This window comes from Apteryx rowi, unplaced genomic scaffold, assembly GCF_003343035.1.
Source record: "Apteryx rowi isolate R43461 unplaced genomic scaffold, aptRow1 scaffold_24, whole genome shotgun sequence".
NCBI classification, from domain to species: domain Eukaryota; kingdom Metazoa; phylum Chordata; class Aves; order Apterygiformes; family Apterygidae; genus Apteryx; species Apteryx rowi.
This window is the reverse complement of record NW_020448752.1, coordinates 4,852,680-4,908,623: the sequence shown is the minus strand read 5'-3', so window position 1 is coordinate 4,908,623 and position 55,944 is coordinate 4,852,680. Positions and strand designations below refer to the sequence as shown.

At 47.6% G+C, this 55,944-nt stretch overlaps 2 protein-coding genes across 2 annotated transcripts; one reads left to right on the top strand and one right to left on the bottom strand.

The window, feature by feature from the left end:
• The first annotated feature begins 2,319 nt into the window (after positions 1-2,319).
• LOC112966325 (adrenodoxin-like) lies at positions 2,320-10,138 on the top strand. The gene is made up of 4 exons (XM_026066318.1): positions 2,320-2,498; positions 8,382-8,506; positions 9,059-9,188; positions 9,435-10,138. The coding sequence occupies exons 1-4, from the start codon at positions 2,320-2,322 to the stop codon at positions 9,553-9,555; spliced, it is 555 nt and encodes a 184-aa protein (XP_025922103.1). The 3' UTR covers positions 9,556-10,138.
• A 5,416-nt stretch (positions 10,139-15,554) lies between these two features.
• Positions 15,555-37,561, bottom strand: LOC112966362 (rho GTPase-activating protein 20-like). The gene is made up of 15 exons (XM_026066378.1): positions 37,502-37,561; positions 36,467-36,549; positions 31,652-31,822; positions 30,880-31,029; positions 29,274-29,315; positions 28,453-28,537; positions 27,484-27,561; positions 26,194-26,260; positions 24,282-24,470; positions 23,650-23,825; positions 23,005-23,166; positions 21,700-21,809; positions 20,650-20,839; positions 19,889-20,006; positions 15,555-19,279 (listed from the first exon to the last, which is right to left on the bottom strand). The coding sequence occupies exons 2-15, from the start codon at positions 36,544-36,546 to the stop codon at positions 17,550-17,552; spliced, it is 3,348 nt and encodes a 1,115-aa protein (XP_025922163.1). The 5' UTR covers positions 36,547-36,549; positions 37,502-37,561; the 3' UTR covers positions 15,555-17,549.
• Between the last annotated feature and the right edge of the window lie 18,383 nt (positions 37,562-55,944).

The following is a 55,944-nucleotide window of genomic DNA, read 5'->3' as shown; positions in this document are numbered from 1 at the left end:
TCACACCACATTAAAACCCTAGTGATACTCAGCAGTTCATCTCACGCTCCCCGTGCTCACAGAGCTGCTGGTCGGGATGGAGCCAGCGGGGCGAATCCTGCAGCAGGATAACATGCATGTGTGGAGGAGCGGGGCTGGCGCACGTCATGGCTGCTGCAAGGCTGGGGTTGCTGGTTGCCATGCCCATCACACGCCAGCTGGAAATGCCACCCCTCAATTGGCAAAAGGCGCGTGGAGACTGTGGCTGGTGGTGTCCTGCAAATCTGGCCGTGGAGCTGAGGACAGCGCTTTGCTGCTCTTCACATTTCTGTGGTGCTCCATGTTATCTCAGATCGTATCCCTCYGCAGCAGAGCACTGCCTGTTCCTCTTGCACGCCGCCTTGCGTCGGGACGGTCCTGCTGAGCCTGCCTCAGCAAAACGGGAGCGGGGAGGAATGAAATAGCCCTCTGTCAGCGTTGCTCTCCCAGATGCAACAGGCATAGAGAGAAGCGGGCAGGTGATTTTAGAAACTGGGTTTCCCCTCAAGAAAAAAATTTTTTTTTTTTTAAATCCTTCATGTTATTCCCTGTGATTTTTCTCTCCACTTTTAATCATTTTGGTGGTGTGTTTGAAAGCTTAGACATTTCCCTTTAAAACTTTATTGGACAGAAAACTGAGATTCTCTCCCCTGCCCTCCCCCCCTTTTATGGAAAATACTTGCTTTCCTAATGTCTTTGATGTTTTTCTCAGTTTAACCATCCTCTCCCAACCTGAAAGCTTTGGGTAGAAAATTTTTCAGAGTGAAAAGTCAAAACTTCCCAGTTATCTCCAAAACTGTGGGTTCAGAGGGAGTGTGTGTGTGTGGAGAGAGGAATATTTTCCAGCAAGATCTCATTCTTGCACTGCAATTTCTCTCCCTTGTAGGGGCTGATTGAAGCATCCAGCTCCAAAGGTTATTGCTTATACCGGCTATTAATATCGGCCCCTGCCCTGCTGCTCCCAGGGATGGCCTGCAAGCGCTTCTTGGCAGAAGGCAGCTTTTTTTTGCCATCTCTAGGCATCAAAACAATTGATTAAAACAAGCATCCTATCAAACAGTAAACTGTTAATTTGTTATTGGGGGACAGTTCGGACTCCTGAGATGTGTGCTATTCTTAAACTTCACCAAAAAATGGATTGAAACTGTCTCCTCTGTTGTAGCAATGGAGCCTCCTGCATTAGGAGCGAATTGATTTGCTCTGGAGAGGAGGATAGACTAAATTAGTGTCACTGCTTCTGGGAATAAACTAAGGAGTTTTCTTCTCTGGAAATCTCACTAACATTGAATATCAATTAACATGAAATGAATTATATTTATTTATGCCTCTGTTGCACTTTTCGGCTATCAGATTGGTTAAGCACGATTTCCCCTTGGTGAATCCATGCTGACTTCTCCTGATCACCTTCTTTTCCTCCACATGYTTAGAGATGACGTCCAGGATGAGCTGTTCCATCACCTTTCCAGGAATGGAGGTGAGGCTGACTGGCCTGTAGGACCCAGGAAACTACAGGTCAGTCAGTCTCACCTCCATATCTTCTCTGAATAGCTTCTCTGGAGATATCCAAAACCTGCCCGGACACGATCTTGTGCAATGTGCTCTAGGTGACCCTGCTTGAGCAGGGGGTTGGACTAGATGATCTCCAGAGGTCCCTTCCAACCTCAACCATTCTGTGATTCTGTGAGAAAACTTAACCAATAAACAAACTGTGGCTCGTTCTCTCCACCATCCTGCAAAGTAAGTGAATGTTCCCATTTTACAGCCGGGAACCTGCAGCATCGGGGCTCATGGGAACGGGACTGGACAACCTCCGTGTCAAGAGCAGAACCCAGGCGTCCCGCTCTCACCACGCTACTCTAAGTGCTGCACCCCCCCTCCTGAGGCAGCAGTGTCCAAGCACTCGCTGCCCCCACCACTCTGCTTGTCCAACGCGGAGTTTGCAGTCCCTGTGCAATTAGATGTTACAATGGATATTGTTCCTGAAATTGGCTTTAGGTCTAGCTTAGTCTAGTTTCTAGAGGGGCAATGTGTAGGGAAAAAATGAGGTGAGTCTTGCCAGGGACAGGTTTGTGGAGATGATGCTCATTACCACACTTCTCCCAACTCCTATGGCCCAGTACACCCACGTGGGCTGCGCTGCAGCGAGATCCAGCACGATCCCTCCCTCCGTCCTTCCCTCCCTCCCTCCACCCCTGGGAGGTTGTCCTCGATTTTTTTTTTCCCCTCAGCTGTACTTATAACTCTGACTCTGGCCGGCCTTGCAAAGACAACCCAGGAGGCACGAAGCAAGACTTAGCTGGCATGATAGCTCAGGGCATCTCGGGGCTCATGCGACCCTTGCTAAATGGACTGAATGTGAGCAGAACTCGCTTTATTTATCCCCGCAGGGTGGCTGAGCAGAATCACACGCTGGCTAAGCAGAGGTCAGAAAGAGGCTTCAGCTCCTCAAAAAGGCTCCAGGATGCTCCCGGGGGATCGAGGTGAGTAAAAAGCTGAACTCCGCCTCACCACGTCTGGAAGGGCCTTTTCAGGAAGGACGGTCACCCACCTCTGCCTTGCCCTGCGGAAGCAGGAGGAGAGGGCCAGGTGCAGGACCTGAGCTGTCAGGAGGCGGTGGATGGGGCAGAGCAGGATCAGCAGCTGCGAAGGGCAAGGAGGAAGGCGATGGGAGCTGGTCTGTGAGGGGAGCAAGGAGGCCATGGGCAGGGGAGCACGAAGATGACTGCGCAGCACGTGAGCCCATGGCCTGGAGGGGCCCAGTCACCTGCCTGCGAGGGATGGGATGGCTGGCAAGGCCCGCCAGTCAGCTGGGCCGATGATCCGCTGTGTTCCTGCTGTGGGGAAGGGCTCAGCTGGATGGCCGTTGGGCCAGTCTGGGGACGGCACAGGTTTCTGCAGGTTTCACGTCCCCGCTGCTGTGAAGGCAGAGCAGGGAGCCAATGTGGCCAGCAGCCCCAGGGAGAAAAATCCCCTCTTTAATTCACAAGAAGCTGCGCTGCAAGCTCCCCCGCCTGCCGGCACACCCTGCCTGCCAGGGAGAGGGAAAAGGTGGCTCCGGGGCTCTGCCTCGGGGTGCGGGCTGCACCTCCAGGAGGGAGGTGCTGGGGGCTGCAGCTGTGTCCCACCCGGCTCCTGTGACCTGTGCTGGGCTTGGCTGAGGCGGCTAGCTGGGAACGGGATGCACGGTTTGCCGTAGCGGGTGGGTTTGTGATTTGGACTCTGTTGTGGAAATTGGCCAGAAACTTAGGTTAGAAATGCCTTTAAGTGCATTTGGGCCCTGCCAGGGTGGAGGACTCCAGGTGGTCACGTGAAAGGGCCTGGGAGGGTGCTCTTATAGGAGAGAGCAGGTCAAGCTGCATGACCTACAAGTTTCTGTTCCTGGACCCTGTTAAACCATGTCCTCGACGGTATGGTAGGTTTGGAGAAACTATGACTATACCCTCCTCCTTGATTTTGTTTTCCTGAGCCTGAACTGCGCCTGGGCAGAGCTTCACCCAGGAGGCCAAGAGAGCCAGACTGCACGAGCGCAAACGCTGGCGGTGGCCCACCGGGCAGGGCTGAAGCGGGGGGCACAGCGGAGGCCCCTACTTAGCTGACATCGTCCCATGCCCCTCCGTGCTGAGCCTGACCCTCACGTATCCGAGTTATTTGGGACACTAAAGCACGTCAAACTAAGCCCCTGGTCTGTACACGAGCTCAGTTTAAGGGCTGACCTCATATCCACTGCCTTTAGCTATCCTTCAGCATGGGGTTATCTGTTCAGCTGTTAAAAAGCCTCCTCTTTTACCATAGATGGCTCCTATGATTTCCTGAGTTTCTTCCCTATGCTTCAGAGGCTTTCGCTGATATATTCTGCCGCAAGTCTTTGGACTGTTTGCAAGCCTAAGCTAAGCCTCACCTCCTTACCTCAGAGTCGTAGGTGGCTGTTAAAACATGGTGACCCAGACGCAGCCTGTGGCTCTGGTTTTGAACGCACCGGGAGCTGGGGGCCTGGGAAGGTACAGTAGGAAACTGCTCACACCTGGTTCCCCTGAACACGTGCTCCTGCCCTCTGATGGAGACAGGGTGGTGGGCAGGCTGGGCCTTTGGTGCGACCCGCAGCGGCATGCCGTAACGCTCAGCACAGCAGCCGATGGATGGGGGTAAAGWGTCCAACCCGACTTCTGTACAGACACAGGTCCTCCAAGGAGCAGGCTGTGCTCCACTCAGCTGAGTAAATATGCCAGAGTGGGTGGCATGAAAGTGAGGAGCAAAGGAGTGTGGACTATCAAACGGAATTTCATTAGCATCAAATGCATTTAAAAACAGAATAGGAACTGGATGGAGGCAAAAAGCCCGGTTCTGTGTAGTCATTATAGGATTTTCTGGATGCGGGTAGGGTTAGACTCTGGCGAATTTGCTCATGGTGACAGTATAATCCCTAGGGAACTGCACAGAAACATTGTGGAGGTGAGTGGAGAGAGGGGGGGATGGTGCTGCGATACCTGCAGGGAAGGAGGAGGCTGACGGGGAGGCTGCTGACACAGAGACTGTCCATTTGTATTTCTGTAGCAGGCACTGCAGAAACAAGATCCACCACAGCTCTCCCCACCAGTCTTTCCTCTGTCTGGTCCTTAGGGATTATTTGGAAGGAGACTGCATTTCTCTGCGCAAAATAAAGGGAATTAGTAGATCTACCAAATACGATCCGGGTCAAACTGTAGTCTGCTAGTGGAGATTATGGTGTGTCAAGAAAAAGAGCCCAGCCAACAGCACAGAAAACACAATAGACCATTTTGCTATCTGACCTTAGAGAAAAGTTATACTGATAAGCCTGTTTAATGGGATTTATGAAGAGCTGTTATCAATTGGTTTCCTTTCTAATTGGTTTGCTGCTGATGAAGTTATCTCTGCCAGTACTTGTAGGCACCTCGCTGTTTCATATGTCCTTGGAAAGTATCTTTTAGGCAAAAACATTGAGAGGGAGAAGAGCAACCTTCCTGAAACCCCCTTCACTAGCTCCCTGTGTCACAGAAAGGTTGGGATTTTTAGAAGGGACTAATCAGTTGGTATGCATTGAGTTTGTGGGGCTGAGCTTGTCACGTGAAATTAAGATCTTTCCGAAGTAAGATCTTTTCGAGTAATCATCCTCTGACATTAATGCATTACAAAATCATTCAGCCTAAACGTCTCAAAATTGCTGAGATTTTAATTTTGCTTTGTTTTAAAAAGCTTTGTTCAAAATTCTTTTTTTTAACAAAATGTGAAAGTAATTTTTCCGTAGTTTCAAAAATACTGATGAGCAAATCAACTTTGAATAAAACCAAAAAGCAAATAGAAAACAAAAAGCATGGATTTGCTTTCCAGGCGCTCCTGCAGCCTTGGGATCCCAAGGCGGGAGGCCTCTAGAGAGGACACGAGCGTGGCACCGATTCGGGGGGTACAGAGACAACTAGGCCACGCGCTAGCGGGTCTGCGGGAGGTGCCTGACTGGGACAGTGAAAACGGGGAGTACGCGGGCTGGGTTTATGCCGCCAGCAGAGGCACCTGTAAAGAACACAGACAGCTTAGGTTTCCCCTGCAGACAGCAGAGAAGCTACTTAGCAGTGCTTTCTATGTAACGGACTTGGAGCGCCTGGCATCATCCCCGCTCTCTCGAGGGTGAAGTGCTGCACGCAGGCTTCTCCGAAGGCAYGCGGCAATAGCATCTGTGCGTCCTTGTATCTAACCTAATACCCTGCGTGCCATCTCAGGCTGCAGCTCCGCTGTTTCAGGACTTGTTTCACCTGCGATAGCAGCTGAAGCAGGGCTATGTCTGTGAGAAACCGTGGGACTGGATTCCCTGAGCGTCCATGGGAGCCCTGTGCGGAGATCCTCCTGGTCCTGATGATGGCCGAATTTCTGGGGGCCTCGGGCACAACGTTGAGTCCTGCTCCCTGTGCTTGCAGGCGGCTGCCTTGTACAATCCTCTTGAATTGCTTATTTACAGAGAAATGTCTGTGGGTCTCACCATGAGGGAAACCGAAATGTCTTGGAAGATGCTCTTTGGCAGAGTGTGCTTTGTGAAATGGGGTGGTCCGCTTGGACCTGTGCGACTGTGGTGTGCTCTTTGCATGCCACGTGTGGGAAGCTGCTCCCTCTGCAGCATGGTCTTGCTGCTGACTTCACAGCTGTTCCCATAACCAGGGGACCGTGCTGTAGAGAAATGGTCCAGGCATTGTTTTCTGACTGAAGCTTCCTGGAAAACAGGAAGCTGGCCGCCACGTGTGAAGGTACAGCCGCTGCTCTGGTTCACTGCTGCTGGCTGAATCAAGCCATAGCCGAAAAAAAAAAAAAGATCAGAGAAGGCAAAAATACTGTTTAAATCTTCTCTCCGCTTCCAAGTGTAGATGGAACATAGGGATCGGCTTTTCAACAGATGATAATTATTTGGAAATTTCTGGTCATGAAGGCTTGCTGGTGAAATAAGACAAAGCTTCAAAAAAATAGCATCCTTAGTCACTTAGAGATGTACAGCAATTATGATTTTGTCAGAATGCAAATGTGATCAGATCTAGATGGTGATTCTGACTTCTGGGAAGAGGGATGAACAGACTGGCAAACTTTAAAGCAGGAAACATTTTTGCTTCTTTCTCCATCATATTTTTACAGATTTTTTTTTCTCCCCCCCTGTCTCCTATTCACCTGGATACATCCCATGTGCCCCAGCTTTGGCTCTTGTGAGTTTAGAGAGGTAAAGGAAGTTTCTTAAACTTGATCCTTATGTACTTTTGTGCTCAACATTAAAAGGAAATCAGTAGAGATTGCCACATGCTTCATATACATCCGCCACATAGCAGAGAGGGACGAGCAGTTAGTTAGGATAAGGCCTTTCAGCTGCTGCTTTTGCTGTCCCAGGGACAATTCATGTTTAGCCAATTCCTCCTCCCAGGCCCTGTGACTTTCCAAGCAAGCGCCTGGCATGGAGGAGGGTAGACGTGATCGTGTGGGCACTGCTCCTCTGCCGGAGTGGGGAAAGGTCAGAGGGTTTGCTGTAATTGTGACTCTGGCTGTGACAGTTTATATTCAGAAAGTGTGTTGCAAATATTTTTCAAGAAGTCAGCAGATAATATTAGAAATTCTCAGAACCTCCAAGTCACTCTCGCTATGTATTTCTCTGGCCCTGGGGCTTCCAGGAATATGGCATTAACAGTCTTTTTATACCCTGCAGAAGAATGCTTTCATTGCAAGAAGCGGGTGCTGCTTCATTCAGCCTTGTGTAATTGGGAAAAGAGGGGATTGTGAACTTGGCCAGTTCTCACTGCGAAACACATTCTATTTTCAAGGCTGTGGATCTTTCTTCTTATGCCAGAAATGACAACAGCAAGGCCACGGGGCAGCACCAACGCTTCCAGTGCTCAGGAGCTTATCAGGGCTGTGAGAGATGGGGATGGCTCTTTCTAGAGAAGCGGGAGAGCTGTCTGCATTGTTGGATTTACAAGAAAGGATGAACCCAGCCTCCATGACCTGGAGAAAGTCCTGGGCTTTGAGACAGTGGGCAAATGGGCAGTGCCACATTGAGAGGTTCTGGGCAAAATGCTTTCTGCATTCAGGGTGCTTCCCTGTGTCAACACCACCAGTGGGATTTGGGTATCTGGGACCTGCTGCTTCTAAGTGACCACTTGGTAYGTACACTAAGGGAGGTCACTCTTTGGTTGCTTAGTGCTTCCCATAGCAAATAAATCAAAGGGCCTCAGAATATGCCTTCTTGGTGAGAAATCCCTGACATATTGCTCTTCATGGTGGGCATCTTGTCCATGTTGGTGGAGAGGGCCTGGTCTGGAGGAGATGAAGTGGATGCTGTGTATCCTCGATTTTGTAGATGTGGTTTCCACAAAGCAGCAATGAGAGATGCTGATGGCCTTGTTCTGTAGCTCATTACCAGATTAAATCCCTTAGGCTGTCAATATAACCAGCAATTTCTCTTGAGCAAGGATCATGTAATCTCGGAAGAGTTTCTTCAGAGGTGTTGCCTCACAAGCTGGGACTGAGTGTGTCTCTTATCACAGCAAGGCTCCCAGTGATTGAGGACAGGGAAGGTGTGAACATTTCATGATAGAGAAGAGTGGAAAAGGAGCAGTCAACAAATAATCCTCTTGGGAAGGGAGGAGGACAGAAAAATGTGAATGACAAAAACCTGCCTGCAAACGCTCCCACCACCAGCCGGGGCAAGCAGAGGCAGCAGTTGCAGAGCTTCTGCACTTGTCTACTCATAGCCAAACACTCATTCCAAGAAAAGTTTCATAAAGGGGGAAATGTTTTGGGTCAGTTCGGATTTGAACAGCTCTAGTTTGCTCATCTCCTCTGAGAACTGATACCTGAATCTTTGGAAACTTGTCTTACAGCTCTACAGACCAGGTGATGGTGCATTTTATAAACCAGGATGGAGAGAAACTCACCGCTATAGCCAAAGAAGGAGAGACTTTGCTGGAAGTGGTTGTCAATCAAAACTTGGCCATTGACGGATTTGGTAGGTGTTACACAAGGGTATGTGGTCTTTTGGGTTGTGTGTGCTGAGTGACCAGTAGGTACCTGGGAACACTGCAAGTATACACATGCTGCTGTGTTCTGGTGACCACAGAGCGTAGGGAGGATGCAAATACTTCACTTTCTGATCTGGTCATCAGCACTTTTGCTCTTCAGTCAGCTTTCCTTGACTTGCTGAACTTGTAGCCCTTAGCTGATCTACTTGCTGGCAAGTTTCTCTTCCTCAACAAATCCTTGCTGAGCTGGCTTACCACACTGACCTAGCAGTGTGACTGCCACTCCATCACTGCTGGGACTCCAGTGGCCTGTGTCAATACTTTTATTTGGTCAGAGTTGAAGTACTAAATTGAAAGGTGATTGGGATCCTCATGGAGAGGAAGCAGGCTGAAGTCCGTATCCATCTATTGTGTCTTCTGAAGTCTTTTCCAACATGCTGTTTATCTGTCAGACAAGCTATTTGCTCACTTCCCAAAGATGATCTCCCTCACCTTCTTGTTTTCTCTGATGTGCTGTTACCCACTTACTTCTCCTCCAGGTGCATGTGAAGGGACATTAGCCTGCTCCACCTGTCACCTAATTTTTGAGAGGGACATCTTCCAAAAGCTGGATGCCATCTCAGATGAAGAGATGGACATGCTGGACTTGGCTTATGGACTCACTGAGACGTAAGTGCTCCTGCTGATTGTGGTAGATACTCAAAGCCTCTGAGATGATAGATTTAGGAGAGAACAGGAGTTATTCGTATTATAATTGTGCCTTTAGGATGGCTTGGTTTTGGGACACAGCCTCTTACCTTTAATAGGAGCATTAGGGAAAACCCAGACTGGATCAGACATTGCCAGGGTGAGTGGGGAATTTCTGCCTTTTCTGTGGGAATGGATGAACCTCACTTAATGTTGTTTTCTTCTCAGATCTCGCCTTGGCTGCCAGGTGTGCATTAAGAAGTCGATGGATGGTCTGACAGTGCAGGTCCCAACGGAGGTATCTGACGTCAGGAGGCAGCTGGAAGTCGGGAAACAAAGCAAACAGTAACCAGAAACAAATCCTGCACAACCCACTCCCTTCTTTTCGGTGCGGTGGTGGCACTTTGCTTTTGGTTAGCTCCAGCTTTGTGCCTAGCTTGCAGTAGACAATGGAGGTCTGATTCAGCATGTGTGACTGTTCAGCAAATCTCTTATTTAAACAAGCTTAATATTAGGGTCTTCAGTACATGCTTTAAGTTAAGTAAGTGCTTAAGTGCTCTGCTGAATGCAATTGGACTAAAGCATATGGCTTTACATTTTCCTGGGTGGGTGACAGTAAACATCTGTGCTGTGTGTGATTCACTCTCTCCCTTTAAAATTAAGGATGTGCTATTCTAAGTAATTGCTGGGAATTTTGCTGGGCTTGGCTATTCAGCTGCAGAGAGATTTTTTTTTTCCCCCCAATTTAAGGTGTGGGAAGAGGTGGCTGTCCCAAATACGTGACTGTGTATCAGCACTGGCTTGATGACATAGGCTTAGTTTGGGCAGCAAGAATATACTGATAACCATTTAAAAGCTGATGTTTCCTGTAGGAGGGAACCACTTTCCATGAATGTGAGATATTATGTCACTGAATTATGTGCCATGATTTGCTATTGTCTCCAAATCTCAAATTTTCTCATTTCTGTAGTACCATCTATGTCTAATAAAATTCTAATAATCAGGTTTTTAGACCTATGAGATGCACTTTCTTGGCAACATAGGCCTGGTTACAATAGGAGGAGAGTGATGTAATTTTATGTATAATATTCTGTTGCCCTAGTTTACCTGACTCATTTTTTTTTTCCCCTGTGCTTGAGTGAATATTTCAAACGTCATCTGAGTCATATAGAGAACCTATGGTCTGTAAACAAGTTTCCAAACCGGATCCTGCACGGAAAACTTTCAGAGCAGTGTAGATCTAGTTATAACCCACGCTCGGGGTGGGGATGCCCTGAGGGACTGCAGGCCAGGATGGACCCACGCTTTTTTACATTTTTACATTTTTAACATTAGTACATTAAACAGATGGCATTTAAAAAGTTCACTGAGACACTAAGCATCCTGGTGCAAAGTGGAAAGGACCTTTTAAAAATCAGGATCCATCCAATTATGTTAAACGATTTTGTCTGGGACCAGCTCGTAGCTCTGGCTTCTTCTGGAGTTTTCCCCCCGTACCGTCTAGATTTGAAATATGTTTGTGTTGGGCTTGGAAGCCAGGATCCACCTGACAAAATTCAGCAAAGCCAGATCGCCTCCAGGCTCACAGATCTCTAGTCACTAGCATTAAATACCAGCACTGCTGAGCCAGACTTCCCCAAACGCCACGGGCCAAGGAACAGCAGTTCCTGAGGGCTTCGGTTAGACACGAGGTGGAGCTCTCTGCCCATCAGCAGCTCCTTGAACACAGAGCAGGCAGAAAGGAAGGGGATGCGACCTGAACTTGAATTTCCTTGCATTCATGATTCAGCCTCCTTCTGTCTAACTTGCCCCATGTTTACTATAATAAAGCAAAARGAATAAAATGAGGATTTGGGATTTACCGTAGGCTGCAGAAGGGGTAAATAAGAGCAGTAAATCCACCAGCTTCAGTGCTTCTTCATGTCTCTCCCCACTCCTCACGCTGCCAAAATTCTCTTGCAAAGCAGGGATCAGCCAGGGCTCTGCAGTGCCACTCTCAGCCCTCTCCTGCTCCTGAGGTCAAACCTGGACCACAGGCTGCTGCTGAAAGATGTCAGTTCTTTGCATGCAGGCATGAAGGCATGTCCTGGTGGGATGACAAGTGGGGTAACAGCTGTGGCTGAAAGGCTTGTGTGACTGTCACATTCTTCCTCAGAGAATGGCTGCTTTTCAAAGATAAGTTCCTAGGGTGAGCTGTTTCCTTTGATACCCAGGTAGCAAAAATAGCCTGCACCACTCTGTGGCAGGTCCGTCCCGCCAGGTGACATGAGGTAGCAGAGGAGGCTGCACAAAATTGCTACTTGCAGAGGGCAGGGGGGATCCTTTCTGAGTACATCATGGCTCTCCTGACTCTGCTGGGCAGTCAGAAATGAGGTTAAGACAGTAGCAATAAATAAATATCGCTGCCCCTGAGCATGTCCATCATGGTTTCTGTCAGCCTGCAGGATAAGGGAGCAAAGCACACACAGGCAGAAGCAAGAAGGGGCTGCAGTACATGAATCATTGCTGCCTCAAAGCAAATGAGCTGGGCTTGGCTGGGCTTGATCTATACTGGGAGCAGGTCAAGAAGGCTCCTTGCTTCTGGCAGGGCAACCACTCAGCATGTCTTCCTCAGTGACTGTGTCCGGCCAGGCACCAGGTTGGGCTTTCAGTATGTGTCAGGCCAACTTGGACTAAATCTCTCCTTTTCATCCGGAAAAGGGCAGAGAGAGGGGAAACCCATTTGTGTCTAAGTTTGAGGGCTGTACGTTAATGGAAAACATGGCCTTTCTGGAGCAGAAAGCCGAGTGCCTGCATGTTTGGTATCCTTTGTTCTGAGCAAACTGGCTGCTGTGGAGCTTTTTAAAGATTGCTTGGTGACTCTTCTGTCTGCTCCCTCTCTCAGAGCAGTATGTCTCACTTGGGTGTTTGAGACTGGTGTGGGCCTTTGGTACCAGTGGAATATAGCATGCAACGGAAAAAAATGGCATCAAGCAGATACCTAAGGTGTCATGGATCAGCTTTTCAGCAGGTGTAGATCAGTGGCAGGGACTGTGAGCTCTGAGGATGGCATCTGCTCCTGCCGAGGAAAGGGGCCCTTATTAGAAGGTTTTGTAATTGTGTTCCTTGGACTTCCCAGGAGAGTTGGTCCAGAGACCCCACCACGTGACAGAAGATGAATCAAATATATATTTACTGGGAAGGCAAAGCTAAGTGCGATTTGCTGTGGGAGTGCTGGTGAGCTTCAGCACCCCCCCGGCCCACTGCTGGGTGTCTCTTATCAGGGACTGACAGGAGAGCGGGGTGCTTGCACATGAATTAATGCAAAATTCATATTTTGGGCCTCTCCAGCTGCCAGTTTATACTTGTGGTCTTGAGTTTCTTGAGATTAAAAGCAGCAGTTTGGAGTTATYGTCTCAGCAGAAGCCAGGAGCTCTGGGATGTTTGTGTCTTTATGGCACAGTTTCTTGCAGACTGCAGCCAGGATTTGGGGGTATAGAGGCAAGGCATTATATTGATGCACTTACTTGCCCCTCARCTAGACTTGGAGAGTGCTGGATGGTGACACAGCTCACAGGATTCCTTGATCTATCCCTAAGAAAGTTATGAATAGTTTACTACATGCATGCTGATAGCTTGGAGGCAAGGGGAACACTTCTGCTAACTTATTAGATGTAGGATTGGGTGCATAAATGTGGGGAACATCTTGGTCTACAGTGAGCTAGACCTTCAGAGTTGCATTATTGCCAGGGCTCATGGAAAAGGAGCGCAGCAGCTCTCAGCACCTAAGCCCTGAGGTGGCAGATAAGATTTCTGTGTCCCTGTGAAGGCCAAGTCCCCCTCTGTCTTGTGCAGCACCCTGGCTCTGGCACTCCAGACCATTAGTGACAACTAGAAAGGATATACTTGCATGTGAGATCAGCCTGTGTCTGCTGGTTTTCGGGTGCTGTGGGGTTATTTAAACCAGCACCTTTGGAGAGTTAGTGCCAGCCAGTGCCGCTACCCACCAGTCATCTGTGGTGCGGGGAGCAGGCAGGCATAGATGGTAACAGGGTGCTTTGGCTAGAGGTAGCGCCAGCTGGTGCAAAAGAGTCACACACACMCCCCACCCCCCATCAGCATGTTGTCCACGTCCCCAGGTCAAAAGTGCTGCCCTGTGGCTTTTGTAGTGACCACAGACGTCTTGACCTTAGCAAGCTGGAAATCCACTGAAACCAGGCACAGGTTAAGCTGGATGGGGGCTTTGTGACTGAGCCAAATGTGCTTGCGGAGGATGCTGCCAGGCCCCTTTGCTAGATGGCTGCAGCTCCCTGGAGCAACGCCTGGAGRCTGGCAGTGGAAGGACTGTGCTGCCTGTAGTAAGTTTTCATCCAAGACCCCAAGCAAGGTGTCTCTCGTTGTGGTCGGCCACAGCTGTGAGGCAGCAAGTGCTTGCTGTTTGGGAGACCTGGCAGCTGGTGTTCGTTTTTTTTCCCCCTCATGTTTTAAGAACCATCTCAGATATTTCTGACTTGTTGAGAGCAGATGAAGGTCTCTTCAAGCCCATCTTAGTTGTGCTACGTGATGAGCTGAACCTGCCCTAGTCAGAAGAAAAGCTGCTAATCTTGGTGAGTGCAAAGTTTCTGGCTCTGTCAACCTTACTGGTAGCATTTAGCACTGGGCCGAGGCCACAGCTTGTCTCTGAGACTCAGCTGCAGCATATCATCAGTCCAAACCTTTCTAAAATAGTGTTGTTAAAACATTGAACATGAAACACCAATGGGTACGAAGACGCCCTTTTCCTTGTTGAAATAAGTTGTCTTCATCCCACTGGTGATTAGTTTCTTGATGCCAAAGTGAAGCCCTCCTAGCAAAGGCTAAAGACAGTATCATCAATCACATGCACATGAAGCTTGGCAAAAACCTTGGTGAAGAAGCTACGCACTTTCTTGCTGCTGAGGTAGCTGCTTTATTTAATCTATAACTTACTCGACCTCCCTGGACACCGGGCTGGCACTGAAGTATTTCAGTCTGTGTGAAGTAGCAAACATGGGCAGCATAGACAAGTTGGTGCATGCAGGGCTGCCTCTGCCATGCTGCAATATGCCCAGGACCAGGTGTTTGTGTTAATCTTTTCTGAGAAATTTTGGGGGAGTTTTTTTTTTTTTTTTTAATGAAGAAAAAGTATTAATAAAGAGCTAGGTTAGAGCAACTSTCCAAGGAAATGGGCCCTTATTAGGCAGACTAGGCTGAGAGGAAAAAAAATTGTTTTGCTGCCCCCCCCCCCCAATATTTCTTTAAATGGGTCTCTTTCTAAATTGCTCTTAATTCTTTCGTGACACAAACTGGGAGCTCTTACTCTGCATTTGGTCCAGGTCCTTCTTGTTTGAACTGAGACCAGCCCAGCCATTGAGTCAGTTTACAGTCCTTTAGCATGTTTAGAGTACAGATTAATTTCTCTTCCAAGTACAAATAGACTTTTCTCATAATATTTACTGCAGTTTCTCCTTCCTGGAAAGACACAAATAAGAGTAATGGCTGAAGATGACTCATTTTACAGCAGCTCCTAAAAATCCTGTCAGATTTGGTTTGCCTACCATGTCTAGACCTGGACCCCGGAGTCAGGAGCTTTGCAGTTCCCGGCGTGTGGGTATCACCACGATCCTCAGCTGCAAGCTGCAAACTGGGCTCTGGGACCTGAGCTTCAGCTGGGCATTTCAGCCGCAATCTGCAGCACCTGGCTGCAGCATGCCGGGCGAACATCTTCCATAACCCTGCAGCTCACCTTAAAGCAGCATATTGTTTCAGGGAGTTCTTCTTTTCGAAGATTTCCAGCCAGGCAGCTATCCTGCAGCCCCAAGGCATCCATGGGTGGGGTCTTGCCCTCAGTCTTCAGCAACAGAAAAACAAAAAACCCTCCTTGCTTGCAGGGTTATCAGGGCAGGGTGCCGCAGCCGCTGCGCTACCCGAATACTGCAGCATCAGGCTACCTGCGCCCTCCCTGACCTGGAGGCAACTCGCACTCATTCAAGCAGCAYGGAAGGAGATTCATACGTATTTAGCTAGCTCTTTTTGTGGCGGAGGGGGTTTTTATACTGTCAGAACAGCAGTGACGTTATCTACCAACCTCCCATTCGCACGCTGTGGGCAGATCCAGTCCCACTGCGAGGGCCTCAGACACCGGGGGCTATAGAGGAGAAAGGGAGCTAGACCAGGGCTCCTCTGGGTGTGCGGCCCTGTGCTGCGGGCGGGTGCTGCCCGGAGCCTGGATGGGTGCTGGAGGACTTGGAAATGCTGCTTTGCCAGCACCCACCCAAGCGCAGAAGAGGGAAAACGAGAGTGAGGGGAACGAATGCAATTACCAGACCACACTGACAAACAAACTTGTGTCTCTTTTATTGAAATAGTTACAACCRTAGCTTTGGAAAAAAGATGGTGAATGCCTCTTTAGTGTTCATCTGTGAGGGAAATGATGGCAGGTGGTTTGTATTACAATTATATACACCTTTCATCATACACAGGCCACCAAGGTGAGCTGGGACAGAGGGTGCCACAGTGGGTGAGTTAAAAACTCTGCATATATCAAACTGAATTGTGGTTTTGCTTTGGTCCTCCCTCGGCCCCTGATGGGGCATTCAATGGCATGAATTGGGGGTGCTGGCCCAGCTTCCAGTCACGGACTGTCGGAGGCAGGTGGAAGATCAGTGCAGGCAACTGCTGCTTATTGAGCCATTTTACAGAGGTGGCTTCCCCACCTACGTGGGGAACCCACGGCAGGTGTTTGGAGCTTGGAGAACGGCTATGGTAGACACTCAGCTGCTTGCAGGGGGCACTTGCTCCACAAGGATCAGCTCTCAGTCATTGTGGTTCAAGTATTTCTTTTGTCTGTCTTCACCCATTCACTGTTAATTGAGTAAAAGGGGTGTCTCTCTGAGAGAAACCAACTTAGAAAACTTTCATATGAAACATCCCTAACCTTTGAGACTTCTCCTATTGCTTTCTTAACACCTAACAAACTAATGTGGCTGCCTCAACTTCTTTTTAAAGCTCAGCTGGCAGCATCATAGCCCTCCAAGCAAGTCCCATCATGGCTGAAGCTCTTGGGTCTGAGTGGACTCACAGGGATGCTCCAGAAGGGCACTGGCTGCATTTCTTTTGGGGTGCAACACAAGCCACCTTGTTAGCACATCCCTGCCTGGCACTTGTCCATACCTAACACTGCTGGAGCTCACTGGGCCGTGTACTTTGCTGAGTGGGAACTCATTACTATTCTGAGACAGCATTAGTATTGTTGAAGCCTGGATAGTCTCGGCTTTATGGGCTGACAGCTTTCTGGCCAGATGGGACTTCRCTTCAGCATCCACTTGACAACACTCTCAACTACTTCCACAGCTCCTTGACTTCTTGCTAAAGCCAAATCCTACTTAACACTCTCCCCCCCCTGCCACTCCCCTGACTAGGGATTTGATTAGGATCTCTATCCACACTGCCTCTGAAAAGAGCCTTCTGAAATTTCACCATCACCAAAAATAATGTCATCTTTCCTAGGATTAGAAGGACCAGCTACTCCCAGGGGAGACCACAGAAGATAAATGTTCATTGCTCTGCTGAAATGACTGAGCTAGAGTTCTTTGTAGCAGCTGTGGCTCTGCCAAATGCTAGCTTTGGGAGAGGTAGGAGAAAAGAGAATTAATGCATAATTAATTGGGGAGAAAAGGAATTGCGGCGTAAAAAGATTACCAATGGTTTCTGACAGTGGAAGCTGGGCCTTGGGCTCCATTTGGTGTTTCTGGAGCACAGCCTCAAGCAGTAATGAACACAAGTAGTGAGCTAGACCACTGTGGGACAAAAGGAAAGTGAGAAGAGAGAAGTAGCAGTGATTTCTGGGGTGGAGGTGAAGGGCCTTCCTTTGGATGAATGGTGGTGATGAACAGTGAATAGTGGAGAATTTTGTGCAAGCTTAAAGACAATTGTTAACTAATTCTGATGGAGTTTTAGCTGCCCCAGTTCTCCAGTCATCCACACACACTAATGACTGGAGAAAACAAAGCAGAGTTTCTCCTTCCCCCCTTTAAAAAGAAAAGGAGTAAGACTCTGTAGGTCAGCTAATTCAGGGACAGAGTCTGGTGGCATTCAGCCCACTCAATACCCAGTCAATTAAGTGTCTTCAGTAGAAAAAGGGTGTAAAGAAAAAATAAAGAACAAAAAACCCCCTCCCAAACCCAAACAAATGTTAAACCCCAACATTACTTACACATTAGTGTCACTTTACACTTACTGCCCCATGCAGCCTGTTAGATTCTTCACACCTTGGTCATATCTTACAGAATATTTTCTGCTGCACATACACACAAAAAAATATTCAGTTCTCCCACAACTGTCTCCCTAGACAAATGTCTCTTCTGCAAATGCCACTGTATCATGCTCCTCTGTGGCCACCTCTGCTGGTGGCGGGCTCCTGAGCCACTCCACCCTGCTCCGAAGGAGTTCATTCTCCACCGCTTCTGCCTCCGTCACATGGCAGTTCTGGGTTTCGTCATGCTTGAAATATTCCCTGACAGTGTTTCGAATGGAAGCTGGGAGAATGATGCGGATGGTGTGGCTGAACGTGTTGAAGCCCTTGCTCTGGGTTGGCGCCTGCGCCATTTCCACTGGCTTGCTCTCCAGTTCCTTGGGAGTGGAGGCACTTTGAGGGCTGGCTTTGTGCTCTGTCTGCAGGGACGGGGTTGTTGGTCCATGGTGGTTGCGCCTGGAGACGGACTGCAGGACTAGGGGGGTGTTCTGCCCATAGAAGACTGTCTGGGGGATATGGACTCTTACAGTCTGTAAGCTCTTGGACAGGCTTTGCTCACCGCTGCTGCTGGCCGAGTCACTGTTGCTGGTGTTCACCGGGAATCTCTCCTCTTCTACTGGAGACCCCCAAGAGCTTTCTTTATTTGGGGCCATGTAAAAAGTTATCTTGGTGCGCTTCAGGCTCTCCTGGCTTGGAGGGGAGGCATCAGTACTTTTGATCTCAATGTGTTTCACTGCCTTCTCCCTATGCTGCTGGGGGCTGATCTGTGGGGATTTCTCACCAGCTGGGCTGAGAACCGGGTGCTCAGGATTTTGTTCAAAGTCCTTGAAATAATCCAGGCTCCTGAGCACTGGGCCAGGGCCCCCTATACACCTCAGCTGTCTCTCCTCTTCTTCCCAGTCAATGTCAGTCAGCAGGCTTCCCGTGGCTGCTCTGCTGACGGACGCAAAACTTCTCACTTCCCCAGAGCAACGGCTGCTCTCTGCAGCCTTGGGTACACACTCATGGGAAGTGTCCAGGTCACAGGGATGCAAAGGCGATGTCAGGGACTTGTGCCACTCTTTCAGGGACCTCTTGGCAACCTTGGGGGACACAGCATGGAGCCTGGCAGATGTCCCGAACATGAAAGGCAGGGATGAGACATCTGTGGGACTAATAGCTGATGACTCTGAGCAGTAGGAGAAAGCACTGTCTAAGGAGCTCAGTGAGGAAGCGGATGGGGAGGTGGTGGTAGAGGACAGGCTAGAAAAGCTGGACCTGTTGGACAGGCTAGATTTCTGAAGGCTGAGCTTCTTCACTGTAGAGCTGGTCTGAGGCGATCGCCAGAAGTTCTGCCTGGTCTTATTAACCCCAGGGCTTAGGCCTTCATCAATCAACTTCTGGCTTTCCACCTGCAGCTGCTTGAACCTGTGGATGTAGTCGGTATGGCTGTGCATGATGGTGGCATCGCAGCTGGACTGACGGGCCACTGGCTCGTGGCTCTGGGCAGGAAGCTGGGAGCTGAGGCAGACGCTGGGCTCCGATGAGCACCGATCCCTGGCTGGGCTGAGGGAGCGTATTGAGCCGATGGAGCAGAAGGAGCCCTCCTCTTCCAGGAGGTCATAGCTGTCTGCGCTGGCGTTCTTCCGAGCTTTGCTTTGGTAGCAAGCTGTGATCTCGCTGAACAAGTCCCAATCTTCCTGCTCCTCATCCAGTAACAAGCTGCTGGATGGTTCAAAAATGGCATCTGTTTCAGGCACCAGGTGGTGCTTTGGTCCTTCTGGGTCACAAGCAGAAAACTCCAGCTCATCGGAGGAATCATCATGCTGAGCCAAGCCTATGCCTGGGGCAGAGAGTGCAAATTAATCTGTTGCCTATGTCTCCTAACCCAATACAGTGCCTTACAACCACAACAGGGAAATATTATCAACTCCATTTTGCAGATGGGAAAACAAAGATTCATGATTTTCCCAGAGACTAGAGGAGAACTGAGAACACCACCAAAAATTCTGGCTTGATGACCTGAGCTTTCACTGCTAGTCTGCATTCATAGGACAATTTAACAGAGATGATTGGATCTCTTTCCATTCAACCACTTGGTTTAACTTTAGAAAACTAATTTGGAAGAAAAGGTCGCTGAGATATGCATTGCTAAGACTATTCTAAACTCCTGTGGTGGTACTCTAAGCTGGAAGGGCTAGCTGGAATAGATGGAACAGCAGCCACGGAGAAAGACAACCATGTTCAGGGACACACTAAAGGTGGTTTACTTCAGCCCTCAGCTTTCCCCTTGCTTCCTGCCTGTGCCTGACAGGAAAAACCAAAACTGACTGTTTTTCAATGGTTTTCCTTAGTAGAGAGGTGAAGGGAAAGCAAACTCTTTCACATGAGGAGTTTACCTATTTTTAGAAGATTTCAAACATTCCTGGAAGACACAGTGCCATCAACTTACCTAGGGAGTCCCCTGAGTTTTTGGACTTCTTTTTGTCTGGTCTTTGAAACAAGGAAGCAATGTCACCTCCAAAAATCTCTGCTGAGTTTTCAATCAGGAACTGCACTAACATGGCCACCTGTCAAAGACATGAATTCCTGGAGTCAGTTTCAAGAATATACAGCCAGTTATACAAAACAAGTCAAATCAGCCCTGAGAGGCATCTCAGATGCCTTTTCTCAGACAAAGATGTAATTTCCTACAGAACCTTTTGCTCAAGAAGCTGTGAAGTATTCGGCGACACTTCTGTATTAACCACACCTGGGGCGAGAAGCTGAACTACATGAACTGGTAAAGTGAGCCTGGTATGGCATGTTCTGTGTTTTTCCTTACTATTCACAACACCTCATAAACTACAAGTAATTTTTCCCCCCTCTGATGCACTGTCATTTCATTGTTTAGCTTCTCTCTGCTAGACAGCTTTAGATCCAGCCGAAGTGGCAGTGTCTAACATAAGCTGCTCCATCTTTCCTGTGAATGCTTGCCCAGAAGGCAAGCTCACCTGGTAAAGCAGCCACAGCTCCTCCTTCTGCCTTGGATAAACTGAGCAGCTAAGTTCCCCTACCAGCATGGGTGATGTTGGGTAGGGGAAAGGATGAAGCTGCTCAGCTGGCAGTGTCGCTGATCCTATGCCTCCTTTTAGTCTACAAAAGGAATACTGTGCCCATAAAAAGCTGTATAAAGGAAAGACCATCATGGGGCCAAGCCTACAAAAAAATTACCTTCTTTGTAGACCTGCTCTCCTCTTCAGGCCCAGTGGGACTAGGTAGCCACAGCATATTGGGTGCTATGCAAAGAGCCAGGTTAAAGGCATTCATCTGATTCACACCCGAATTCTGCTCAATGTGATGTAGGACTCCAAAGAGGTGTCTGAGTAAAATGAGGTTGGCCTCCGGGAGTTGATTAACGAGACTGTGCAGGGAGAGGAAACAAAGGCAAACAAGGTTGTTCATAAAAATCTGGTCTCCGAATATCAGAAATTGCTTCCCAAAGCTTTTGCCCGCTTCTGCTTTTTTGTCACTCCCCTCCACCAACTTGGGAGCCACAACTTTACATCCATATTGCCCAGCCTCTCTGCTTCCGGAGGCTGAAGGACCAAGGATGGCTACTCAGGGCATGAGGGAAGACGTCCACAGTGCCTTGGCCAAGTAGAGAGCACCCGGTGGGGATGCACAYGAGGCAATGCCCTTGCCTGTGTTCCAGCTACAGAGACAACGGAGGAGGAGACCCAGGTTCAAAAACTGAGCTGAGCCATCGACAGGACGAGATTTATTCCAATGCATATCCCACATGATGCTAACAGACTATCCCTGCTCAGGGCAGCAGTCCTAAGGCAGTAAAGCCATTTTCAACATCCCAGTCTCCACCCTGGAAGGCCTATTTCTTCTAATGGCCAACATGGCAATCAATCAGCTTTGTTTTGTGCACATAAAATTTTTTACCATTGTTAAGGATCTAATTCCACTAATATCTGCTGTACTCCTGGTGGCTGAATTACTGTGGTTTTTCAGTTTGCTCGTTCTGGTAGTTTGAACTGGTCACCAGAAAAGAATTTTTTAATGACTTTTTTTTTTTTTTGCCAGAAATGTTAGCAATGTTCATAAAAGATTACTGAAAGGAAAATATTCTGACCAGTGACACTGTCAAACAGCAAGAGCTCTGCTGTGGCCTGGAGCCACATCAGGAGTCTCCCAGAACATGATGTCTATGCTTAAGGCCACATGCTCCCCCTTCTCCCACCAAAAGAAGCTTTTACAAAGGCTTTTACAAACCTTTTGATGGCTTCAATCTTATGTGCCCGATTTTCTGTGTCCACAGCTTCCATCCACAGTCCGTGCATGTCTGAGGATAGAACACTGTCAGGTATATTTCGGAGAAAATCCTGAATTAAATATATATATGCAGAGCAGTCTGGTCAGTTTTGAATTTCTTGTGTTGGTTTCATGATGCATAAAGTCAGTGTTTATTCATATTAAGCATAAGATAAAATGAGATACGACACAAATACATTTCTCCTCCCCTCCCCACTCCTACCAAGCTGTCCTCTGGGCTCTTCATTTGCAGCACTGCAAAGCCTTGTCTGCAGTTTGTGCTGGAAGAGGGTGAACAGTCAACCCTCACGCCCTGCCCCTTCTCAGACAGGATTGCTCTCTGTATTATAACAGTAAAGGACTAATATCTATGTATTATAGTCCTGTTCTAAACATTTCTAGCAATGGAGATTGTTGCCACTTTTCTCAGGGGACTATTTAACAACTTAACATGTGTCTCTTGTTGGAAAGTGCCTGAATATCTTCCCAGTGAACAGTTTGCTGTACTAGGCCAAGTGCAAGAAACAGGGATGTTTATTGATATTTCAGGTTCCTGAATTGTTCTAGCCAGATTTAATTGCCAGTGCAAGTGACAGGCTTTTCCTTATTAAAGCTTGGGTCTTACCCCAAGTTCAAACAAACCCTTCACGTGGATTTGGGAGCAGTTTTCTCTCATGCTTGCTGGCTGATTAGAGGGTGAAGGCTCAGGGTCTGGTTAGTACAGGCTGCCTTTTAGCATGGCCTCTCTGCTGGGGCATGCAGAGCAGTCGCACTCAGATGGAGTCACACTCCTTCGACGTCTCCCTGCAGTCTCCTCTGTGTGTCCAGAAAGGACAAAGAGCAGCTGTGGTGCTGTCCCCATAAGGCTTCATACCTATGTGAGCACAGCATCTGAACTGTTGAGCCCAGACTCTGGCATGCTGTTTTGCCCTGTGAGATAACTTATGCATGAATACCATGGTTATCTCGGAGGTTAGACACTACCACACTCTGCGGCAGGAGGCTGTTTTGTACAGGGAGGTGCAAAATGAAACCCTGGCCTGAGGGCCAATGCACATATCTGCATGTTGAAACAACCACCTTCAGGTCAGACAGATACCTTTGTGCACATAGATGGACCAAGCCATCAGGTGAGAACATGCTTGGCTGGAAAATGTTTTGTCCCCCCCACAAATCTCCCCTCCCCGCAAAGGCTTGTGTTGCTTCCTTACTAAAAGAAAGAAGGTATGACTAGCCTGGACAGCTGAGTTACTTGGCCAGACATACCGTGATGACTGCTGCAGCCACAAAGACTGACTCTCCATCCACCTGGACATCATCTCCAGAGTTCAGTTTCTCTTTCAGTTCCTTGCAAGTCTTAGCATTGGCAGATCGTCTGAAAATACCCCTGGTAGAGGGACCTTCGTGGTACAGCAGGAGCAGCATATCCTAAGAAAAAGCCCAGTTATACTTAAAAGCTTAATGTTCTACCCTATTGCTTGAGTGCATTATGCCTCACATATAATTTTAGGGTAAGATTTATCATGACTGAACCAGGAACAAGAGTCCATGTGGGTGCTCTTATCCTGTGGCAATTGTGAGTTCAGTTGATTCTGGTAGTGAAGGAGGTCTAGGCTATGTAGCATTGGTTAGTCCATTGTCATTGTCCCTTGTTAGGTTGTGATGACCTGTTTGGAGACGCCCACTGAAACAGGATGGACATCTCTGCAGGAAGTGGTATAGATGATGCAGCAGGAGATGCAGGAAGGGATGCTTTCACCCCAGCTACTGAGCTGGATCTGAACCACAGGCAAATGCTGTTCTTCATCCCCATCCAATCCCATAAATATCAGAGATGATTTTAAAGTCCTGGCTAAACAGGTAGTACACACAAAGTTTATGCCAGGACATACAGCCCAGGCTGCTCCTTACCATGATCGGCTTGGGAAGGATCCCATCAGGACAGACAGAGGACAGAGACAGGCCAAAGAGTTTCCGTGGGGTGGTGGGCGACTGGGAAGGAGGACTGCCCGTGGGCGTACTGGTACTGCGGCGCAGGGCCCAGTCAATCAAGGACTTCTTCCTCTTGGTGTGTTTCTGCAACGATTCTGAAACAAAACACAGACCTTTGTTACACGTGTCTCTCCTTCCTACTGGCCAGCAAGCAATCTACAGCTGCAGACAAGGTTCCCAGCAACGCAAGGACTTTCTGCCATTGCCTGGTGAATGAGTACAATCTAAATGGGGATGGTCAGACAATACACAGCAGTGAAACCACTGGTTCATCTTTCAACCATCAGCACTACCATTACTCACTCACTGTTCTTCAGGGAGTCTTGCTGTCTGTTCAATGTAAGAATAGCTTGCTATTGAAAGCTATTCAAGGACTGAACGCTAGTTCTGAACTAGCTTTGACAAATTCAGCCCCCCTGCAATTCCTTCCTCTTTGCATACACTCAGGTGTGAGAGCCACTTGGTGTAAGTGTGTCATGTAGGAGGACTTCAGTATTGCCATGGAGAGCAGCAGTCTCTGCCTCATCATAAGACATTACTTCAGCCCCTACCTCTCCTCAGCTGCATTGAAGCTTGGAGCCTGGGTTTCAGGACAAACTGGCACTGTTTTTCCTTCGGGAGCTGATCAAGGAGGGGAGCCTCTGTCCCATCAGCCAGGAGGGTGTTATTGTTGGTTCCTTGTTGCTGGTCGACAGAATTTCGGAGACAGTTCAATGCGATGCTGAAAGGATGCTCGTGCCCTGTTGAGTAAAGAGGGGCATAAAGGGCAGGCAAAGGTGCAGATACGTCTGTCAGAGATGCAAGCAGCAGCTTACGTGCATCTAACGGCTTTGGATTAGATGCTGGGTAGATCAGAGGGTACTTCTTTGCTTCCACTCTGGCTGGATCCTAAATGGTGGGCCGCTTAGTGCAAGTATGAGCTGCCTGTCGGGACCATCAGTGCTACCTCGCTCTGACCCAGCAGAAAGGCCATGAGGACAAGACCCTCATGATCTTTTGGCCTGGTCCCTGACAGATGTGCAAACTCTCAAGAAAGTATTTTAAAAAAGAACAAACCTAAAACACCACAAACATTCTCAGAAGAACTAATTAAAGTGTTCTGAATTTTAGGAAAAGTTCAAATCAGGCTTGATTTGTATTTTATCTTAATGTCTCATCCCTAAATATGATTCCATCATCGAATCAAACATAATAATACAATTTGTTATGAATTACTATAGGAAAAAAACAAGAGATACCTTTTACATGCTTACCCAAAGTAAAAATGCTGCCTAATTTTAATTGTATATTTAATCTTATTTTGCTGTCTTGTTTTTGCCAAAAATGCACATATGAAAACTATTATCATCATCATCGGCAAACTTCAGCTTTGGTGATCTTCATGCTGAATGCCTAGTGCTTAACAAACAAAATTTGTTTCATTTTAAAATGTTTTGTTGTATTTCTAAAATCATCTCTTACAAATCTCCAGAACTCTCTTCCATTTTAGCTGTCTTCAAACCCCTGTACCTGCACATCTATTTTTCCCTCAAGCCTCAGAAGTGTCTATAACTTAAAAAGCAATCGTTAAAAAAAGGAACTTTTCAAATAGACAGACTGCAAAGGGCATTGCCCCAAATGGCCCATCTCTCCTTCTGAGGTTAGATCAGATGCTAAAGACCCTCATGAAACAAATTGGGTGTTTAACATGACATGACATCTTGCATGGAAAACAGCTTCCTTGTTTGTGAACTGGAATGCAATGAAAAAAAAAAAATACCCCCAAAAGGAGGATAAATGTGTTAGCTTCTTAATTAGAGGCTTAAAAGTCACCAGTGAATCCATTTAAAAATTCTGCTTCCTTCAGCTACCAAACTGCTTTCACCTGGACCTAACATGTCCCTGGTAAATGGCAACCTAACTGCGATGACTTGTTTTGCTTTTGGTAGGGCCTGAATGCAAAGTGCTGGAAGGTGTCAGGAGTCGCTATGCCTGACAGACGCCAGTGGGTGCCTCCGTCACCGCGTCGTGACCGTGGAGTGAGGAGGCCCCAGGCCCTGAGCACGCCACTCTGTGACCTTGGACCAGAAGCCACGGGGACGGGAGCGGGCAGGCCTCGAGGCATGCCCTGCCTGCAGCCCCTTGCATCGCAGCTGCTGCACAGATGCAGCTTCTCAGGCCAGCCTAAAGGACTCCTGCATATATGGGGCATCTACTGAAGAGTGGCACCAGGAGCTGTCTTCCAGAACTTGCTTGAAAAAGGGAGGTGAACACGAAGAAAAGCTTCAAAGATGCTACCATCCCTTGATTAAACACGGATCCTGAGACCATAAGCCAAGTGACAAAACAGCTTGACACAGCCCCCCTATCATTGCTTCTTTCAGGGAAGAGTGCAGTTTGAGATGCTTCTCTGGCATACAAACCAGTGTCATTTATCACTTATTCTAGTGGTGGTACAACTGAGGGAAATGGGAAAGCTCTTACCAATGAGAGGGTAAGCAGGGTCATCTTTTCCCGAGATCACCCAGAGGTGGTGGTCGTTTGTTCTACCCTGGAAATTGAGGGACAGAGAAGAGAAAAAAATTAGGTCAAGGGGGCCAGGATGAGGGTCTGAGAGGCTGCGCACCAGGCAGGAAGCAACGGATAGAGATAATGGCTGAGCGGGCCAAGGGGCAGGAAGCGCGTGGCCATCTCCGGGACCGTGGTGCGGCTGGGAGGGACGGGTGTGCCTGTCTGACACGCAGCGGAAGGGGAAAGGTTCAGGAGACGGAGGGATTGGGAGCTGGCAGGATGTAAACCCACGTTAAGGTTTCCTGAATGTCCACCCAGCAGGCTCCGATTCAGGAAATCCATTGACACACTGAGCAAAGCACCAGCAGTGGAGTCCTGGTGCTTGCTCAGAAATGTCAGCGTCCTTCACGAAGCGCAATACCATTTTCCACCTCAACAGGCCAAAGCATTTAGCTGTTGCTGCCAGGTCAGGTTACAAATCTGCCTATTTGGGTTCCTACCATCCCAAGTATTTCCTACATCCCCTTGCATGACAAAGCACAGCCACACTTGTATGATGTATTGTCCTCGTATGTTCTGTGAGCTGAAGAAAGGTGAGAAAGATTCATCTCCCTCTCAAGGTTGGGGAGTTATAGAGTATGATCAGCCTCATGTTCATAAAACCATACATGAGCATATGACACAACAGAAGTGATTTTGCAGGGGGTTGGACTAGATGATCTCCAGAGGTCCCTTCCAACCTCAGCGATTCTGTGATTCTGTGATTTTCTTAATATGTGGTGAGAATGAGGCTTCCCAGGACTATTTCAGCAATACATTGCACAGCCCTCCTTGGTATTGAACTGCTGGGACACTATCAGAGCCCCCTGTTAAATACTGTAATTGACGGACCACTGGGAAAAGGGAAATGGGAATGGGAAAAGGTTTGTCTGATAACAGCACTGATTTGCTCAGTCATTTGATGGCTACATTAATAATCCTTTGACTCAAGACTAATGCTGAGCACAAGCTTTGAAGTCTTCTGAAATCCAAAGGACTTCATTACACAAGGCCTGAGTTTAATGTAGGCATGTAAGCATGCCTGTGTTTCTGATTTTTTGTATCCACACAACCAGTTTGCTTCATCTTGTAGTCAAGAGAATATTAATGCCTTAAAGTTTAACTACAGCAAATCTAGACTTCTCCACGTCTGCACTATCCCATAAACCAGACGTTGCCAGCCTCTCAAGCTAAGACCTGGCAGACTATACAATAGTCACTTACAGGAAGTCCAAGCTGTTCAAGTGTCTTCTTGATCACACTGTCTACAGTTTCCACATTGGACACATTGACTGTGGTACTCTAGAAAGGAAAACAAAGAAAATACAGTAAGCTGATAAAAAGGCATGAAGTTTGATTGCAGTTTCTTGTAGCTTGAAAATCAGGGGAAAATGTCACTAATCTGTCTACTGACTGCCTTTACTAAATGCTGATGGTTAGAAGAGTTGTGCTAATTCAAACTACACTGGAATCATTGTTAAAGGTGATGGCTATGCAGTGTGAAAACTGTTCCCAGCTACTTCTATCACGGGCTTATTACAGCATCCAAAGGCTTCACCCAGTGGAAATCACAGGAACTGGGTAGCGTTCAGATGCTGCATTTGATCACATTGGTAGTTGACTGATAGTAGTGCCACTGTCACTCCAAAGGGTGAGCATGGCACTAATAAATCAAGAGTGCCTGGCGTCCTTCTCTGGGAGAAGAGTCACCAGGAGGTGAAGGTGACCGACTAAGCTTGGCATGAAGCCTAGAAATGTACGCTAGTTATATGAAGAGACAAGAACACATTCCAGTATATGAATTCAGGAGAACACTCCAGTGACTCTTTCACGATTAATATCCTCAACTTACTGCATTGAAAATAGGAATTACTGGGCACTTAACCACAAACCATCACCAATTATGAAGTAAAGCAGAAGGAAAAGAGGGAGGAAGCCAAATGCAAAGAATAATCTTAAGAATTAACTGTTCTTTGGTAAGGGTCTGACTACCTCCCGATTTCCTAAACAAAACTCTCTGAGTGAGCTTCCAGCAGGAAGTATGCAGCTGCACACTCTCTAAAACCTTTGCAGGCGGGAGTTGTGTTTTAAACGGGGATATCAGCAGCAGCATCACAGCCCTGTCTGCCTTCCCCCACCTCACAGATCTCCATGTAGTATTGGCCTGATGGGCAAGTTCTTAGTTTTACTTACAGAAGAACAGTTATCGGCATCCTGCACAAAGATCTGAAGGGCTAGAGTCTTCAGGTATTCATTCCGTTTTGTCTCACTGATATGCCTGAATGTCAAAGGAAAGGGGAGGAATATAATTTCCCAGCAGAACCCAAGAACAACCCTAAGATTTGGATCCAAGAGGTCCGAGTGACCTGCTCCTTGGCAGTATAATAATAAAGACTAATTATGCCAGTAATAACATGCATAGTTCATAGTGTGGTCATATGCTCTTACTGGCTTATTTATCTTTCTTTGAGGCCCCAGAAAAGAAAAACCCCACATGGCAATACTTTAATGCAGAGGTGCCTAGTGTAATAGCTTCCAGCATCCTTATGGTAATGTTCTCCACAAATTCGGAGACAACTTCTTCCCCTCTTTGTACCTACACAAACACTTCTGCCTGGATGTTACTGGAAACAACACTTAAAATCATAGTATTAGAAAAAACTGGAGCCTCTAGATGCCATGAAATATGATCAAACCAAAAACCATCTAAAGAATCAATATCATTTGTGACATTTCGATAGCAATTAGCAAAGCCAACATCTAGCTCCAAAGGAAAAAAACGTGCTCCAAAAATGTTATCTTCTGGTGGATTTAATCTTTTCTGGACTGTCAAAACCAATTTTTCTTTCACCAAGGGATTCTACATTCAGGTTTCAAAAGGGGATTTTTTTTCAAATGGCAGCTAGGCACTTAATGTTCTGAAAATCAGAGGTGATTTGATATCTAGCATTTACATTTCTTCTGAGGACTGTAGAAGAGCCACCCAGAAGGAGGATGAAAGGAGTGTCACTTACCATAGTAATGTGGAGAGCCACCGTTCCTTCACGTCAGCTGAGCTGAAGATAAAAAGAGAGGCAGATCATCAAGTAAGTGCTGAGTGGTTAATAGTCTTTGGAAACTCTACCCAGTTTCACTTATATATAGCTGCAAGTCAAAGTTCCTTCCTGCAAAGCCCAGGAACAAAAGCACAGTCTTTTCCTGGTTCTGTTCTATTTTAATGAATAACAACAATAATAATATTAAAAAATCCCAGCAACAAACTGGATTACATTTCCTGCCCAGGCTGACAAGTGTTCAGATAAGAAATGAATATCTTTCTATGATGCTGGAGTTAACTCATCTTGCGGGCCTTTAATATTTTTGCAACGACCTTTAATTATTATTTTTTTCTACTGCTATTTCCTTTCCAACATCTGCAGTTCCTAGAAGCTTCTGCTGCCAACACAGGTTACTCAGGTCTCAGTGACGTGAAGAAAAGGGGACTGCTGTTGAGTTTGGATTAAAACATGTCTGCTTACATGTCAGAGCATGAGTCCTAAGGCCAGGATCAATCACACAGGAGGGACCAGCCTGGCTTTTGAACATGATGAGACAGTGCGTGTGAAATGAGAGTGTGGTTCCCGTTTCTTTTTCCACGGAGGCAGCTGCCCCACGGAAGCAGCAGGAGCTCCCAGACTGGCCGCACTGTCCAGCCGTACCAGCCATACCCTGGGGACAGAAGGACCCTTGAAGACTGATGGCCTCTCTGCCTCGCAAAGCAGAGGATGGAGCAGAGACGCCTGACCTAACAGAGACCTGAGCCTCCTGTGGATACACCAACTTTATATTCAATCTAGCCATGCTACACAGAGTTCAAGCTAATTAAAAACTTACCTGCTTTTTGGTGAGCCCTCTTAGCTCAGGCACAACACTAGGTTAGTCTTTTAGATGTCATCTGGACATGATCTGGCTATTATCTAGCCTGTTCCATGCCCCCCCGCCTTCCTATCTTGGGGGTTAGCAAAGACTAAGCAAGCTCTGGACTGTGCTGCTTGTGCAGATCCATCCTGAAGAACCTCTCCATCTTTACAAGCTGTTGCTGCGGGCTTGGGACAGCCTGTCGGACAACTGCAGGAAGGTGGTTKGCCCAGGAGCTGCCCATGTCATACTAGTGGTGGATAAAGGATTTAATCCTGGCACAAGGCCATCTGGCATTTTTCATGGGCGTAACTAACCTGCTCTTCATAATGAAAAATTCTCAAACTAGGGCTAATCTTGTACAGAAGTGGCTGCTGGCAGTTGCTGAAACAACATACTTGTAGGTTACACAATGGCACAGCTGGCTTGCTATAGCAGATTTGGATGTGCTGTTCCAGGACGTTCTGCTGCAGGGTTAGCCCTCACTAGAACAACACTTGCAAGGCTCAGACCTCTAGTTTAAAAGGCTCTCAGGGACCAGCATGCAGATATAATTTTAAGATGACTGTCTCCCAAGATCTAAGTTTTTCCCGCACTGCTAAATGTTAGCAGAAGTCCTATACTCAACAGGGCCATACACCCTCAGTCATCACTTGGCTTGATGCATGGAGGACTTGGGCAGCTGCCAGGCTGCAAACAGAGGACTGGTGTCTGATGTGATACCTGAAGGTGACAACATAGTTGGTGGTAGGCCAGCCGATGACAAATGAATTCTCAGGACTCATCTTTTTCTCTGTTACTTCGCAGAGACAGGTGCTGGTCCATATTTCACTCAGATGCACCTGCTTTTTCAGCTTCAAGCTGGAGGAGGATCTGAAATTCAAATCAAGGATTTCTTAGGCCAGATCCTAACATCTAGACCTCCACAGTCTGGTCACACCATCTTCTAATCACGCAGATGTAGCGACAGCAACAGCCCCCAAAAGGTAAATGTCTGGGCATGTGCAGGCACTACCAGAAGGTTTTGCAAGTTGATTTTGGGGTTGGCGGCTGCAGTGGGACAGCTGTGGCTTACAGCAGTGTGATTCACTAGAGCCACAGGCAGGCAGATGGYGATTCAGGCTAATTACTGGCTATGCTGTCTTTCTAATAACTGAAGTCACCCAAGCTGTTCACTTATGTGTTATATGAAACCCTGGCAGAAGTGGTCAGACCAGGAATCAGTTTTCTGCACTCGCTGTCTCCTGTCCTCGTGCTATTTCTTCAAGAAGCCACATAAGAAAAAGGGAAAATTACTTAGATAACCTTTTCCTTCAGGAAAACGTTGTGAAACATTAATACCAAGAGGAATTTCTGGAGGTGAAAGGGAGGGGATGCCACATTTTAGAGCCAAGTTTGAAAAGAAGGGTTGTTCTGGTGCCTGCTCCACAAATAGCGCAGAGTCGAGCCGCAACCGGAGGTACTGGGAGAATGAGCGAGTGTGAATTCCTCTTACTTGGACTTGGCGATGATCAGCGCATCACTGAACAAGATAAAGTGTCTCTCCTGGGTCTGCAGGCCCATGGTTAGCTGTACTCGCTCGTCCAGGATGAAAGTAGAGCCCGGGCTGCTGCACACCCCACTTGGCAGCCCATTGTCCGAACGGGGGGAGGAGAGGGTAGTTTCCCTGCAGGAGGAAGAAAAATCATAAGATTTTGTCAGTAAGTCTTTCCCATAAGGGTTCATGACTAACACTGGACACAAGTGACTTTGTTTTGGAACAGCTTGATAGCCTAGTGCTTCTCCCAGCACTGCCCCTGTTGCTCTCAACTGTGAACTGCATTTGCCTGCCTCTGCCCAATTAATTTCATCAGCCACAAGCCAATGTGAATACCTACACCAAATCTGGAGGGGTTAAGCTGCTCAAATGTTCATTTTTGAGTCATTTCCCACTCAAGCAAAACACTTACCCCCTGCTTGGGCGTATGAGTTGTGACTCAAAAAGAAGATGGAAAATGACTGGCAATCCCTGGCTTGTGGCACCATTCAACACAGAGCGGTGAGGGAATGCATGGCTTTTTCATTTCTACCCATGTTGTCTGTCTGTATTGAACTGCTTGTCAATGCAAGGGCTGCAGCGCAAAGAAAATGAACTGCATGTACTCGTCTAATTCCAGCCATCTGATTCTGATTTGCCTGGCTGAAATCCAGCAACTTGTGTTTCTGCTGAGACTGATTTAGGTGCTGGCCATTTCCAAAAAAAAACGATGGCTGCTGCATGTTGATTGAAGTCAACAAGCGGTCATTGGGATTAAACCAGATCCTCTCTCTGTGCTCTCCCCAGTTGTGACAGCCGCTTGTCTCCCTGCTCTCCTCCCAGGGCGTCCTGCCCTGCCAGCCCCGCTCTGCGCTCTGGCTTGCACGGCAGCCCTGGCACTACGACAGGTCCACGCTGCCACGTCCTGGGTCCGCCCGTGCTTCGGAGGTGGGATTGCACTGAACAAATAAGCAATAGTTCTTTGCCGAGAGACCTTGTTTGTGGGCCTGGTCCCGAATGGATTTGCTAACCTCTGAGAAATGGCTTTGGATTTAAGTAGACAGAAAGACACAGAGCTCCTCCTATCCCTACACACACACAAGAATGTGCATCTTGTCTGCAGGCAAGGGCACATGTGGACAGGTATCTGCCTTTCCTCCACCCCTCGGCAATACTGTTCTAATCTGAACGTAGTCCCAACGCTAATAAACGAAAAAACACATGAGCTTTAAGTGTAGCGTTTTCAGCGTTGCTAGCCTAACTCAGTTTCCACTGGCCTCAGAAATAAGCAGCTTTGATTTCATGGGACTGAGGTTAAAGCTATTCATTAGAAGCTTTTGAAAATCATCCTCTGGTCACAGAAACACCTGCACTCTCGCAGGCAGAAATCCGCTCTTCCCACCTCACCCCTAGCAAGTGCTTGCTTGGCTTCTGCAGCCGCTGCCACTACAAATGAGAAAAAAAAAATCACCTTTAAACTTGCTGTTAAAAGCTTCCCATGTGCCGCACTCGAGCAGTGGGAGCCACACCATTGCTCAAGCTCGGCAGTGGATTTCCTAGTGTTGGAGGAGTTACACAGCTTTGTAAACACAACAGCAGGAGAGCAAAAAGTTTCACCAACGCTCTGGTGGCCTAAGCAAAGATGGCATCATACCAGCTCCCTTCAGAGCAATCCATCATGAGAAACGTTTAAAGCTCCCCTCCCTCACAAGGATATTCTCCGGCCAAATAAAGTCAAGAATTTGTTTCTTCCCTTTCCTTTTTTTTTTTTTTAGTGCAAGCTGGGGGCAGGGAGGAACGGCAAAGAAGCCACATCACTTGGCCAGGAGACAACTGAATGAAAACAAATTCTGCCCTTTGTTTTAAACGATCCTATGAGATTGGTTCCTGCATGGATGTTTCAGAAAAGCCGGATGTACCCTGCAGCAATTACCTATGGAGTGACAAAAAAGGGGTGCTCTTTAGGAGGGCTGGTCATGGCCAAAACGTAAGTCAGTCCAATGTTGTCATCTTTTTCTTATAAGGAAAAGAAAAAAAAAAAAAAACAAGCTAAGCAAATCCCTCAGGAAATGTTATTTATAAGACCGTTATCAGATCAAGGCAAACAGGAGCATGGGATGCCCTCATCCATGTCTAATAGTTACACGATGCTGCAGGAGGAAAAAGGGATGGAACCGAAGGGGATTTGACCCCCACCGAAGGACCAAGGAGCTTGGCTCATGGCTAGCACTTGATATTTCAGCAGAAGATTTGCAGGTCTGGTGTGTCTGTACTTGACTCTGTCTGTCAACACTCCTGGTGCTTTATATCTGAAGGAACGAAAGTCAACAGAGCACTGGATGGCTCCAGGGTTGCGGGCAAAAGAGGGAGCTTTTCCCATCAAGTTCACCACTTAAGCCGTCCGCACAAGCTGGTAGTGAGGGAAAGCTGCTGTCACTTGACAGGGGACATCAGTCTCCCGGAGCAGGGCCAAGTCCTAGCGGGTGTCCCATCAAATCACCAGAACTGATGCTGTGCTACACGGTGCTAATAGAGAGCTGACAGACTCCTTAGCGTCCCCCCAAAAGCTGTTCCCAGCCTCCACACACTCCCAGAGGAATCTGTGTCCGGAAACGGCCGAATCTCAAAACCAGCCCTTCCCACTGGTGATCCCAGCAGACAGAGCAGGGAACGGACAGATCTCCCGTGGTGAGTCCCCGCACGGACACGCTGGGGTGGAACAGCAGAACGCTCATCAGGGATGGAGGCAGCCGCAGTGCCGATACGAGAGGCAGCGAGTGCCACATCATGCCTGTGTCCTGCTGCACCTTCCCAACACACCTTGGCGGTCCTGCACCTGCTCTGAAGGCAGGTATTTTTGCTCCAGGGCTGTCGTTCTGTCAACAAGACCTGTGGTCAAGGCAGTATTATTGCCTGGCCTTCCTCTCCCTGGAACAGCTCCTTCCAGATCTTTCATGGTTGGGGGTAATTTACAGCCTCTTTCTCTTTAATTTAAATTAAATCTCAGCCCCTTATTGCAGTCAGAGCCCAGGGGATGGGTCTGACTCTGCTCTCACCCAAACCAACCGACGCTGGCAGAGCACAGGCAGGCCCACACAGGGCTTCTCTTCACCAAGGTCCTCTATTTTCACACTTCCCAATTCTGCTTCTCACCCGCAGCCACACACTCCTGGCACTGATGGCCCAGGACAGAGGACCCCTTCACATAATGCTCTGCACTGGGCCACTTCTGTCTCCAAAGTTTGTTTCTGTCTCTCCTTCCTCTGACATCAGTTGTTTCATTTCTTAGGGCACCTCTGTTTCTGTTTCTCATACCATTGCCCATTGCTGGTGAGATGGTAGACTAAACAGCAATGAATCCATCAGCTAAACATTCATTGACTGTCCAGCCAGAACAACACAGGGAAGCTTGTCTCCTTTGCAGTCTAGCAAGAGGAGCTGCAATAGTGCTGCTTCTGCTGTTTGCAGGCATAGGGGATATATATATATATATTTAAGGGAAAATCTCTTATTCTTTTTAGGGGGCATGGCTTCCCAAACAACAAACCAGCATGCATTTGTGTAGATGATGATGAGTGACCTGGTCATTGCATCTCAGGAGAAGAGTGCCCTGGATTTTGGGTCTGTGAGCTGTGGCTCATCGCTCCTGCCTGGTGGGAGCGCACCGGCTTCCCTACAGCCACGATGCCCTGCCCAGGCGAAAGGGAGACAGTGTGGGCTTCCAGCTGAGTGTGAATTTGGGGAAAAACTCCCAGCTGACAATTCAGGAGACTAGGTCCTCTTCTTACCTAGAGACCAAGCATGACAGTGCAGACAGAGCCACACTGGCCCTGCAAGCTCTGAACACGCCTCTGCTTGAAAATTTTGCTAAGTCAATGGGCTGATGGGGATGAGGGCACACGACAGAAAAGCCAGGAGAGCAGTCAGGAACACTGGAAGATCTGTTACTCATTTACACTTGGACTGTACAGAGCATTTCATACCCTGATGGCAGGGAATGGCTCTGCACTGCAAGGGATGGAGGAAGGGCCCTTCGTCAGCCAGTCCCTGTGCCGCTCTCGGGGCCGCACGGGTGATGCCTGTGCTGCAGGCATGCACATGCAGCAGTGCAAACACCCCACTTAGGTAAGAAAGAGAAGTGTCAGAGCTAATTTATCCCAGCTACAACAATAGAGAAACACACCGTAGAAACCTGCACACTTTGCAGTCCCTGATTTTACCTGGGTGCCTCTGCGCTGTGCAGTACTGGGCAGGTAGATGTATAGCTGGATGTGATGAGCATCAAACACCTAGACCTAATCTTGTCTGCTTTGAAATTAATCAGCTAACCTTGCAGACGTCTCCACCCTGTTCTCCTTGAAGGCCACTCATTCTGTGGGGAACAGCGTGTCTTGTCACTGGCAGTCGACTCTTGGCCTCTCGAACCGGGCTGCTACGGGTAACCAAATACTGTCRTGTGTGCAGCCAGTGGCACACAGAGTTCACCTTCGCTATGGCTATTTTTCCATAAGGGTCAGATTCTTATCTCTGCTATAAAGCTACAAACCCAGAGTAACTCCACTAAGCTCACTGGAGTTATTCTGGTTTACATCTCTGTAATGGAGATTGTTGTCTGGCACTATACATTCTCTGTACTACATTCTTAAAGCATGTTCCAGCAAATCAGAAAATCTTCCATATCTGTCCACACAAAAATTACCCTTGATATTGTGAACTGAATTAGAAAAGCAGTTTGGGTTTGGTCTGTATAAGCAGAAAGGTAAAAATAAGGGGTCAAAAAGACATTTCCTCTACCTGGGATGGTATTTTGACTTGCTGAGAGCTTTAGTAATGGCAGAAGGGGTAGATCGTCTTCTTTGGACTATGGGCTTCATTTTCTGTAAGAGAAAAATACATTCCCGTTAGCATGGCCACCTGGGAAGCAGCCCTGCTTATTGCACTCTACAAGTTTTCTTTTTATCTGTTAACACACACTGAACCTCACCACTGAAGGCCACAATCTGTGCTCTCAGAGACACTTCCTTCCTTTCCTTACTATTAAAACACCTGTCAACTCTCACATTTATGTGGGACATTCAAGATCTTCCTAACTGGAAATGCTTCCCATTTTCACAGCCAAAGTTCAAAGTAATGGCATGAAATTGAGCAGAGAAAAAACTCAGGCTGAAGGTCAGGAAAAATTTCCTAACGCTCATGTCTTGTAGACAGTGGAATAGTCTGCTAAGGAAAGGTATGGAAATGCCATTTAAAACTGGACTCGACAAAGTTATGGGCAGCATACAATACTGCAGGAGCAATATTTTATGGTCTAAAGGAATGGATGAGGTTACCTAATATATTTTTTTCCATCTTTAATTTCCATGACTTACAGATTCAGCAGCTAGACTGTTATTAAGCCCCTCTCCAGGTTATGTAACCTCAAGAAACTCATCTTTTTTTAACAGTCTTAGCCACAAAGTCTTGTATGACACACAAATGAGGTGACTATAATGGTAAGACTTGTCAGTACCTTAAATATTAACCACATTATCGTGACATTCTTATGATGTTAGAGGAAGGTATTATCCCCATTTCACTGATGGAAAGCCCAAGAACAAAGTGATTACAGGGAATGTGGGTGTTCAACGCATTGGATTTGATTTTTCTGAGCAGACAGAAAGGTTGGTTGGAGGTGTTGTTTGTTTGAAGCACGGTTCTTGCTCACTTTTGCTGGAGCTGAAAGGGCTCCCCACTTCTATAAATCTGTCTCCATGGGATTTATGTCAGGAATCCAGAGAATTAAGAACAGGTCATTAGTGACCACCTCAAAAGTTGATTGAAGTGATTTACCAAGCTTCGGAAAGGAAACTGTGGCAGAGGCGGGTGAGGAATCCGGTTGCCAGGGCGGCATCACACACTCCTACTCATGTCCCGTCTCGTTTACCAGACACCTTGGACTTCTGCAACAAAGGTCCAGGGAATCCTACAGGCAAGAGCTCGCCATAACACAGATCTCTGATTCACTGCCTGATCACATCCATCTGTGCGCTCTGAAGCACAGATGACCTTGAGAAAAAGAGTATATGATGAAATAATTCAAAGTTGGAGTGGGGTTGCAAGAACAATTTAATTAAGTCATTTCCTAAAGCCTGAATGCTCAGCTTTGCAACATCAGTAACATTCTTTTAAGTAGTCTTGTGTGTACATGTAYATATGTAGATGGAGAGGCAGATGGATAGCAATTTCTCCCTCATTCTCTGATTTGACCTTGCCAAGCAAAGATCTAAGCCTGTCTTAGGGTGTTTCACAGAGAGAACTGAATAAAAATAACACCAGCTCAAAAATGTCTGTTTTAAAAAAAAGGAGAGGGTACTGAGAGGGAACATCTGGCTTTGAGAGGTGCCTCAGTAAGACAAAACGTCCTTACAAAATATGATACAGTAAAGCGGCTGTCATGCAGTATATTTGGGAAGGAAGAGACGGTGGGTGTGGTGGGAAACCCCGGGCAGCTGTCAGCTGCAGAGGCCACTTGAACGAACGCAGTGGGCACGCAGGAGACGTGAGGCATCTTTGGGCCAGGGGCATTGTGGTATCACCTGGAATGGCATTGCAATAATACCTTGCAAGTGATAGTATCTCTGTTCCCAGGGATCCTACAGCACATAAAAACCTTACTGCAGGGAAAGGAATCATTTTGGTCTCCCCAGAACTGTAGTTTCCTCTGTGGTACAACTTGGTTAGGAATACCAACAACATACATAACATGAGTTTAGTGCAGAAGGTCATTTACCCAGAATAAATATCAGGGGAAAAATCAGACGGTCAGGATTTCATTACCCAGCTGATAGAGAAAAAGTTCTGGTGTATGTTTTCTTCTGATCATAAGAATGATTTCAGACTATATCTGAATGATGGCAAGCATGCCCTCCAAGAAGCTGTGCTCGTGCCCACCCATTGCATTTCTCCAGAGGAGTCTGGTGACCTTTTCATTGGCACCACTTCCAGCAGCCACTGGACTACCAGTGAAGGTCTCCCAGTCAAGGTAGAGCCTTGGGTTTCCCGTGAAATGCTGTGACTGCAAGACACAAGTTACTCCCCACACTCAATCTCCAGATAAAATACTGAGATTATCAGTTGCATGGATGTCCAGTTGCCTGATCCAAAACAGACTTCAGACAAATTAGAAAATAGCCTTCCAAGCCCTCAGCCAAAGTCTGTGCTACCCCAGCCAACCACATATCCTTGGCAGGACACCACTGAGACGATGGTCACAGGATCACACAAGTGGCACCTTACTGAAGGAATGGGGCACAGAACTAATTGACATATTCTCACATTTAATATACTTTACGTGATTTGCATATTTAGTAGAGAAAGAATAAATTGTTCTGCCTTTGGGTTAAGTAGACATGCAAAATAAAACAGTTGCTCATTTTCTCCTCTTCTTGGGAGAGCCTAGCTGTGTGCCCCATTTTAACCAATTTTGGTTGGGGTTAGCCAATGCAGAAGATGTTTCCTCAAGAGGTTACTGGACAAGAAAAGTCTTCTGACACCTTGAGTGTTATTCCAGTGACATAAAAAAGTGCTCTAAATCCTGAATATTTCTAGGGTTCACAGCTTTATGGCTTTGTTGCAACCCCCCCCCCAAAAAAAAACAAAACAAAACAAAAAAACAGAGGGATAACCAAAATGTACCAAAAATGTGACCAAAGTAACAAATAGAGGAGCAAACATGCCGACACCAGCCAGTGAAGTCAGAAAAAAGCAATCAGACCAACATTGTTATAATGTCAAAAAATCACACTCTGCCAGATGAAGAAATGGAGTTCACACTGCATCCTTTGGCAGTCCTCAACCTTCTCATTGGGAGAGCTGGTCAAATGTCTCTCAATGAAAACTTTGAATTGTTGGGTGCAGCGGGTCTATGAAAATATACTAGACACTATCTGACCTGACCTTCCAGTTCTTGGACCAGGAAATCCCAGGTCCTCAATATTGCCATTTTCCCATGAACACTACACTGACTAAGTATCATATGACTTTTGATACCAACATCTGATGGCACAGGTCACTAATGGAAGGACATTAAAAACCACACGACAGCTCTCTGTATCATTTGACATATTTGCACTCTTAAATCTCACTATTACAGGACAGGAGTAGCCACTTTATTCAGCACAAGCACCTCTGCTCTAGCTCTGCTGCAGGGAACTGACCAAAGAGTCCTCTCCAGGGATGCTGAGCCCCATCTGAGCTGCTGCTGGGTTCTGCAGGACCCTGACTGGGCTTTCATGGCTCCAAGGGGGGAGCGGTACCTTAACTGGCCCTCTTGAACATCCTTCTTGCCTTACAGGTGAGTGTCACTATGGACTGACAGGTAACAGTTGTATGAGGCTGAACTCTTTCGTTCTTTTTCTGGCTTTGCTGCTAAAGAGACCCAGGGAAAAAAATAGTCATCTTCCTGGTCTGTCCTGCCATTTCTCTGTCAACAAGTGAAGCAGAAGTTTTATTTGCCTCATGCAGCCACAATAAAATTTAATAAATTGATGGCGGTAATACAAGCTGTACTCTTTGAGGTAATCATTGGAGATGTCAAGAAATCATTTGAAATGCAGTGTAAGAATTTTCATATGTCTTACAAGAGCAGGATATTATGGTGCACTTCTTTTTTAATGTGATCTRCACCACCATCCAATTAGTTACTAACGTACATGAAATCAGCTCAGAGGTCACTTTTTTAACAAGCTTGAAATATCATATTGTACTGGCTGTAACAGATGCTTATCATAAACTAGACYCGGAATCACCAAACCACTCACTGACCCTCTCCACCAGCAACCAGCTGATTTTCCTTTCACTCCCATGCACTTTTCGGAGCAGGTAGCTCCAGCTCCTACCTCCCATTTCACTATGAAGATGAAGTGCTGTAAGGCCTTTGCATCACTCAGAATAACTCTCTGGAGCCGCCACAACCCCTTGCCCACCCTCCACGTGGCTGCACTTCAGTGGTGGCTTGGTGGAGGCTGCTGCTGGTGGTCTACAGCCCAGGGCTCACTTGTGCACCTGGAGGTGTAACACAGCCTCATCGCAACAGCATTGCTTTCAGATGAAGGGGAAGCCTTGCTGTGTTCCGCAGCGTTACAGCCAGGGAATACTTTTGCTCTGTTCACATTAACCAGGCACTCAAATTTGAGAGCTGTCAAAGGGACACAGCATGATCTCTCGCTGCTCTGTTGCTGTGGAAACAGATACTAGTTTACCCAACATACTTTGAAAGTGCTCGAACACTTGCAACGCTCTGGACTGTGTTTGCGCCTTACTCATCCCTGAGCTGCCAATTTTAGCTGTGTATTTCTTGGCACTGGGGAAAGTTGTGAGTCTAATACCCCTCATTCCAAACCCATGTATGGCCTACAATATCGATTCATCTGGCCAACATGAGCGGGTTTTTTTTTGTTTTTTTTTTTTTACCCCTCTGACCTCTGTGCTTGAATGTTATTATTCAGATTGTGAAAGTGGGGTGGAACTGAAAAATAACGACACCTGCTTAGTACAAGGTGAATTTTCCTTCTGATGAGAGCAGGTCAAAGCTTGTAACATCTGTGTCACTGGAATATTGGTATTTGATTTAGTTCAGATTCAGAAATGGAAATAAGTTTTTTTGCTTCAATAGTTCAAGCTTCCTGCAAAACACAAAAATTATTTGAAACGTTTGTTTCAGAAACATCAATACACTGTGTTTCAAAAAAATGCAGTGTGCTCTCTTTGACCCCAGTGGCTGCTGAGAGTTGACCAGACCAGTGCACTCTGCAAACAGCAGCGTGAAACTGCCTGGTTAGACTCATCCCTTGGGGTCAGTGTAAAGCAGCAGGGAAACACGTTTCTGTCACTCACAAGCTGCTAGCACTAAGAAGGATTGTAGGTTATGACGAAATGGATTATCTCAGGCCGGAGACCCTGAGGCTTCTAGACCAAACATGGGAGCTAGATGGCCAAGGAGTGGTTGGCTTGGCTACCCGCAAGCCCTGGGCTGCCTGGCTGCAGGACCATCTGCAAGGTAAGAGGCGACAGATCTGTGGGACTTAAAATCTTAGGGTTAATCCATACAAGAGGGCTGCCACAAAGCTGCAGACCATGGAGCTGGGTAGGTAAGCCGGCAAGAAACAAGGGCATTTTCCAGTGGAATTTTGCCTGGCAGAAAGCTTTAAAATTCTTTTATTTTACTGGAAGGCTCCTCCAAAGCAGTGCATTTCCATGAAATGTTTGCTTTCAGTGAATCTGCATTTTCCAAGGAAAAAAATACACTACTGGAAAGTTTTGGAGTAGGTCTGCTTTGGCCATTGCGTATGTCTTCACTGAAATACAGATTCACAGCTAGTTTGAAAACAAGTAGTGGTGTAGAAATAGCAGCTCTGCAGTCTAACACTCTGCCAAGAAAATGGGCTAGCTAGCAGGTCTAAAACTAGCCTGGTATGTCCTTGCCACCTTGCAGCCCATTGCATTAGCATGCCCTTCATGAGGGCTGGACACACAGCAAGGAAGATCAGCCAGCTAGCTGGTGTCCATCTCATACATTCTCTGCTGGGGAAAGGATGACAGCCATCCCCTACTTTTCTTTTCTTTTTTTTTTGGGGGGGGGGGGTGGGTTGAGGGAAGCACTGTGCACAGATTTTACAATGTTCCCTGTTGCTAGAGGTGGACACAGTCTAAAAATTGAGATTTGTCCAGTTCTAGGACATTCAGCCATCAGACTTAACCTGCTGTGAAAGAAAAGTCCAGCTGCCCCAATGAGTTGTGAATTTTGCTCGATCCCTTCTCCTTCCATTCCCTCCTACATGTTTCAGGTGTCTGTGCACTGACCCTGTTCCCATCACAAGCAGGATTTAAAGAGGTTTGAAGCTGCTTTCTATTAGAAACCATCATATAGAAACAAGAACTTTACATTTCAGACCTGACACTGGACTGGCTTCCCTATTTTCAGAGGGGCTAAAAGCAACAGGATCAAGTACAGGGATAGGGTTAATTCACGTCTACCCTTATTCACTACAAATTGATGTTTTGCCATGAGTTCTCTGTATGCTGCTAAATGGAAGAAAAAGGATTGCAAGCCTTGCAAAATGCTGCTGGTATGGTTGGAGGCACCCAGCTCACTCCACAGAGAAATTTGTTTCTCCCAGTCCATCTTGGCTTGCACTACATTTTACTCTTTTATATGGAAAATTTGCCCGTCAGCATCACTCTACCCAAGTCTTAGACATACAGTTCACTTTCTAATGTGAAGATGGTGAAAGAATATCATACATTGATTTTATTTTTAATATAGTTGTTCATAAATCTGGCCTCTAAGTCAATTGCATGCTAATGCTTAAATCAGCCAGGGAGGATTATGTTGCTAAAGGCACTGTCAGAGGGAAGTAAAAGTGTGGGCCACAGTATCCTTGATTATTTAGAGCATTATGGAGCACTCGGAGCCAATAAGGCTGATATTATTCTCATTCTCTGATGAATTTTTGTGAAACATTACCTGCTCATACTTTCCCTGCAGTATCAGCATGTTGTGTTAGCAGACAGCTGATCACTGCTATTAATTAACAGATCTCCAGTAAAAGCATGTTTTTCAGTGATTTACTTAAACACAGTAAAGTTACTGCATACACATAGCACAGTTATTTAGCTCTCAGGCAATTTTGGAAAAAAAAAATTAAGACTCAAGAGTAGAGAAACAATTAACTGAAAGTTTGGGCTCAGATCCATCCATGTGAAAACAATTACTGCAGACCTTCCATCTAATAACGAGTTTACCTTAGCAGCAGCATTCCTATCGAATGTGAGACACTTCTGCCTTTTGCTCTGTTAAGTCCCTTGCTTATGTGAGCGCAGGATACTCTTACAAAGTGCTTGTACATATTGCATTTGCACTTCTAGTTAGAAAACCCAACTAGAGAGAGGTAAAGAAAGAGGAGGGAAGATTTCTCACTGCAAAAAAGGAAAGCTGGCATTAGGTAACAAGAGTCAAAAACAACTGGGCTTGTCTTTTTATGCTGATTTACATTTAAAATGAGTTTAGGGAAAAGTGCTTGAATAATAACCATTATAAATGAAATTCTGTCATTATGCTCAGGACTAATATAAGACCGGGAGGAACAGCACACGCAGCCAGCCAGCTGGCACGATTTACCTGCAGACGGGGAGGGAAGAGGAAGCCACGGGGACTATCACCCCTCTGTCCCGCTAGCACTGCCCCTGCTGCACGTCCTGCACGTGCCTGTCCCCCGCATCCAACCCCCACCTGCCGGCRCCACCGTCCCCCAGCCTCATCTTGGGTGATGCTGGCTTGAAAAGCTACTAGATCAGTGCAAACAACTGCACTCCTCCTCCCATCACACCAACAGCTCCGTGGAGGACTTTTCTTCTCAGCCTTGATCCCCTGCCCACCCTGCCACCCAGAATAAGATAAAACCTTCTCTAATTCTCCTCCAAGCATCCGCGTCCCTTAAAAGGGAAGTGTTCGGAGTCCTTAGTCTAGGACAAAGGCCTGGCCCGTGACTTGGTTCCTGTGCTGGTTTCCCATCTTTGCCCAGCTGCCAGTCAGGGGAAGACGCTGTATTTAGAAGAAATGCGTCGTCATAACAGCGATCACGATTAGACATCGTTAATCAGCTTCCTTCCAGCTTGCCACCTGGCAGGCAGGCCGGCCAGCACAACCTAACGGGGAGAAAGGAGCAGGCTCCCCAACGGAAGGGTCCCTCCGACGAACGCGTTTCGCGTGAACCAGCTCCTGGCGCTAGCAGCTGTTGCCTGCCGCGGGCTGCCTGCCCGAGGCTCCCTGCCCGCCTCTCGCTCCCGGGCGCGAAGGCGACTCCAGCGAGGTGCCAGCTGCCGGGAGGAACGCGGCCCCGAGGGGCAGGCTGCAGCGAGGCAGGTCCTGGGGCGCGCGTGGAGGACTGGCGACCGGYGGAGCGTCACCGAGCACCTCCAGGACGGCGCAGGGGCCCGCAGAGAGGACCAGATCCTCAGCGGGGGAAGATCAGTGCTGGCCCACTGCAGTCAGCAGCTTTACGCTCGTTTAATGTAGGGAAAGAGCCATCCAAAGTCACTGGATGCTTAAGGACTTTTTGCATGTTGCTTCTTCAACAACATAAAGAATTTAGCTAGGGTGGTAGTGTAAAATAAGCACACAATGAATTATTTTAAAGTAAGAAGAGTCTTGTGTTTTCTGCCACTGGAGTAGCAGGAAGAATTAACCTGGTGGGGCATTAGCTGGAATTGCTGGGAAGTAACAGAGCTGTTCAAGCACTAAGTGTCTACAGAAGACATCCCGAAACCATGTCACGCCTGAAAATTTAATCTCTAGCGGTGAAGTGCCGATCGACTTTAGAAAACAGCACTGATGCGAGCAGGCATGTCAGCAGTGCCTGTGGCACGCGCTTCAGGCTTGCAGCTGAGGGAGGGAGTTTGCAGACRCAGGCGAGAGTGAGACATTCGGGCGACAAAAACAGGCCTGAAAGGTTTGGCTGGAGGAAGGGGGAGCCGGTTTCCTGCGGGGAGGTCTCCCACCTCTGTCCTGTGCTTGGTTTCCTCCAAGTCAGCGTAGGAAGGCCATGAGCGTAAGGCCCGCAGGGGCTGCTGGCTTTATTAGAAAGCACACGAAACCTCAGGGTGGAGAGCTGAACACATCTCTTTCCTGAGCAATTCAGTATATTTCCTGGAACAACTTAACCACCAGGCGACTGTTAGGGATTGAACAGAGCTAAATGGGCCGTCACCTGGCCAACCTGCCTCTCTGCCTGGTCTGCAAGGCGGCAGACCCGAGCTCTCCCCCTCGGCGCTCTGGCCCGGGCTCGGGCCAGACCGAGAAAGAAGGTTCTTAGCCCGCTTGGCGCCTAGCTTGCGGCACCTCTAGGACCGCCATCCATGGCTGCGGTCGCTCCACGCCCCGCCGCTGAGCGGAGCTGGGCTTTGCAGGTGGGCTTCACGCCTCCGTCAGATGTTCCAGCCCCAGACACCAGGTGGACCTTTTCCCACCACTCAGAACAGCCAGGAGAAAACACAGCAGACTAAAAATCCAGCTCACAGTGTTCACCCGCTGGATGCTTTACCCGGCTCCTTACTCCATGGACAGTAACGCTTCTAGCAGCTGTAGGACCAGCTCCACACATTGGACCGTGACACAGCTCCATCCCAGCTCCCAAATGGATGTCGTGCGGGTATCTGAGGTACACAAGGCCTTTGTGGTGAATAGGGGGAGACGAGCAAACTCGACCCATCTAGAGGAATGCCCACCACCGCGCAGGCCCACGAACAGGTCGCCAAGCGAGCGGCCGTAGCCGTAACTCTGCAGGACTGCCGATAGCTACCAGCGCTACAAGAGGACGGATACAGCCCGTTCCCAGGACACTGGTAGCCTTAGCAAAGTGACTTTCTGCTTTTCCGGATATAACTCTCCTGTTTTTACCTTAGTAGTTTCCAGCTGATGAAATTCAAAGTGCATTACAACAGCTATTCAAGCGAGGCTTCCTTACCCCTGTCCCATCTATCTCTACTCCAGCTTCAGAAGCAACTGTTTGGAAAACAGAAACGATGGCTCAGAATGAAGACTTAAGTAACATGACCACAGCGGCACAGAAAAGTAGTGGCAGAATTAGGCTTAGAAGCCATGTTTCCCTTCTCAGATCACCCGGTATATCCCCCCAGCGTCATTATTGTGACGTTCTCACTGTGAAAACAAGACAGACGCGGTTCCTGCCCCGGGCACTTATCCAAGAGCACAGACTAACAACATGTGTGAGCAGACAGATGCAGAGGAAATCAATCTCATGGAATATTATTGGGAATTGATGATAGCTAGAAGCATGCCATCATCAGCCTGCCTCAAGAAACAGGTCCATTTCCTACCACTGGGCTAGGAGAAGCTGTTCCAAAACACAGGGGACTCTCCCCACCTAACGAGGAGCGGTACCAGCCATGCAGGCAGCCCGCACAGTGCTGCGCTAATGGCCCCAAYGCCTCCCCCGGCTCCAAGACCTGGTAGCCCGTTACATTATCTGGCTAATGTCACACGGCTCTGATCCAGCCAGCCTGGTGTTTCCATATTGCTTCAAGTCAGATGAGGACATATGTGGCTGTTCATTTATATTTTAATAGTTCACATCACTTCGAAAAGGGCAAATATTCAGTGCACTGATGAGAGGAAAAAAAGTGCAGCCTTTCTGAGCTCTTAGGGTAGACTTTGCCAGCACAGGCATACGGTAAAGCAGTATTTCCTTGCAAATGCTAGGGAGAGCCTTTAACTCTCCAGCCACCACTTTAACCCTTTGACCTCCCTTAGACCTATAATTAGCTTAACTCATCAGAGGAGGAAGTATAAATACTGTTGGGTGGCCACAACCCAATATTTTATTTGGGGATGCAAGCCCCCTCAGAGAAATGGAGCTGGTCTTAAAGYGAACTCAGAGCTAAGAAACTTGAGTGTAAATATTTATCCGAGCTGTTTTACACAAGCTCTTCTTCACATGTTGTTTCACTAATTGCTTCCCTCTCCCTCCCTGCTAAAAAGCAGCTCCAACCAAACCCAAACATTTCTTAAAACACGCAGAGCTCGATGGCACTAAATCAGTTTGCAAGGACACGCTTTGAAACAAGTTTCCTTTTCCTTCCAAGAAGTGGAACTCTGCTGGTTTATTTTACAACGTCCCATACAAGGGGGATGGGGAGAAACAGCTCTCGGCTGCCAAAGGCCGGCTGGGTTTTCCACTCAGAGGTGACTGGGGATTAGTTTAACTCACACTAATCTGTTCCATGTCATTTTTTTTTCTGCGTCCATGAATTAATTGTGCCTGCAGGCCTTCTTTCCTCAGGATCCCTGGAACAATATTGACAAAGGATGGCAAAGAAAAAGGACGTTCCCAAAAGCACAGAGGGGACTGTTGTCTCATAGAGAGCACCACAGATCTTCCAAATTGAAGCCGATCTTTCCCAAAAGCAGATGTGATGGTCCAYATTCTTAAATGACACTGGGCCGGACCCCAAATTAAGACGCTTGATATTTGTCAAGGCTTGGGTCTGCATTTCTGGCTACTGAACACACCACTGTTTGCATGGTATTCTCTTCCACCAAGAGTATCCACGCATGGAGATTAGTGCAAGGTTTCGGTCCCTTGCTACAACACTGCCTGGGGTCCTAAAACAGAGTGGAACTCCTAACCGCCTTTCAAACCGCAGAACAGGTTCCTAAAAGGAGCCCAAAAGCTCTGAGAAGAAACACAAGGCCATGCTGCTCCTGTTCATCATTTGTGCCTCTGCAGCACCAGGGTACCCAGTGCTGGAGCTCTGCGCTTCCTCACTACAAACTCTAATACTGCAGATGGAGAAGTGATAACTGATGAATATAAGGAAAAAAAATTCTGCTATTTCCAAGCCTCAGCTCACTGACATTGTGCTGGTGGAATGAATCTGTGATAATTACGGGCAACTCTGCTGCTGAAAATATCTGTGGGTCTTCCTTCCTCTGTAAATTTCAAGGTTTAGCACAAGGGTGTGCATCTATATATTTTGGGAGGATGACAACAACAACAACAAAGTACTGCATGTAAAATGACAGGAACGACCAAACTCGAGATGCGATGGGCAATCCAGGCCCTTGGTTGTTTGTAACAGTTAAGTTCTCTTCTAGACGTTTTATTTCCATTCACAGCAGCCAAGTGAGATCTTCCTCCTACACCTTCTTCCTAACCTGGAAAGGGATTGGAAGGGATTTTTATAGCCTTGTTTGTATTTTTCATTCAAATGGGGACATTTCATTCTGGAGGATGTGTTTCTCCCTACAGCCCCCACTGCTTTCTGGGTGGCGGGAGCAGGTGAAGTTCTCAGCAGCCGCCCTGCAGCGCTAGTTGATGGACACTGAAGAGATCAATAAATATTGGCATTGATTTAAAAATACTTCAGTACTTTGTGTTTCAGGACTGGTGAGGAACTAGCAGCTGCTAGAGGAAGATGTCAGCACTTCTCCTTCCAGCTCTAGCTGGACAGGCCAAAAGCAATGGGAAAAATAAAACCTTATCTTGTAATTTTCTTGATCTTTTTTCAGAGGTCATGAGGTCCTGAAGGTCTTGGTTCTAGCTGAGTAAATCTGAAATATTTGCTGACCACAGACCAGACAATGTAGCTGTCGACTGTTGGGATTCTCCTACCATGCTTATTCCCATGGTAACAATCCACTTCCATGGACTCCACTTGCACTTTTTGCAGAACTTTATAGCCTCTCCTAACAGTAAAGGGACTCTTTCTCATCCCTTTCCTTTCTTCGAGCCAGTGCCGAAAGCTACCCAAGGAACTTATCACAGAGAATACTTTCTTGCTTTTCTAGGTCTACAGAAAGCCTCTATAGCTTTACACACATTTACGATCTCTAGCATCAGCTTGTGGCATGCTCTGATAATGAATATAGCATCAAATAATTACAGGGCAACCAATGATAAGGCTCACATGGGAAATCAGTGTGAGGAGACTGCTAAAATGCCCTTAACACCATTTAATGAAGGCTGGTACTTTGCAGTAGGAGCTCTTATTGTAAAGTTGGATGTATATATAACATTGGGAGGGAACTTACTGGATTTCACAGTGTAAAAATTCATCACTGAGGCCAAAATAAATTAAGAAATGGGATCTTTTTTTAAATGCAAATAAATGGTTCACTGAACTGAGCTTTGGCAAAATGAAAAACTTGCAGAGCAGCCAAACCTGAGGAACAGAAGAATGTAACACATTCCTTCATGTCTTTAAAAGAACCCCCTTTTACTCCCCATCTCCTCGGTACAAAACTCCTACTGCTTCTATATTAAAATAAAAAAGTGCACAGACAACTCTGTCTGTCCACTAACAGAATTACTTCAGCCTTCCAAAAGCCAGTGTTGGGCATGCAAAATACCCACACTCGGCATGTGATGTAAAAAAATATAAACTGTACAAGAAAGAGAAAATTTTAACTACAAACATTTCACGAGGCAGGTCTATCGAGCAGACAGGGCTCAATGAGGAGACATACATCTCTAGTCGCCACTCAACCGCTGGAGTATGAATCCTCACCTCTCCCTCTCCTGCCACCCCAGAGGACAACACACATTCACTGCGAGCTGCCAAGGCCTCGGTATCTCGGCTGCGGCACCACTGACACGTCTCTGGAAGAGGCTGACCAAACGCTCACCACCTTTATACCCGCACTGACTTCCTCTCAGAGATAGAAACAGGCTTATTTCAAGCCAGCTTCCCACAGGCCTAGTGTAAACACGTGCATGAATTGTGGTCCCCAAGAAAGGTCCCAAGTTGCCATCTTATGAACGATCGTGCTGCAAGCAGAGGGTCTGCAGGTGATGCAGCTCTCTCCACCAGGTGACTGCTAGCAGAAACCCAACAGCTTTGGTGCCTACGAATTTAAGAACCTAGCGCAYGCTGCGAGTCTGGTGTGCCTCATGTATTTACAATGATTAAATCATTTTATTCACAACTTGGCAGTGGAAAAGAGCTTGAAAAGAGGCAGCTCTATGCATCTGGATTTCATTAGAGCTAAACATTAATCCCTTTATACCTTATAAGCATCCTGTTAGTGTTATACAGCCTTGGGGTTGTTAACGGCACTCTCAGAGCTGGCTGGCTGAAAAAAAAACGAGTTAATCAACAGTACCTCTTCTAACACACACCATGAAAGGCAGTTTCCTCTTTCTGTTGCTTGCTCATCTGCCTGTCAGCATCAGGACTGGCAACATCTTTATGAGTAACATCCACTGTTGAATGCCTCCTCAAAACTTGCTTTAGGTTTGTGCTGAATTGTAGGATTCAATCTCCCCTTGGATTTTGCAGGTGATGGAAATGAAAAAAAAAAGGCATCCCAGCCTCCAACCAGGATCCAAACATCATCAACTTCAGTGGAGCTGCAAGTCTAAAGTTACATGAGCTGGGTAAATAAGAGCAGAATTTGGCTGAAGCAATTCAACTTTTTTGCTCCAATTTTTTTGGAGTCGCAGGAAGACATTAAGGGTGGAACAGTGAGAGAGGCCAAGGGAGAGAGACATTGCTGAGCAGCCGGGCAAAGGTCAGGAACACAAAGGCAGGCTAGAGAGCTAGGAGCAACATTATGTGAGCTGAGCCCATGTGAAAAAGAAGGTGTGAAGCAGGGGCCTGAAAACACAGCCCAAAGAGACGTRAGCGGGCTGAGAAAAGCTAATCATAGAGGACAAAGACCTCAGAAATCAAATAATCTGGAAGCCAGAGGATGGAGATGACTGAAAGAAGAGTTGCCACATGAGTCTAATGAGGAACTACACACAATCTTTTAGCAAAAAGCTCTTGCTATGAACCAATGCAAGCTATATGGTGTGGACCTAAAGAACCTACTCCAGTCTGATGACACAAGAGGTGGAAGATAAGCAGGGGAACTAAACTACTCCCATCAAATCCCTTACAAGAGTCTGTAAAAAATTATCCCATGGGAACAACTGCTGCAGGCTACTGCAGAATCTCATGGATGAGTCAAGGAGGAGAAAGATTAAGGTAGAAAACTTCTTGTTCCATTGCAGTCAGCGATAAAATGCCAGTGCTTCACCGCAGGGATTTATAGGAGTGGGTACAGCACCTCCAATGAATCAGACAAAGGCTAGACAAGATAAGGACTCCTCACAACCCCTTGCAAGGGTGCAGGATGAGGTCAGGGAGGCATTTTTGCTGTGTAGAACAGACGAGCACAAAGCAGGCATCAAGACAAAGAGGTCACACCTTCTCCTCAGAGCACCCAGCGTGGGCTGGCGACGGGGAAAGCAGGGGCTCTGGGCCACGAGAGTTTTCTGAGATGTCACGCCCCGTGCCTCTATTTCTGGTGCGGCCTTAAGGAGCTGGCAGTGGAAGACTCTGAGAAACATTCTATTTAAAGATAATTCTACTTCTGTTTTATATAATATTATTACGTGCCTCCACGTTTCCAGGATTTCTTTTTTGCTTTTGTCTTAACCCCATGGGAATAAGTGTGAAAACAGTATCAGCTGAAACTAGGCCAAATATAGGACACCTTATAGAGTACAGAAGATCCCAAAGGCTTCCTGACTTGCCCCTTACACCCTCTTCCCCATCACTTGTGTTTAACACGCGACTATGCATAAACCAATCCCTCCAGTCGCAAGCATTTTTATGGGTTTTCAATCAATACTTCGCAATTTGATAGAATCTTTCTGATTTTGAGATGTCCAGAGCAGAAAACAATTGTCCAGCAAGATTTACAGAAGAGCTATATAGATGGGGTTTATTTTTTCCATCACTCAGCTGTTAGTCCCTATTGGTTTTATTACTTTTTAGGTACAATTGTCCTGAGGCTAAGCAGTAGCCTCTTCATTTACTTTCTCTATGCAAGCACATATGCACATGCACATACATGTGCATGCACACACACACATGCACACAGTCACATGTACGCACAGAGCTCTTTGACTCAAAGTTCCCAATAAAAGCTGCAGGCAACTTCAAATCCAAACCAAAACAAACATTTCAACAGGAATTATGAAAATAAGTTTTAATCACAAAAACATCCTGTTTTGCTTCTGATTCTCTCTCTCATGCCACAGGCCGGACTCCACCCTACCTGTTTTCAGAGGGGCCAATTATGGGCGCCAGGTTTTGGAAACGCTCACATCTTATCTGTCCTGCCATTTGTTCTCAGGAGAATGTGGGAAGGTCAGCATCGTGGGGACAAGCAAAGGGGGGTTGACACCCTGCACCCCTACGCACCCATCCTTATGCCAGTCCTTTTTCTCTCCCTGAACTCTAACATCCCTCAGAAGAAAGTGTGGAGGAGAAGCGCAAAATGAACACAAGTTGCTTTTTTATTTTTTGAATCATAGTTACTGCCACAGTCCCAACCTTTGGCAGAAATGGAGAAGGTGCTGCTATGCAGACTTTTCATATGCTCTGTAGGGCCTAAGTAATCATATTGATGATGCTCTCATAGACAAGTTAAAGAGAATAACCTGAGGAGAGGCAAAGTCCCTAACCAGAAGGACATGGGGTCTGGGGAGGGGGGGACACCTGGCAGGCTGGACCTTCAGGTCTTATCTGAGAGCATGGCCACATAGATCAGATGTGTATCATGCCTGAGTACCATCTCGAGATGACCTTCGTGCTTCAGCTTCCAGTCAACGGACACTGATTGCCTCTTGAACAGCATCGCTGTTTGTATACAAAGAAGCCAGTCTCAGCAGAGCAGAATAATCACCAGCCAGTGCTTCCAAACAGGGTCCTGTGGGAAGCAGCTCTGGTGTGCTCATGTACAAACTACCAAGGAAATGCACTTTTATAAAATCCAAAACCTCTCATGTTGGAAGAAGGAGGGGATCTGGGTTCTCTCACAGCTAATCACCACGAGCAAGCATCCGCTATATCTTCAGGCTGCTACAAGCAACCACATCAGTGGTACACTCCTGCACATCTCACATATCCATGAAGAAAAAACAGTTTGACTACACAGATGCTCTTGAGTCAAACCCCCTAGTGACAGTGTGAAACAGATTTAGCCTCTGAAGACTCCTCTGCAAAGACAAGGCTACATGCCTCCCATTTCTGGGGCCAGCCCAGGTGAACAGTGAAGGAAGGAGAAGCACCAGGAAGCATAAATAGCATCTGATGGGAATGCAAAGCTCACCAGGACCAGAGCCACATTAAGCGATTTGCAAGTGGGTTCAGCCAAAACCTAGATTGCAGGAGCACTGACAGACAGGTCAGGAAAATGCAACTGCGTCCGATGCTGTTGGAGGGAAGACCTTCACTGATCACCACTGAGGATCTGCAGGGGAGGCAGGGACTGTCACTGTCTCCCTGTCTAGAGACACCCTTCCAAAATGTGGTTATGCTCTTGTCCAAAACGTGGTTTGATGATCTATAGGGATTCCCTGAAGCAGTTCACTTCCAGAAAATTTACATCTTTTTAACCAATAAATTTTGATGCTTGTTTTCCTCTTAAAAGGAATCTATGTTAATTTTTAAAACATCACTAGAGGGCRTTAAACAAATAGGCTTCTTGATCAAGTTAAACATAAAAGTAGTGTACGAGCAGTGAGATTTTGGAGAAAATTGCTTAGCTGCAATCCTTGTATTTTTTTCCCCAAAATCTAGGCATATCAAAATGGCCTCCTGACCATCTTCTCTCCGGCTCCCAAAGTAAATGCTTTACTTGTCTTGAGGCATGTCCTTCAAAGCAGCAGGCCACAGCTGGAACAGCAGAAGGTGCCCAGAAAATCCACCCAGGAACCTCCACTCAGTTGGGCACGAGCTGGGCCAGGTCTCAGCAAGCCTGCGGGGCAGCTGTCCCATGACCAAAAGCACTACCATTTATACATATCCCTACCAAGTACTAGTGGCTTAATTAACTTAAAGTCATGCTGGAAAAACTAACGAGCAGGTCATGGAAAAAAAGTGCTGGGAAGGCTCAGGCGCAGCGCCCGAGGTGTTTCCTCGCATGCCAGAGCGCACAGTCAACGCAGGGGCACCATGCTCCCGCAGAAGCGCCCATCTGTGGCCTTCCTGCGCTGGCCGCGCAGCCAGCAAGGGGCCACGACGCAGAGGCAAGGGACACGCTCTTCAAGGCCTTTGCTTTTCGTATCCACAGGTAACACAGAGCCGGCACGCCACAGCAGCAGTTTATCTGTGTGACACCAAGCCATCAGCAGACAGAGGGTCCCCTTAGGAAAACGAACACTAAGGGATGGTCTAAAGCAGTAGAAGAAGGGAAGGAAAGGGGGAAAACCTGACATCTCTGCCTGATCCTTTCCAGGCAGGGCTCTTAGATAAAAACTGAAGCGTCTCTAAAAACGGACAGCCAAGGATGCAACAACACGTCGCTCTGGATTCCACAGAAACACCTTGCCTTAGAAAGACGTAACGCAGATGTGGACACCCTCCAGCCCCCTGTAGGCAGGGAGCACCGCTAGCATTACAACTGGTCTTTTTTTTTTTTTTTTTTTTTTTATATAATAACCTGCTATTTATTTCAGTGGAAACTCCCTCCAGAGAAAATTGTTCCACTCAGCCACTGTTTGTTTTGGATGATTAGTCTGAGAATTTCAAACTGGCATTTTGAATAACGTTTGCTGCTTTCTCTCTTATTTTCCATTATTTCAGGCTAACCTCGTGCTAGCATGATATTCTATTGTTTGCTCTGTTGTATTTTAAAAATCCGCACGGGCTGCTGCCATTCGGTACGACCGACCACCTCCCCCCCACCAGCAGGCTCTGCTTTGCTGGAGCAAGAGCCACATACTCCTCACCTCACTCCCGAGACTGCAGTTTTCCTGGCGAGTCTAAAAATATGACACAGTAACAAAAGGACTATTTTGTCTGTTACTATGTCCCAGCACGAATGCAAAGCAACGTGCACTTGACAGATCTCCTGAAATAACGCACAGAGGCAAAAGCTCCGCGATTCTGCCACCATTCTGGAAAAACCCACCGTGCAAATCCGCCCAAGCAACAACGCTCCCAAACTCCGCGCTGCAGGTACGTCCAGCTCGTTTCCCGTCCGCTCCCGCGCAAAGCCGGACGGACCCGCTGCTCCGCACGCAGGTGTGCACGTACACAACACACACACAACACACACACAGACCCCCCCCCTTGCCCCCCCCCCAAACGGCACCAGGCCCCTTCGCCCCCTTCGGGGCCGGAAGCGGTGGCTGCTCGGGGCACCTGTCCCGCCGCGGGGGCGCCCTGGGCGCTGCGCCGAAACGCGGCCGCCTGGGGGGGGGGCGCAGACGAGACCCCCCCAAACGCGGCCGCCTCCGGGGTGGGGGGGCCGCAGACGAGACCCCCCCCAAACGCGGCCGCCTCCGGGGTGGGGGGCGCAGACGAGACCCCCCCCAAACGCGGCCGCCTCCGGGGGGGGGCGCAGACGAGACCCCCCCCCAAACGCGGCCGCCTCCGGGGTGGGGGGGCCGCAGACGAGACCCCCCAAACGCGGCCGCCTCCGGGGGGAGGGGGGCGCAGACGAGACCCCCCAAACGCGGCCGCCTCCGGGGGGGGGGCGCAGACGAGACCCCCCTTCCACGCACCGAAATGCGGCGCCCCGCGGGAGAAGCGCGCGGACCCCCCGCGCCTCCGCAACGCCGCCACCGCCGGGGAGGACGGAGCAGGAGACAGCCCGGCCCCGACGAGCGGCCCCCTCGGCGGGGAGCGCAGCGCCCCCGTCCCGTCCCGCGGTACTCGCCTGGCTCCGCGGCGCCGGCAGCGCGGGCGCGGTCATGCCCCCGGTGCGCGGAGCGGCGGCT

Excerpts from the sequence above, each read along its gene's own strand:
- LOC112966325 (XM_026066318.1), top strand. The coding sequence starts at position 2,320 with ATGATAGCTCAGGGCATCTCGGGGCTCATGCGACCCTTGCTAAATGGA. Across the intron at positions 8,507-9,058 it reads CTTGGCCATTGACGGATTTG|GTGCATGTGAAGGGACATTA; the intron begins GTAGGTGTTACA and ends CTTCTCCTCCAG. Across the intron at positions 9,189-9,434 it reads GCTTATGGACTCACTGAGAC|ATCTCGCCTTGGCTGCCAGG; the intron begins GTAAGTGCTCCT and ends TTTTCTTCTCAG.
- LOC112966362 (XM_026066378.1), bottom strand. The coding sequence starts at position 36,546 with ATGAAGCCCATAGTCCAAAGAAGACGATCTACCCCTTCTGCCATTACT. Across the intron at positions 26,261-27,483 it reads TTGAACAGCTTGGACTTCCT|GGTAGAACAAACGACCACCA; the intron begins GTAAGTGACTAT and ends CTCAATTTCCAG. Across the intron at positions 20,840-21,699 it reads AAGATTGAAGCCATCAAAAG|TCTCGTTAATCAACTCCCGG; the intron begins GTTTGTAAAAGC and ends CTCCCTGCACAG.